This window comes from Cheilinus undulatus, linkage group 1 (assembly GCF_018320785.1).
Source record: "Cheilinus undulatus linkage group 1, ASM1832078v1, whole genome shotgun sequence".
NCBI classification, from domain to species: domain Eukaryota; kingdom Metazoa; phylum Chordata; class Actinopteri; order Labriformes; family Labridae; genus Cheilinus; species Cheilinus undulatus.
The window spans coordinates 5,013,382-5,085,470 of record NC_054865.1 but is presented as its reverse complement, the minus strand read 5'-3'; the positions used below and the strand labels follow the sequence as shown (position 1 = coordinate 5,085,470).

The 72,089-nt window shown below is 39.8% G+C and overlaps 1 protein-coding gene across 1 annotated transcript; it reads right to left on the bottom strand.

The window, feature by feature from the left end:
• Positions 1-15,031: 15,031 nt before the first annotated feature.
• hsd11b2 (hydroxysteroid (11-beta) dehydrogenase 2) lies at positions 15,032-61,650 on the bottom strand. Its single transcript, XM_041785945.1, has 5 exons — positions 61,118-61,650; positions 38,147-38,359; positions 31,733-31,918; positions 27,466-27,603; positions 15,032-19,949 (listed from the first exon to the last, which is right to left on the bottom strand). Exons 1-5 carry the CDS (start codon positions 61,395-61,397, stop codon positions 19,546-19,548), a joined length of 1,221 nt encoding a protein of 406 aa, XP_041641879.1. The 5' UTR covers positions 61,398-61,650; the 3' UTR covers positions 15,032-19,545.
• Between the last annotated feature and the right edge of the window lie 10,439 nt (positions 61,651-72,089).

Here is a 72,089-nt window from a genome sequence, read left to right as displayed (position 1 = left end):
TGATGAAACTAGCAGCTAAGCTCATGTATTTTTAAAGTGGTTTACCCAACATGGCTGGTGTATTGGGTGATTTGTGTTGTTTAATTACTGTAATTAAATGTTTTATTCTGATACAACAATATGATGTATCATAATTACATTAAAAAGCTGTCATTACAGTGGTGGATGAAAAATTCTCATTGGCCGTGTGGTAACATTAACAGTTTGGTCCATGGAGTATGGTGGCTTTAGGGAGGCTGATGACAATGGCTTCTGGTTCAAACAAAAACAGCCCACTCTGCTAGAATGCTTTTTCTTGGAAGTCTTTTCCTTATTGTGTTGGAAACTTGCCCATTAGAAAAGCACTTTTTGTGCATGCTGCCATCAAGGATTACCTTGCAGCCATTACCTTGCAGTTTGTGGTTGCTGGATGAAGTTATCTACTGGAGAAACTCCAAAACCATTTGTTCTTTTATAGTGCAGACCAGAAACCCAATAAAAAATGAGTCCAAGTTGTAAAATACCAGGATTCCCTTTTAATAAACAACATAGAGAATAAATCAAAGCTCACCTGGAAATGGTATACAACAAAAAGAACTTCATACATCCCAGTGAAGTCTCACAGGAACGTTCATCATGTGTTTCAGCAAAGAGGCTTGGTGTTAACGGAGGCTTGTGCTCATCTGGAGCAGAAACAGGTCAAATAAGGAGAAAGAGGAGAAAGTGTGTGTTTTTAGAATAATAAATCAAAGTGCTCTGTAGGGATTCGTGTGCTTCTTGTTAAGTGAGAGCTAAACTCGTTGACTCATTGATACAGCCAGCTGGTATCCCACAGAGCTTTAAACAATGTGAGTTATTTCCATCACTTGGCTCAGAGCTGCTGCATGGAGGAGGGGGGCATTGGGCTCCTTCATAAACCACATATGTAAACTGAGGGGAACATTTGGACTCTTCTTCCCTTCGTCCCAATGGAAACAAGCCGGATTTCCTCAGCTGCTGCTCCTTTTCCAGAGTAAACGATCACACACAGAGCAGCTGAGCTGGAGCTGGATGTCCACACTCACTCCCGGTCAGCTCCTGAGGGTGCCAATAAACCGCTCGGACCATGACACTGCAAACACGGACCCTTGAGAGCTTGCAGAAGGGTGCCAACAGCTTTACTAACCCAACTGCTTCTGGATCAGATCCACTGGGGTCCATTTGAGGACAAACACCTGCTTTTTTCAAGTAAGGGATTACCAAGAAGCAAAAAGGACACACAGATCTAAAAGATCCCTGTTTACAAAGTGGGAGTTGAATTCAAGGCAAAGCTGATAAGTCTTTCATTCATTTTCAGATCCAAACCAAGAAAGAAAATATCCCCTAATACATGCTGCGTGCATTACAGCCAAAAACTTCTTCTTCAGCTGTGCAGTAGATCTCTTTAATACTCCAGAAACTATTAAAAACACACCATTGAGCCATAATGCCTCACTTAGTAACACGTTCCTTCATTTCTCTGAACACACAGTGTGAATGCATTAAATACTCACAAGAGCATTTTTACAGTCTGAAACCAATATGAGGATGTTAGTCTGGTTGTTCACTGCAGTTTCCCAGTTACCCCTCCAACCAATCTCTGAAGTGAAGTGACGTAGAGGGCTGCACTGGGATTGGGTCATTCGGGACCTAACTCAAATCTCGCGGGAGCAGGTGGTTTGAACTTTGCTGCGGGTGGAACGGGCGGCTAAAAAAGAAACACTGCAGGATCGGGGTGTAGCCTAGTGACAGGATGATGAGTCAACAAATGATGTAGAAAAGAAGCTCAAACGAGGTCTTTCCATCAGAAAAGAAAACAAGGCAAGTCTGACAACTTTTGTTTCTGCAGACAAGCTCTGATTGAATAACATTAATATCTACTGAATGCTAAATGACAAGTACAGTTTCATGAATAATTATTTCAACAGAAAAAGCGAGTTTTTGTGTTGTGAAAGTTGAGTATTGTTTACGGTGAGAATGGCTGAATGAACTGTCCTTGGTGCTGAAACATGGCAGATTTGACTGACAGCCGCTCAGAGAGAGAGTGAGGGAGATAGATGCTCTCTGTCGATGGGTGATTGTACGTGCTTTTCTGCAGCTGATTCTTTTTTTAATCATTGAGATTAATAGGTTGTTTGCAGTCACATGATCTTCTTGGCCCGTTTTTGCACAAGGCACTGTTTTTCATTTTTGGTGTATTCTGTGACAGTTCTGTTTCCCCTTTACCGCCAGAACAACACCCAGGTCTGCGTTCCGGAACCTGAAGATTTACAAATTAAGCTCTGCCCATGAATCTTTATCATTAGTCTATAAAATGACGTGTTTTCTCCTGCAGGATTGGAGAAGACACAAAATCAGTGCATCTCTATTATTGTGCGGACATGAATTCTCATGTTGTGTTCACACCAAGTGCGAGTAAATTTATTTGCGCAAGTGAATTACATGTTAAGTCAATGTAAAGACACTAGTAGACGCCAGTTTGCCTCAGGCGGTGCGAATCAGGCCATTATCAGCGCGTATTCGCGGGAATTGGACGCGTGATTCGCATAAATGTTGCGAATTCGCATCACGTTCAACGCGCCGTTCGCTTTATCGCGTATTCGCGTGAGTTCAAAAATCTAAACTCCAGCAAATCATTCACGCTGTGATGGCCAATCAGCATGGAGATCCTTCGGTGACGTCACCAGAGACACTACCACACAACGTGCCTGTTCCACTGGCACAGGAATAAAAGGAGCTTGCTTGGAGGAAAGTGAGTGAGGTGGTCGGATTGCCTGGTAAGTTGTACAAACAGCCGTCTATTACTTGTTTTCTGCCATCTTATTACTAAGTTAGCACCATAGTTAGCACAGCCCGAGTTAGCATAACATCGTCAGGCATGCTAATCTTATGGACGTTCCACAGCAGATAAAGCAGCAGCACTCGGCGTCCCGCTCAGCCATGTTTGTTGGCAACTGCGTGTTGACGGATGTGGGAGAAGAAAGCTCCTCCCTCTTCACATCGTTTCGCAGCGAGTTTGCGTGTATGGGGCGAATTTATACACGCGTGTTATTCGTGTGTCTAAAAAAATATCACGTGAGTAAAATCCCTCTATTTGGGCGAGTAATTCATGCGAATTAAGCGATCGTTCGCTCTTGGTGTAAACACAACATCAGGGTTTTGCGGGTGCGGGCGGGAGTTTAACACACACGTTACGGTTGCGGACAGTAATGGTCAGAAATTGGGCGGGAGCAGGCAGGAGCGGGATGAAGAAAACAGTCCCACACAGGGCTCTAAAGTGACGTCATGTCTGCTTGAGATGCTGAGAACGCTGAGGACGCCGACTTTAAAAGAATATGAGATAAATGCCAGAACTGGGAAATGGACTTCTCTTGAGGAATTAATAACAGGATCTTGGTTGGTCCTTTAAGATCGTCAGCTTACATGAGCATCTCTGGACTCTGATGTCCCCTAGATAGCTATCAAAGAGAGAACTGTTGAACCCTCACCTGCGAGAAACAAAATGGATCAGAGTGAACTTACTGCATTAATCTGCTCATTAACACGAGAGGAAATAAATAAAGCAGTGAAGAAACTGCAGCCTCAGCTCAATTTTTTAAAAACTGAATTCAAGGAGTGCAAAGAATAGACGACGGATATTGAACAGGCACTGTCGGAGACGCAGGACAAGGCAGAGAGCAGGAGAACACCTGCAATGTGCTACATAAGGAAAATAAAGAACTGAAAGAAAAAACTGAAAAGTTGGAAAACTATAGGCGAAGATTTAATTTACCAGTCCTGACAAAGATGCTGAAAGGGGAAATCCGACACAGTTCATGTCATCCTGCCTAAAAGAGGTATTTAAGGGGAAAAACCTTCCCTGTCCACCTGAGACTGAAGTGGTGCACAGATACCCCTATTCCATCAAAAGAACCAGGTGCTCATTCGGTGCTAGTGCTTAGTTGGTTCTAATCACATTCGTCATAAGACCTGGTTTGGCTTTCCATTGGCAAGAAGCCAAGTTGGAGCCACGTCATTGTGTCACCGTAAAACGTCAGTACGTCACTGCATACGTAGACATTTACCCAAGAACGCTCGCGTCATGCGGAAGCTCACAAAGCAACAATGGAGGAGCTCATCGTATGCATGCAAGAGATGATCCTAGCTTTGCAAGCCTTCATAAAGATCCAGAGCCAAAAAACCCAACTGCTACAGGCTACCCATCTTTGCTGTTGTCACAGGGAACGGCGACTACGTTTGAGAAGACAGGTAATTATCAAAGATGTTTTGATTCATAACAATGAACATGTTAGTGTTAGCCTTTGCTAGGCTACTTAGCTCTGACTACGCTTGCATCGAGTACATAGCAGTTAAACAAACGCAGTAAGTTGACAATGATATCTTTGTTTATCGTTAAAGGTGGTCTTAAGGCTGGCTGCGAGGCGGAGCTCACCTGTTGACTGGGAACATCCGAGATCGTGCTACTGGTGGGACACAATAGCACCAGATTTCAGCATGCTACAGTTTGTGCAAAACTTCCATGTGTCCTGGGAGTCATCCCATTACATCTGCGATCAGACTGAGGACCTACTGGCGAAAAATGACACAAATTACCGCTTGTGTGTCCCAGTCCAAAAGCAGGTCGAAATTTCCATCTGGAAACTGACTGCCGGCAGGGGATGAAGGACCATCAGCCATCTTTTCTGAGTCTGCCTGTGTTCCTCTTTACAGAACTGTTTCAGTTCAGCAATATTATTTGGATGTCTGGTGTGCATCGCTCTCTTGAAGTCATGCCACAGCATCTCAATCGAGTTGAGGTCAGGACTCTGACTGGGCCACTCCAGAAGGTGTATTTTCTTCTGTTGAAGCTATTCTGTTGTTGATTTACTTCTATGCTTTGGGTCGTTGTCCTGTTGCATCAGCCATCCTCTGTTGAGCTTCAGTTGGTGGACAGATGGTCTTAAGTTTTCCTGCAAAATGTTTTGATAAAATTGGGATTTCATTTTTCCATCAATGACAGCAATCCGTCCAGGCCCTGAGGCAGCAAAGCAGCCCAAAAACCATGATGGCCCCTCCACCATATTTCACAGTTGGGATGAGGTTTTGATGTTGGTGTGCTGTGCCTTTTTTTCTCCACACATAGCGTTGTGTGTTCCTTCCAAACAACTCAATTTTGGTTTCATCTATGGACAGAATATTTTGCCAGTAGTGCTGTGGAACATCCTGGTGCTCTTTTGTAAACTTCAAATGTGCAGCAATGTGTTTTTTGGACAGCAGTGGCTTCCTCCTTGGGGTCCTCCCATGAACTCCATTCTTGTTTAATGTTTTACTTATTGTAGATTTGTCAACACAAATGTTGGCATGTGCCAGAGACTTCTGTAAGTCTTTAGCTGACACTCTAGGATTCTTCCTCACCTCATTGAGCATTCTGTGCTGTGCTCTTGCAGTCATCTTTACAGGACGACCACGCCTAGGGAGAGTAGCAACAGTGCTGAACCTTCTCCATTTGTAGACAGTCTGTCTTACTGTGGATACATGAACATCAAGGCTTTTAGAGATACTTTTGTAACCCTTTCCAACTTCATGCAAGTCAACAATTCTTGATCGTAGGTCTTCTGAGAGCTCTTTTGTGCCAGACATGGTTCACATCAGGCAATGCTTCTTGAGAACAGCAAATTCAAAACTGGTGTGTGTTTTTTATAGGGCAGGACAACTTTAACCAACACATCCAATCTCATCACATTGATTGGACTCCAGGTTGGCTGACTCCTGGCTCCAAATAGCTCTTGGAGAAGTCATTAGCCTAGGGGTTCACATACTTTTTCCACCCTGCACTGTGAATGTTTACATGTTTTGTTCAATAAAAACATAAAAACATCTCATTTTTTGTGCAGTATTAGTTTAAGCAGACTGTGTTTGTCTATTGTTGTGAATTAGATGAAGATCGGAGCACATTTGATAACCAATTTATGCAGAAATCCAAGAAATCTCAAAGAGTTCACATACTTTTTCTAGCGACTGTATATGTAAACATGCCTGAGCTCTGTTCTAAGGATGTGTCTATGCCTGTAGGATGTAGTCACCACAATGTGATAGCAGTTGTCAGAAAGACAAAGGTGCCTAATCAGGGTTCAAAGGTTGTCAGGAAAAGGTTGTTTAAATTTTTTGATCACATGGATTATGTTAATGATATTACACAAGCTGACTGGTCAAATGTATTTTCTCAAAGTGATACTGAGGAGACTTTCTGTGCTTTCAGTGAAACATTAATGGAGATAATAGATCGTCATGCACCTTTAAAGAAATTCACAGTCAAAAATGTCAATACCCTGTGGTTGGATAACGAGCTTAAGAAATATATGATAGAAAGGGATCAAGCAAAGTTAATAGCTGGATCATAAAATCTAAAATCAGACCGTCACGTTTACTGTAAATTAAGGAATTTTGTCTTAAAGTTGAATAAGAAGAAGACGAAACAGTATTATGAAAATAGAATGCATGAAATGAGACATGACAGTAAACAATTATGGAGTATGCCGAATTATTTATTAAAGGGAAATTGTAAGTCTGCACCATCTAATTTAGATATTGGAGGAGAGTTTTTGACTAAACCTGTAGACATTGCCAATCATCCAAATAATTTTTTTGTAACAAAAATTGACAACTTAAAAAACATGGTTCAGAACAATGATGGTTATTTGTGAACAAAGCTAATTAATCAAATTATAGAGAGTAAAGAGTGTACTTTTGAGTTTAAGAATATAAATGCTGCGAAAATTAAATTGATGTTAATTACCTGCAAGAACAAGCCACCTGGAGCTGATTATCTTGATTCTAAGCTACTTAAGCCAACAACTTCTGTTATTCCTCCAGTGGTAGCACATATTATCAATAAAAGTTTCTGTGAAAATAAGTGTTCGAAAGCATGGAAAATAGCTAAAATTGTTCCAATACCAAAAAATAAAAAGTTGCAGTTTTCTGAAGCAAATAGCTGACGTATAAGTTTATTACCTTTTTTAAGTAAAATAATGGAGAGGATTGTCTATGCACAGGCTCAGTTTTATTTTTCCAGTGATAATTTATCCACTAATTATCAACATGCATACAGAGAAAAGCACTCCACTGCCACAGCTCTGACACAGATGTTAGATGACTGGTATAAGGACATCGAAAAGAGGAAAATTGTTGGAGCAGTGTTTCTAGATTTTTCGGCAGCTTTTAATATTTTAGACCATGACTTATTACTGAAAAAATTAAAGCACTACAAGTTTGCTTCTGCTGCATTATTATGGGTTAAAAGTCATTTTAGTGATAGGAAGCAAATGGTGTACTTTAATGGAAGTGAGTCTGTGCTTAAAGAGGTGAAACATTAACTGCCTAAGGGAAGCTGCCTTGGGCATCTTCTATATTCAGTTTTTACTAATGAATTTCCTTTGGTATTAAAAAATGCTTATATTGCAATGTATGCTGATGATTCCACTATTTATCTGGCTGAATTATCAAGTGTGAATTTGTATGCACACTTAGCTCAAGAAATGAAATCAGTCGTTGACTGGATCAACAGTAATAAACTTATAATAAATGTATCAAAAGCTAATTGGAACAGGTTATATGCTACGGTCAAGGCTTGATCTCAGTATTAGAAACACAACAATTGAACAAGTGGATGAAGTCATATTACTAGGAGTGATAATAGACAAAACATTCCACATTTTGGACTCACTTCAAAATCTTGGATCATAGACTGTGATCTAATAGTGTACAATTGTCTAAAAATTATGTGACTTAAAAAATGTCTACAGAATGTAATATGTGACTTGCAGATGTGTATATATTTCTTGGTATGTCTTATCTTTTCACCGACATTATTTTGTCACATGACTTGTCAGGTGATCCAGACCGTACATATATGGAGGTGTATCCCCTGTGTCTCATTGTCTGATGAAGGGCTTAGGCCCAAAATGTCACATGTGGTGATAATCTTTATTAAATAGCCCTTGGAGCAGCTTCTGGTGTGCGGACTCATTTACCTGTTCTGCTTGATTCACGCTTTTGGTCCAGCACCCAGTACTCAACTTTATGGGATGTGTGTGCCATCGAACTTCTTTGAATAGACAAAACATTATCATGGAATAAGCGTACAGAGAGAGGGGTAGCTAAAATTGGAAATACTTTGTCTATGGTTAAAAGATATACAAAATATATGACACAAAAAATGGTAGAACAAGTAATCCAAGCTTTGATTCTTTCACATATAGATTAGTGTTCAACCATATGGTCCAATGCTTCAGTGGGAAATATAAGAAAACTGCAACTGGTCCAGAACAAAGATGCACTTGTGGCGCTTTCTTGTGGGTTGAAACCAAATGTCCTAAAAATGCATGAAAGTCTTTCATGGTTAGAAGTGAGGAACAGATGCATGTATCTCTTCATGATTTTTAGGAGAAATGTGATCAAAACAAGGAAACCTTCTATCTGCTATGAAAAATGATCTTTTAGTGCAGAGATGCACAATTATGTGACACGACATGCAGTAGGAGGCTATTTCACCTTACCTAATTTGAAAACAGCTGGACAAAGAACAGTGATGTATAGAGCAATGAAAGAGTAGATCCCACTCCCAAACTATATAACGCAACTGACTAATATCACAACTTTTAAAAGGAAACTCAAAGAGTACTATCTAAAGAAGAATTTCATTGACTAACTTTCCAAGGTCACCAGTGTCATTGGCTACATTTACATGAGAGCTTGAATTCCCCTTTAGTTCAGAATAAAAATTAAATCCTCTTTAAAAAGACTAAAAATGACCTTGTAAACACCTAATTCCGAATGAAAATGACCATTCCGAATTAAACTTAAATCCGAAGTGGCTTTATTCTGATTTTAAATCCGAATTGAATAATTCCTCGATCATGTCTATGTTCATTCCGCTTTAAATTAATTCCAGTCGTTCTGCGCAAGCTCGTTCCCTTGTCCTGTTGCGATGACGCACATATTCCGCGCTAGAGGGCACATATTCCAGGATGGCCGTCTGAAGCAAGCGTTGGACTCGAGCCGACACTCTTTATTTAATAAGAGCCTTAGAAGATATTTAATAAGAACCTTAGAAGATATGGATATGATGAAAAGAGAGGATGGATGGAAGCAGACCGAGTTTGTTTTCTTCCAATAGACGTAAATACGCCACGTCCGCCCCCTGTCCAATCAGAACCTTTCCCAACCCCCAGACCTTAAGTGGAAGTGAATAAAGGCGATTAAACGTGTTTTCCATGTAAACCTCAATTCAGAATTACTATTTCTATGTACACACAAAGGAGAATACTTTAATCCGAATTATTTAATTCTGAATAATTAATTCCAAATGAAAAAACATCATGCAGCCGTGGCCATTGTTCGAAAAATTCAGGAGATATAAGCAGATTCAATAATGGAGCTTTATTTTAACTTTTTTTTTTAATGTTTGTCATGATGGTTTATACTTGTGTGTGCACAGATTAACTCAAAATAGAGTAGATTCATGCATATCTGCATGTGTAGACATGTACTGTATGTTTTTTTCCTTGTAGTTAGGATGTGTGTGATGTGTTTGTGCTTAATCACTGTACTGTGTTACAGACATCTCCATGTTTATATACTGTATATTTGTATGTTTCTGTTTATTTTCTTATATGTATCGTCATATTATATCGTAATATTATATGTAAACTAAACTAAAAACTAAATAACCAACCCACCTGACAAAAAATAACCAACCAACCAGCTGATTGGCCGACCAAGTCATCAAACAGATCAACAAATCAACCAACTGACTGACTGACCGACCGACCGACCAAGCAATCAAACAGATAAACAATAAAACAATTAAAAATGTTCCAAAGCCATCTACTTGTCCACCTACCTACGCACCCCCCTACCTTACTACCTACTTACGGTCCTACCTACCTACCTACCTACGTACCTATCTTGCTCCATAGCCCTCTACTTCTCTACATACCTACCTACCACCTTAGCTCAGGCCTAATGCTGTGGTGTGTGTCAACAGTTTACTTGCATGCAAATACATAGTAAATGAAATCTCACAAACCAAGCAAACATCAAATTGACCAACATACTTATATAACAGTTGAAAAACTGAACTGTTTATCCACATCTTCACTCAATGTAGATTCGTCCACCACAGCAAATAGTCCTCAAAGATATACAACTTTTTCTTCTCTTGTTTGATTAAAACTGCAGTGAGATGGTTTCTTGAGTCTTTTTGTTAAATGTAACTTTATATCTCACGAGTAAATGTGCTTAAAGGTTTAAAGGTCTCGTAGGAACAGCGTTTTATTAATTTGACTGACTCTGTGGTCTCCACTTGTCTGATATTTCACCATCTTCTTGACTAACACTTCCCATATGAAGAAATATTTGTGTGCTTGTTCTCTGATGAGGTGTGGAGAGATTTCAAAAGGCCTGCTGATGGAAATGAAACACACAACGGGTCAAATGTCACCATCATGTGGTCTATCCCTCAATAGAAGCCTCCAGCTGCCTGCATGCTGTATTTGTGTTGGATGGTTATAATCGGAAAAGTTAAAGACTACCTGGAAATCAGTTCTTAGAAGCGCAAAACAAAATTAAATCATAAAGAACTGGACAGAGATCTGGGAAGAATCAACAGATCACTCTGTCAATAAAATCCGTGCCACTGTTATTGTAGTCACAATCAAGTTTTGTGTCAGCGGAAGAACAGGACATGTGTTGTGGTTTTTCCCTGCTGTTTTGTCATCAAACACTCGTCTGTCTGTGGGAAGTCAGAAATGAGATGGGACAAATTAGATAATATCATCTTAGATTTTATTTCTCCGGGGGTAAACACACTCATTGAATTTGAAGTCTGGGGATATTCAAGGAACTGCCTGCTGAGGACATTTCCTAGAGGAACAAAGGAAGGTTCTAAGTAAGAGGAGTCCAGATAAGGTGGGAGTAGGAGGATAGGAAAGGAGAACTGTGGTGATTAGGGAATCTGACTGCGCTTTCCCCAGGTGGATGTTACGGACGTGACGTGTGTTTTTTGTGTAAAAACTACAATTTAACGTTGATGGTCTACAAAACTCACATCCACCACTCGGTGCGTTCTCTGGGTTGTTATGTGCTGCGAATGAAACGCTAAAACGTCAGTGATAAGTATAAGCTCATTAAGATTTTTATACCCTAAAGTCTCTTCTGGAAGAAGAACTGTGACTGTAAATGTCTAGAACAGCAGAAACTTTTCTCTTAATCTGAACTTTCTGCTGAGTCAATACAACGAGATGAATAATGTTCAAGTACTTTTATTTCACAACGAATTATTTTGCTTTATTCCCTACCTATCCATTTTTTCTTTAATTTTCTCGTCTCTGTTAATTTTATTAGTCTACTCTGGTTCTGTCTTTCTTTCAGCTTGTTATGTGAAAAGCTCTATAAACCGCATCTTCCCTGCATAATTATGATGATAGATATGGCCTAATATTCACAATATAGCAACATGCTGACTTTATCGCTTTAATTGGTTGTGATTTACAAACTTTTACCACATTTACTTTCAGATTTCAAAATAGCAAAACAAATACATTTTTAAAATACTGACTGATTGGTTTACTGTTTGAATAAAATGGAAATAAGAAATGAAATCTTTATCATAAGTTGAATGATAAAGTTGTCTTGTCTGTAATATTCCTCTGTTCATCCCTACTCCCTTCCGTTTATCACATGGATTATAAGTTTGACAATGAATTTTACGGTTAAAATCAGGGCTAGTAAAGTTACAGTCCAGTTATTCACTTGCTCTGATGAGCGGTCAACAGGTGCATTACTTTAAATTAAGTTTGCGCAAAGCATTGTGGGTCGTCTTTTCATCTCTCCTTTGGTAAAGGATAGTCCAGTGTTTCCTAGGCTAAAGGAGATAATAAAGGAAGCTATGAAGCTCCTTTCCTCTTTTAGTTGGAGAATTCGAACAGCCTTTATCATGGCCGACACTAAAATGCTTCTGGGTCGTTTCACTCAGTTAGGAACCTTCCTAAGCAAAATGGACTTTCTGAATAGACCCCTGGAGAATCTTTATTGAACTGATTTAGTACAACTGTAGAAAGTTTTCACATTACTGATTTGGATCTTTTTTCTCTAAATCATTGTGGAAAGTTTATCCTACTATGAGAAAGTAATTACAAACAACAAAAACACCCGTTCAATTACTCTGCCCTTAATCCTTTAAAGGTAAATATCATAACTCAACATAAAAATAACACTGAAGGGAGTGCAGATGGTCGAGTGGTTTAAGGCGCTACCCATGTACGTGGGCGGCCCGGGTTCAAATCTGGTCTGTGGCCCTTTGCCCCATGTCACTCCCCACTCTCTTCCCCGTTTCCTTCCTGTCCTTCCTCTATCAAATAAAGGCACGAAAAGGCCCAAAAATAAATCTTAAAAAAGGAAAAAAAAAAAAAAAAAAAAAAACGCTTAATGAAGCTTTGGTTCTGGGAATGTAACTGTACCAAAATCTCACGGTACAGTAATACCTCTGCATCAAGTCCACGGTATGGTATTGTAAGGAATGATAAGCATACTAGATAGAGTTCCTCTTCTTTTCCTTTCCTTTCTGTTTGTAAATTGTGTGGACTGGTTGTCTGTGGGAAAAAAAACGTTGGGTTAAGCTGTGATGAGATGTCCGACAGTCTTGAATGCACCATGCCAGCAGTGCACAGGAAGCTGCGACTGTGTCACCTTTAAGTTACGTCACAAGACTCAGGTGAGGGGGGGCTGCCACTGAGAGAAGGACAAGATGCCAACTCGGACTCTATAGCAAACCCAACACCATAGACTTGAATGAGACTAGTTCTAGTTTTTGAGTTGTAACCCAACTGACCTCAAATTGAACTGTAATGAAGCTTGGGCTCGCCAATCATGCAGTGCTTCAAGAACGAACTAGGCCAGAGGCCCAGGTGACACCAGCATGCAGGCGAGCTTACCCAGCTTCTGGTTTTTTTAATACACTGGATGTTAGGGCTTTAGTTGTGGCTTTGTTCATTTACCTGGGTTTTTGCCTAACCTGACACGCCAGATGGATTTGTTTCACACATCTATCTGGTAAACCTCCCATAGACAGCATTTGGGAAAGGGCAGAGGATTTGAAAAAAACTCGGAGGGTGACTGGATGAACATTCTGTCTGTCACATCTCTACGGGCCAATCAGAGCAACAAAACACATGACATAGTCGCTATCGAGCTGCGCGTGTGCAGCTACTGAGGATTAACGCGAAACATGGCGACTATAGACATGTAAGTACTCAACTTTTGTGGTTTTTGAAAAGAAAACAACTCACTGCTGTTCTTTGTTCTTTAAACGAAGAAATGTCGTCAAGTTCTGATAAAACTGGTGCTTTAGCAGCATCCACGCTATGCTCTTCCGCCATAATTGCACTGGTGTCTTGTTGCTGCTTGTTTACGTCACGACTCCGACTCTGTCCGCACCTGAAAGTACCGCCCCTTGTCACTGATTGGTTCTGTCACTTTCTAACCGAGCCCAAACTGTTCAGATGGGAGCTTTGCACGAATGATTCACAAGTGAGAAACAAGGAAATGGGCGTATCCATCTGCTTTGCAAGGTTAAGATCCTTTAACATTAACCTTTTAACTTCCTAATGTACTCACCCAATGGATAGCATTGAAGAAAATTAATGAAACAATATTTTTTGCATTGGGCAATAAGAACTGTGTGTATTACTGGCACAGATAAATGAATTTGACTGTTTAGTTGTCAGGTAAACAAAAGGCTGTCTCTAGGCTAAATGTTTCAAACATCTCCAGCAATATCTTTCAAAAGTAAGCTATTTGTCTATGCCTATGAAAGAGGGACAGTTTAAACTTTCATATACCCAGGCCCATCCAAAGTTGGCTTTAGGCTTAAGAATACTTACACTTTGGCTCCTGCGTGTTTTCTAAAACTTTCATTGTCCACCACTGAAAACAGCTGGAGGTCTTTGGTGAAATACTCACTGATACCTTGTGAAATATTGAGCCTTCTGCTGTTGTGGTGAAGTGGGATTGTGAACGCTTCCTTAAGAGCTTCCTTTGCATCTTCGCTCATCTTTTCGAGGAGATTAGTTTCTCCTCATGTAACTCGTATTCCCCAACAAGTGTTTCTTCCAAGTCTGACAGTGTCTGCAGATTGCTTTTGTTTCACCTTTTCTCATTTCTCATTTCTTACATCATGAAACGAAAATGCATCTACACGCCAGATTTAAAAGTCAATGGAGCGTCCACAATCTCAGAAACTGCAGTTACTCGGGTGTGTATGCAAGTGGAGTGGAGTGCAAAGGATGATGGGCACACAAGAGCTGATGGGAAGTTTAGTTCTCACTTCGCTTCATTCTGCTCCACTAAAAAACTTCATTTTTTGCCCTGAAGACCTACAGTTGAAACCGTCACATGCCTGGGATGACACCAAGGTGCTTCTGTCACCTCGGTACTGCAGTATTATACCGTTACCTCTCCATTTGATTTTAGAAGTGTATCTGTTTCAGTTCTTTGGTTATTGAAGTGTGTTTCAGATCTTTGTCCTTAACTGAGTCAGTGAGGCCTGCAGGTCTTTAGATGTTGTTCTGGGTTTTTCTGAGCCCTCCTGGATGAGTCGTCGATGCACTCTTGGAGTTATTTTGGTTTGCCAGCCATTCTGGTAAGGTTCGTCACTGTTACAAGTAATGGAGTGGTAAATGGACTCCCTGGACATTTCGAGCAGTAGCCTGATTAAAGAGGCTAGGGCCAAACAGGTTTAGGGATTTCTTGATCCAAAAGGTCTGGCAGTAACCAGGTCTAGATGTAGCTGGCGAAATTAAACTTAGCTTTACAAAAATACTTTTTCACAGCACTGAGGCTCTGATGTTTAAATTTTTTTTATTGTTATTGTGTTTCTAAGGTAAACTTAAGTGTACTGAAAGCTGCTCCTAAATTTATTGTATTATTATTATTTCTATTATCAGCAATATTATTATTAACTACCTTCACTCAAAACAGACCAGCAGATGAGGCAAACTCTGAAAAAGTCAACTTTATTTCTATCAAAGAATAAACCAAGAGAACATTTTACATCATATTTTTTGTTGTTTTTAAAAAATTTCTTTAAATACAAAATTCACAGTTGAAGTGCTGATAAAAGAGTCATAAATAGTTTGATTCAAAAACAAAACGTGGGCTAAAAAACAAACAAACAACATCATAATAATAATAACAAGATAATAATAACAATAATGTTGGAGGATCTGATGAGAGACGGACGGTTTCCACAGAGATCAACACACTCAATGAACATACAAGTGCAAATAGATATTTATCAAAAATATTCCCTGTCTCACACTCTTCTCTGCATCACAATGAAAGACCGCTTCATTTGGAATAAAGATGATGTTTGAGTTTTGTTGAATTCATCACAGCTAGGAAACAACTGCTACGTGCTTTTATTTACTCTGATATATTTAATCATAACACCTCGAGATGGAATTATGTTCACGGAGCCTTAATATGAAGAATAACTCAGTGTTTAAACGCAGAGTCTGTGCATTTGTTCCTCACCTGCAAAACAGCCTTAAATAATTGTGTTTAAAACTCACCACACCCATTTAAAATCTAAATTATGACATTATACATGGAGAAAAAGTAGGTATTTCTTGTACACTTTCACCTTCTAATTTCATCTTCTAACTCAGTCACCTTTGGTCAAAATAAAAAGCATATGCTGTGCTTTTGTGAATGAAATATGGAAAACCACCTGAGGAGGTTTTTGACCCTGTATAGACCAGCCTGTCTCAGAATGCTTGGATTTGGCGTGCCTCTTTAAATGAGCTCCTCCTCACCTGTCCTCTCTTCTCTGTGTGCTGACATGAGTATAGCTGCATACCTCCACAGCTGTGGGCGGAGACATCAGATGAAAGGTAGATTTTATTATAACGGCTCTCATTGGATCTGTTTGCATTTTATAACAATCAGATTTGGACACTCAGATTCCCAGTGACTTATGCAAACATCAGCCCAAACATTAATACTTTGATTCTTTTATAGTCGGTTGGTTTCCCTACATGCTGTGTGCAGTGAAGCTGCTGGTGATACAAAGAAATGTGGAGGAAATACCCTCAAACCAAGACACTAGCAGTGCCTCTTTAACAGCTTTTCTCCTTCATTTTGAGGACATGGTGATGTAATAACTAGTAAATACTACATCTTTTGGAGGCAGAAATGATGACTCAATTAAGACATAAAGATAAAAGGCGGTCTTTATGTGTTGTTTGCAGATGAACTGGTTCTACGAGCTGGTTCATGTGAGTGTGATGGGAGCCAGCTCTTGTTGAAAGACTTTCCTTTTTTGTTGTTCAAAAGATAAAAAACGTCAAAATGACACCACCTGAAGGGCAATTACTGAGCAGAGCCAAATAATCCAGATCAAAAAAGAAGAGCTGCAATTCCCACCACTCCAAACAAGACTGGACAAACATAAAAAGGCCATGATTCTAGTGAAATATCGCAGATCATATGAGTTAATGTGGCGTTTTCTTTTATGCATGCTGATGCACGGTACGTCTGCACAACCAATCCAGTCTGCAAGAAAGCCTCCCAGACAGCCTCCATACTCAGTCTGAGCTGTTGAAAACTGGTTTCAGTACACATTGCATCCACACATAGCATGAAAAATGACCAGTCGCTGTCTTAATGCCCAAAACAGATAACAAATACCTGTCGATACATTGTATAAAGGGGGCAACTGTGACAATGGAAGCTATCAGATTTCATGTCTCTGACATTAGTGAACCAAAAACCAAGGACTGGGTCCACATTTCTGGGGTCTGTAGATACTCCAGATACCCAAATACATATACAAAAATACCAGGAAGTAGGGTTTTCATGATATTTACAATATTGTGAAGGTCACAGCTGCTAAAACGTGTGTTTGTTGTTCTTGACAAAGGCCTTAGTTTAGTTTTCTTTCAGACAAAGGTGCAAAAAATATAGAATTTATGCTAAAATCTCCATATAAAACTGACTGACCATATCTCACCATGTCTGGAAGCCTCTAAGGATCCATACATTTAAATTCTAAAAGGGTAGGTAACTATTCAATACTTTTTCTTTAATCTTAAATGTCAAATGAGAGAAATTTTGATATGTAACCATGTATTTGAATCAGATAATTTAAAAGTGTGAAAATCTAAGGTGCGTGAACCTGATTCCTTGCTTGAGTGTTTAGGGTTCAGTGTGACTTTGAGTCAGAAAAAACAAAAGGGTGAAAATGCACAGACTCAGAGTTTACAGGTGACGGTGTATTCTCTCATCAACATGGAATAAAGTTTCATATAAATATAAATATGTGGGATATTTGTTGTAGTTGCCACTACAGCAGCTTGTTTCTAGGCTCCTGATGTACCGCGGGGTTGTTGTGCTTTCAAAGAAAATATTGGTTATCATAACCACATGTTTGCCTCTGTTAATAACAGCTCATATTACACATCCATATCATGTATTCCTCCTGTTTCAGGCTTCCTTGCCCAACCCCCTGCTGATTGTTTGCTGTAGATATTTAAAACAATATGTTTTCTTACAACCTTGGTTTTAGAACCTGCTTACTCCCCACATGAAATCACGAGGGGAAAATCTGAGAGCAACTTGTTTCAGCACACATTTTCTGAAAGGTGGAGAAAGAGAAGGGGGAAGGAAGTGGATTTTTCTGATACTCGAGGGGATTGTGGACAGGCCAGGGGCACATATGTTTGTTAGAAAAGCCTGAAAAAGTGATTTTTGATAATATGTGACATTTAAGCATTTTTGGAAGCGAGGCCATACAGCACTAGGTGGGTACAGTTGCTTTGTGGAATTTAGTGAGTTTTATGTAAAAATGGACCAAAAAAATGCTGGCTCATTTGTCAGTATATTGAAATGTTGCTGTGCCATAAGAGCTGAATGGAAACTTGTCATCAAAGTAAGTTTACGGCTGTCATTTTATTCTAAAGCTACAGTCTGTGCAATATATTTACATTTTGAAAAGAATTTGTCAGCTGTTGGAGTGGAAAGCTCACAAAACTAAACAGCTGGGTAGATATGCCGAGGATATGCTGAAGCTTGCATTGCAAACACAAAGGCTTTCTGGTGAAAAATAAAACACTTAAAATGTTTTTGATATCGCATACAATTGAGCCAACATTGGTTTTTTGGGGGGGCCCATTTTTACCTACAACTCTCTAGATCAGTGGTTCTCAACTGGTTGGGTCATGGGACCCACCATCAACTACTCAAGCGGAACTGCGATTCAAATTTTTGAGAATTTTTTGGTACATCAAATGTATTTGATAAAAAATAATAGATCTTGGGCCTAAGACAGTACAAAAGGTATAACAAAAGTGAAACAGGACAAAACATGCATGTTTATAGAGTCTCATAGACAATTTAGTGCAATTTTTTCCCCAGGCACACATCCACGACCCACTGAAAAGGGCTTTGCAACCCACTTTTGGGTCCTGACCCACCAGTTGAGAACCACTGCTCTAGATTACAGGGAGCAACTATACCCACCTGTAGCACTCTAAAAGCATGTCAGGCTTAAAGAGACTGATGTCACCTGAGGCTAATGCCACTGTTATTGCCAAGTACCTTATAAGACCCGACTTTAAAAATACCAAAACATCCCTTTGAGGTTGTGTCTTTCACATCCTTTGTTCTGAACTGGTGGGTCTAGACCCAAAAGTGGGTCACAAAGCCATTTTCAGTGGGTCACAGATGTGTGCTTGGAAGAAAATATGTGTCATAAAGTCAGTTTTTTTTGAAGGGTGTGTCTCTATTTCTTTGTTTCGTGACATCTTTTATTCCATCTCAAGTCCAAACTGCCCCTTGTCCATAAAAAAAATGCTTGTGACTGAAATTTTCAGGAATGATGGTCACAGTTTGATATTATAGATGTGGTGGTGGGTCCTGACACTAGACCAATATACCCTATTGGTTGAAGATGGTCATATGTGGCTTTATAAATGGATGTTGACAAAAATGGAGGCAAACTTCTCTCATACGGTCTACAATCTGGACAATAAAGAGAAGCTGGTGAGTAAAAAATGACTGTAACATGCTCAAACCATAAAATGCAATTCAACACCTGCAGACACAGTGCTGTAGTGTGTCTCTGAATCCACAGGATAAGAAAATAATCTGTTTTTGGTGGTTTCTTCTGAAAAAATCTGGTAAAAACAAGCTGCTGTAGAGTTTAATACCATTTGTGTGTTGCTGTGATGAAGGCACATGAAGTCAGAGTGACTCTTGGTGTTGGTGTACAGTACAGCTCACCTCATTCATCCATCTGTGGCTGCACTATTACCTCTAACAGACCCCAACCCCAACCTCCAGATGTGTCCTTGCTCTCCAAAGGGGGGCGCTGTGAGGCCAGACCAGAACAAACAGAAACCATTTTGGTGCATCTCTATGATCCCTTCAACAGTTTCAAATAGAAAAAAGGAAACAGCTCTATGAGTGTGATACAGAAGTGGTCCTCTATGGCTGCAGGGACTCTCTACAGTCTCATTTTAGTTTCTCCTCATTGTTGTTGTTGTTGTTGTGGAGGCTGAGGTTCAGATTGTAGCCTGACTGCTTCCTCAAAGCGCGCGGCATCACCTTCTTCTTCACAAACAGGTTCTGGAGGAAGCGGTTGCTGATGCTGAACGGGCAGTAGCTGTAGATAAAGTACATGAGTCCAACGCCAGGCCCCGCGTAGTATCTCGCCAGGGGCTGCGGCGACAGCAGGGCCTGGACGATGGTGTCCACGACAGGACTGAGGTCGGGGTTGGACTGGCGAGCGTGGCTCTGAAACAGCTCCTTGGTCTCAGCCACGTAGTCTTCCCCGTACTCCTCTAGCAGCGCTGGAGACAGACTCTGCAGGAGTCGCTGGTGCTGGTCCTCCCAGTAGGCGTGGTTACTGGACTGACCTGGAGGAAACCACGGAGATCAGTGTAAGAATTTTTTTTATAATTAACCAGTAATTGGTAAGACAATTACAAGTCTATTGTTTTCAGAAAGTTCTGGACCATCTGTGCACCTTCTCCAATTATTTTTATGGTATGGCAGGAGAAGACAAGTCTTCTCAGAGATCAGGTGAAGTTTCCTGCTGGTGCAGAAGGTCAACAATCCAACTAAACAGTCATATACACGCTACAATATGGGTCCCATGTGGGTTTGTCCATGGGTTCCATAGTGGCCCCACCTCTGATTGCAGTACGAATCGGCCCATAAGAGACCCATATAGGTCCCATATAGAGATCCTTGCATTTGCCCATGTTTACAACAGGTAGGATCTATCTTGGATTTATACAGATGGGGCTTACATGGGACTCACATGGGCTGATCTCCACTTGCAGTTCACATGGGCAGCCGTAGGTGGGGCCACCAAGGAACCCACGGACAAACCTTTCTGGGACCCATACTGAAGCCCACATATAACCTATGTACGGCCCACGAGGACATGCTAGCTGGGATACGATGGCTGCTGGTGGGGAGATTTGCTTGGACTTAGCCACAGCATCAGGGGCATATCCACGATTGGCCACGCCCACTCTGGGAATCTGTCTGGCCACCCCAAATTTCTAAACTATGATTGGCTGATTGGCCTATGTGTCAGAGGTTTGTCAGAGGTGAGACTTACACTTTAGTGGCTTCTTTTGCAGGCTGCCTGCATTTTTCTTTGCATGGCACATTTACCTTTGTTAGTAACGGAAATGTTCCATTTTTACATCTTTTAAAACGCCCTTAAAACTGAAGCTCAACGGACTCAAAGTTTATTTTATTGCACTGTTGTGCAATTCTTAAATGTTGACGATACATCCACACTGGAATAACACATGTACAGGATGAATGTTAGTTTTTTAGATATGCTGAGTTTTATTAGACATGGTATATGAACAATATTCGGTCTTGTATCTCCGAGCACATACAAGTCAGTGCCAAAGTTGGGCCTATAGTCAAAAAAGTCTGCCTATGCTGCTGCTATCAAGCCTTTACAGTCCTCCTAGCATGCAAAAGACAGCATATGATAGCAGTGTTTACCAAAAATAAATATTCATTTTAATCTGTGTTAGTATGTGCAAGGCAAAAAAGACTGGAGATGTACAAGGCCAAAAGTTAGGCCTGTATTACTCGTACTGAGCTGAAAAAAATCTGAGACATACTCACTAATTTACATAGACAGCACATTTGTCATATCTCTCTGCCCCAGTGATGCATGTGTTACTTAAATGCCACACAACACCTTGATAGTACATAAGAAGGTTTAATCTGGATCCTGAAAGTAAGCAGAAACAAGTGCAAAGGGCTGAAACAGTGAGAGGAGCTATTTGTTATCATGAGTTTTAAGGTCAGATACTGAGGCTGCTGAAGTGATAAAATTGTCTCACCACAACGACAAAAAAAGCATTTAGTTTATCTGTATGGATAAAGCAGCGTTTGCCTCGTCTTGGTTTTGTTCCCTAGTTGTTTGAAACATGATAGTAGTATCTCTTCATTGCGTTCTGGCACAAGCGTAGCTCCTTATCGATGCTGACACAGGTTTTTGGCAGCTTCTGAATGTTTGGAATAAGCGGGCCAAGCAGTGGTTGGACTCGATCACATCCAGTTGATTTCTTTTCATAGTAGTGAGAACATAGTGAGCCATGATGAAGTTTGTGTTGAGCACTAAAGAGGCTGACATTTCAAACATTTTTAAAGTCCCTGTAAAGTGATTTCAGACTCTGTGTCTAAACACACCAGATATGTTGGCATAAGGTTGCTGTAAACATGTGAGAACACTTTAGTCTACAAGTGAATTTTGGATTTAGACCATTCTTTCTGAGCCCATGACATCACCAGTCTTGATGGAAAGTAACCTCGGCCCCCCTTATGCTACAATGATATAAAATCAGCGGGTCATCTCAGTACAGTCTGTTGTCACTGCTTTCACTGAAAGTTAACAGCCAGATATATAAGGTTTTTGTTCATTGTGAGGTAAATTTCCCAAATCTACCAGCAACAGTGGACTATGGGTTGTTAAAGTACCATAAAGGAGAGATTTGTGCCACACTAAAAAAAGTAAAACAATGCTGTTGTTGAATTGATGTAATTTTCCATTTTATAACAGCCTAAAATTATTAATTTGTTCATTAAATCTAAATCTTCTAAATTATCTTAATGGTTGAACCTATATTTTTTATTTAAACTGGCAGCTGGACACCAAATGAAATTCTGTCATTGGATCAATGTATTGTGGCGATCCAGGAAGCAGTCGCCTGGAGCAGGGACTGCTGGGATTGTTTGGTACAAGGGAATTCACTCTTCTGATGTTCTGTAATGTTCATGTTTCATTGTGGGGTTGTAATGGTGCATGATTTGTTTGTTGGTTCATGTTTTTGGGGGCAGGTGTTTGTTTCAAGTGTCACACCATGAGTGAGGGGGTTAATGGTGCAGACTACTCTGCCTGTATGCATGTTTGTGTCTCTGTTGAAATTAAACTATAACTGTTCATGCACACTGCATAAGAGCTTGTCAAACTCAATCAGTTTGTCTATGAGCCATTCCTCACCTCAGTACTTTTATTGCATTAAGCCTGCCGTGCACATGTACATTTGTAGCAATATCCTGTAGGTTCTGAGTGGATTCACAAAACACTTAACGCAACCATAGACTGTGAACGCAACAGCAGCCGCCACTTTCTGAGTGGCTCTCTCTCTACACTCCAGCACAGGCATCCAATGTTTAGGACAATCTAAAATAATTAGGTTTGCTAAACCTTTAAACATAGGTTCTATGAACTTTAAAAAATTACTTTTACCTAATTTAAAAAAAATTAATTGATTCAATTCAAAATGTTTCGTGTGATTGATTACTTCATTTTTTTAAGTTCAACCAATGTTTTACTTTTTTCAGTGCAGAAAACAGTAAGTCTCTCTACTCTGGCACAGACAGCTGTGCTCTGATCATTTCTTTTTAAATTTGAGAGGATAATACGGGATTGTCTGAACATGCAGGTGGCACCTAAGATTGTCAGCTTCTCCGTAATGTTCAGCAGTGAGCCTTTCATGCCTTCAAGGGGAGGAACTTTATACATGTGTGACACCACGTGAAAACTATGAACAAGCCAAATTTTGATGTGTTAAAGTTTCTAGATTAATTAAGAGCTGACTAAACCCTTTTTTGTTTTCAATGCTTGCTACTTGTGCTTGATATTTGCCATGTCTTTTATTTCTAATAGTTGTAGCAGGACGTGGCTGATCAGGGCGTTCTGCAGCTGTGTCTGCTCAGGTTGAGGTTGGGTGTTTACTTGTGATGCACCAGGATTATTCCCTGCCATCAGCTCGACTGCATTCTCACTTTGATCGATTCCTTCCAGGGTTTGATTGATCCAGGCTCGGTTCTTTTGCTATGAAACAGTTTCTTTTTGTGTTCATATATATAGCCAAAGAGGGAACACCAACTTGTTTTGGAGCATTTCTCCAAATGATACGGGTGTGAAAGCACCCTTTTCTAAATTTATGCTTTAAATCAGTGGTTTTCAACTGGTTGGGCATCAGGACCCACCACAACCACCTTAAAAGAAATTGCAATCTGGGTTTTTGAAAATGTTTCACCACCATCTATCTAATCAAGTATGGACCCTAAATTAAAAAAAAAAAAAAAAAAAAAAAGGAATAAAGGGACAAGCAAAATAATCGGGTTTAAAAGCACATAATTATAGAGGAAAACACATTCATGCATCTAATTCTTCTCAATTTTCCAGGACAGCAGAGAAATTGCATAATTTCCTAAAGGATTTCCATGCTATCTTGGGAAAACCAGAAGTGTTATCAAAAGAAAAGGGGCTAAAAATGTAGAAAGCTTGAAATAAATACTTAAATTTACTCGTAATCAGAGAAAAACCTAAAAAATACATGTAGAAATCTATGTAAATGTTTTCTTAGGCCTCTGTATATAGAATTTCTGCCTCATTTGTTTCCTGGCACACATTCATGACCCACTGGAAAGAGCTTTGCGACCCACTTTGGGTCCCAACCCACCAGTTGAGAACCACTGTTCTAAACTGTATGTTGGACAGCTGTAGTTCACATTGTAATATAAAAACGCGTTACTGTATTTTCCTCTAACATTTTTGCAGCCAGTCTCATTCCAGTTTTAGAAGTTGTAGCAGAAATACACTCTGCACATTGTAACATATAAACTTAATTCTGTGCTGAGTGAGTCAGCAGAATAAATCGCAGTGTTATGTGTAAAGCAGCAGAGTTGATGCGGCGAGCAGGATGTCAACACAAAGTCTGAATAAAGTTCATTGACTCAGTCGGCTGGCGTCCAAACGGAGCTGCTCCAAAACCTGAAGAGTAACAGCAGGATTAAGAGTTTGAACACAAACCTGTTCCTTCAGGATTAAAGTGAGAACAGGAGGATAAAGTGTGCTGAGCTGCATCCAGTGAGTCACCAGATGATTATCTAAATACTACTTCGCCCACTGGCCTTCACAGCTGCTTTATATTTCAACACGAGTCACTGGTAAAGTCCCCTGAAGAAAGGAACTGCTGCACAGAAGGCATTTTTAACCACCACGAATTAAAACTCCAACGAAGAAACTATTGGCCAACCGCTGGCTCTGTGTGCCTTTAATCACGTCCCTCCATCCTGCTGGAGTTTCAAAATCAAGAGTCAGCAGTTTACTCTTTGTACTATGGGAGTGTGTGAACACAGATGGTCCGACCCACATGTGGACCTCATTAGAACTGCGTTTTCCTCAGTGGGAGACCTGTCATCACCTTCAGCAAGGCCAAACTATGATACACATGACCCAGAAGACACAGCAGCACCAGGACGAGGAGTTCGGTTCAGTCCTGGTCGATCAGGATCAATAACCGTCTGATCTGCAGTTTCTCTCCTCAGAACTTCCCTTCATCTTGTAACCTTTTCATCAGTGTTCGGGTTTTCACTCTTGTTCCTTTTATATATTTGTCTTTTGATATAAGAAAGTTTTGTACAGTTTGAATCCGCTGTTCTCCTCCTACTGAGTCGTCAGTGCTGACATGGAGCGCCTTCTGCTGATGTGGGTTAAATAAGCAGGCAATACTGACAGTTAAGGCCCATTGTTGTATCAGCAAGGCATGCCATGACTGACTAGGAACTACCTCCAATTTTCATTCAAAAAAGTTACTGGTAGATCAGAAATACTTTGTCTAGTTCCAAGTCTTTAGTGTCTACGGCTAAGAGAAGCACTGTGACCCCTTTTTCACAAAGCCAGTTCAAAGCCAATGCTTAATCAGGCATCAGTTCTTTGTTTTTCCAAAGCCAAAAACCTGGCTCTGGACCAGAGGAAAACAGTTCCAGCTCCTTCCAGGTCCAGACCAAAGAACTGCTTTACAATGGTGCCTGCGGACTTATGCTGTGTGTTGTGTGCTTATTTTGGGAACTGCATGCTTATGTACGTGGCCTGGGTGGAACAGCTAACCAGGAGAAGTGGCCCTGGTGAACACCAGCACTTTGAATATGAGAGTAAGTAAAGCTGCTAAATATACTGTATGGAAAAACAGTCCAACATTTTATGAACAGTGTTTCTCAATGTGCAGTTGCAAGGAATTTAGAGATTTCAATATCCAGAGTCAATAATATCATCAAAAGATAAAGAGAATCTGGAGAAATCTCCCATGTAAGGAATAAAGCCAGAACCAACATAAATGCATCCATGCATATACAAATGTAGTTTAAGACTCTGCCATGTGAGGCAGAAAACAAACATCAACATCCAAAATCACTGCCATATTCCATTTCAGGCCTTCACACAGAATTGGTTTTGCCTCAGAGAAACCCAGTAAATGGGCCCTTCCAGCTGTGATTTATTGATATCAATGCATGTGGATCAGTGTTAGATCAGTAGCATTGGTGCTAGCATCCTGGCTAACAGTTACCTTATTCTGGTGCTGAAATGGTGTCAAGCCATTATTGGGTTCTGCCCTTCAAATTATTTTTTGTGCCACTTTAAACCCATCTTCATCACTGTTTCTGCCTACTTTGCCACATTTTTTTCACATTAAACCCATTTTTACCACTTTTAGCCAATTTTCACTAGTTTCAACCCTTTTCATATGAGCTGCTTCTTTATGCCACTTTTTAACCCCTTTTCACCATTTTACTGCAGATTCAAGCCACTTTCATCCTTTCTTAACTCTGTCCCACAGGTGTCACACTCAAGGCCTGGGGGCCAAACCCGGCCCTGGTTCAGTTATATCCGGCCTGTAAGATCATACAATATTACTGTTATAACCGGCCCACCAGTATGAGGTCTGCAGATTTCCTCCAGTAAACGTGTAAACGTAAGCTTGATGATTTAAGATATCCTTGTTAAATTATAAAAATCTGAAAAAGTAAAGAGTAAAGGTGTTAGATAAAGTCAAGAAGGTGGGAAAATAAAATAATTTTGTAATTTCATATTTTCAATTTTTCATCTCACAGTTCTGACTCAAACTCATGATTTTGACTTTTTTCATGTTTCGACTTTCAAGATTCACAATTCAAAATTCTAAGTCATATTTTTAACTTTTAAACTTGTGATTTAGACTTTCCATCTCATTTATTTGCCTTTTAAAACATTATTTTGCCTTTTAAATGTCATAGTTTGACTTTTTATTTCAGACTTTGAGCCTTTAAACTTAACGTTTTTACTTTTTTTTAATCTCAGAATGATTTATTATCAGTGGTATTTATATTTTTTCATATTTTACTAATGGTGAAAATGAGGTTGACAGTTTATATTTAAATGTTGACCTTGTTAGGCCTAAATTCAGAATCTGTGATTGACTTTCACAATCCTGGCCTAAATATTCCGGCCCTCAGGACTTCACATCGGAGCAAATCTGGCCCCGGACTCAATATGAGTTTGACACCCCTGCTCTATCCCCTTTTGCCCCTTTTAAGCATTTTTCCCCTTTAAGAATTTTTGCCACTTTTTAGCCACTTTCAACAATTATTTCCACCTTTTTTTGCTATTTTAAAATACATTTTTCCCACTTGTAACCCATTTATACCACTTTTTAACTGCTTTTCACCATTTTTACCTACCATTTATGCCACTTACAGCAAGCCTATTGACACTTTTAACCCACTTTTGCCACTTTTAACCAATTTTGTCATTTAATGTCTTCAGTCCTCAGATGCTAACAAGGGGTTAACATGCACATGTCTCAACTTTTGTGGGGACGTGTTGCTGCCATAATATTCAGAATGTGTGTATTCAAAAAACAAAAGAACATAAAGGTTTATCAGTTTGAGCATTAAATATCTTGACTTTGTGCTGAATTCATTTAGAAAGGTTGAAAAGGATTTGCAAATCACTGTTTTCTGTTTTTATTGACATTTTACACAGCATCCCAACTTTCTTGGAATCAGGGTACAAACAGGTAAAAGAGGGCAAACCTAAATGTGCTGCTATGGTGTGTGCTGTCATACCTGTCTTGTAAGCGGAGGGCAGGATGGTAGAGACGTGGACCCCCCAGGGCTCCAGCTCGTGTCTCAGAGTGTTGGTGAAGAGGTTGAGTGCTGCTTTTGATGCGCCGTACGCTGCCAGGCAGGGAAATGGCTGATCACCTGAGAACAACAGGAGGGCGTCATCAAGACAGAGTTAAATAGCACCAGTTAAAACTAGCTAGCTGGGTAAATCTGCTACTTTCATAGTAGTATTAATAAATAAAAAGTCAGCAAACAAAAACCCACATGTAAACCCAGGCAGAGGCCACGTCAGTGCATGTAACATGAGAAGTGTGATCTGTGTAATATGAGTTACGTCCTTTTATTGTTACTGAACAACTCAGACTCTTTTCTTTGTGTCCTAGAATTGGGACGGGCCTTTTCTGTTAAGGTAAGATCCTTTTATTAACAGTTAACAGCTGTTACCTCACTCTTTAAGCCTGCTGATAACTGTAGCTGTTTACTTCAGCGGAGTCTGGTTGATTTAAAGAAATACAATAACTGTTTCTGATCAACAGAATCTCCATATCTTAACTTAAAGCATGATGATTTCACCAGCAATGGAATTATTCTAACAGCTGCATTAGCCAACAGGGAATACAGTGTGGCCTTTTTGGCATTTAGCTGACATTCTCCAGTAGTGATAAAAAATAAAAACTGTAATGTGGAAGAAGAAAAAAGGAGAAAGATGGATGGTTAAAATGGTGAGAAGTGGTTTAAGGTGGCAAAAATGAGTTAAAAGAGGCAGAAATAGCTAAAGAAAGGCTAAAGGTAGGGGAAAAATGGATGAGAAAATGGTAAAAAGTGGTTAAAAGGTGGAAACAATGGGTTAAAAGGGCTAAAACAGGTAAAGTAAGGGATAAAGGGGCAAAAACTAGTGGGAAAATTGTGAAAAGTGGTTAAAAGTTGGTAACAATGGGATCAAATGGAGAAATATAGAGAAAAAAAGAAACAGTGATGGAAAATGATTGAAGAAAGATGCGAATATGTGATTTCAACATCAGGACCCAATAACAGCTTAACACACTTTTCAGCTCCAAAATGAGGTAACTGTTAGCCATGACGCTAGCACCAATGCTACTGATCCAACACACATACAATGATATCAGTAAATCACAGCTGGGAAGGGTCCATTCTCTCTACTTCCTGGTAGGTGTAAAGTCACCCGTAAATGTGATTATCGTGGTGATAAGTCTAAAAGGTGGGAAAAGTAGGATGACGAGGAGCTGAGTTTCAGCAGCTGTTTGGCATCACAGCGCGTTTTCTATGATGGTTTACATCTGTTAGCAATGCTTGATGACCCTCAGACTTGCACTTTGATTTTCCTTGAGCAGAAATAACTTAAGCAATCCAACAACAGAGTATCGTTACATAACCTCCAGTTTTCCATGATTTCACCACTCACTGTTCTCTAATCACACTGCTTTGACATATTTCAGACACTTTTGTCACTGTGTGTTGGCTGATTTCAGGTAACAGAGGTTATTTTCAGCTTGTAGTCTGTGCAAAGACAATATGGCAAGGCACCTAACAAACGTTGCATTAAAAATATCTCATTTGGGTGCCGGTTTAGCTCAGTACCCTTATACAGAGGCTACAGTCCTTGATGCACTGGTTGAAGGATCGAGTCCCAATCCTGGTGCATGTTTGGTGCATGTCTTCCCACTCTATCTTCCCACGTTCCCGTCTCCCCTCTGCTGTCCTGTCTAAATGCAAGAAAACCCTAAAATAATTCAGATGAAAAACTTATTTCAAGCCACTTTTCTTCTTTCTGTTTTTATTTCACTACTGTCATCTTTTATCAACACTATGGAGAAAAACGATGCTATCTATCTAAAACTAAACCCTCGATTTAGACAGCAGAGTTTGAGCAACACTCAGTGAGGAAATGCTTTAAGAAACATTGGGAAGAGGAGGAGGAGGAAGAGGATATTCATGCCTCTAATTATAGGTCACAGGTTTGGATCACAGGCAGTTTAAATCTGTGATTTCCCCTCTGGCTCTGAGATAAAGGAGTCTTTATGAGGAGGACATGCTGCTGTGGACAGTGAGGAGCTCCAGGAATATACTCACCTGTACAACAACACATATCACACATGTGGGATTTATCAGGTAACTAAACTATGACTGAAGGGCAGCAGTGTTAATCATTTAGGACTGCAACAGAGGAGGCTTTATATAAACCATATTTCCATGTCTATAAAAAACATAATGGTGCTCCCTTTCGCACAAGTTTTACATCTATTCAGATAAATGTAGAAGCATCAGAAAGCCTGCTGTAGGCTTTTTAATCTTGTATATTCCTTAAGAAGTTTTTCACACCAAAAATAGATAATATAAAATCAGAATATTTTTAAAGGGGACATATTTAACCCCTTTAAGACAAGTTTATATTGTTCTCAGTGGTCCCCAGAGGGGTCTGATTTTTGGGGGGGATTGTGGACGGGCCAGGGGCACATATGTTTGTAGGAAAAGTCTGAAAAAGTGTTTTCTGCATAATGTGACCTTTTAATCAGAGCTGTATCCTTTCGACTGCAGGAAAATCTCCTGATGTCATTTGCATTATTTTTGCAGTCCTAATGAAAAACAAATGTTCTAGCTAAAGGATAATAACAGATAATATGTACAGACGCTCTTATTCTAAGTACTTGTAACCGATGAGCTCTCCCTCCATCCTTATTTGACCTTAGTGGGATTGTTTGGGGCGGATAAGTATTGGATCTCTTTCTTTCATGATGCTGGGTTTTCTGATTACAACCTTGTTTGAACTTTTCCCATTTTTAGTTAAACAAAGTCTGATTTGGCTCTCAGCGTCGGTGTAATCTAAGAACCTGCAGGCACATAAATGTGTTGTTGAGAGGGGATGAACATTAGTGATTGATTAAGTTACTGCAACTCTGTTTGTTTGGTTTGGCTGTTTGAAGGCAGCAGTCAGTTCATCAGTGGTTCACTTCTTCTGGAACATTCAATTAAGATTTATTACAGTACAGCCCTAATTCCAAAAAAGTTGAGTTGCTGTGTAAAATAAATGACAGAATGCAATGATTGTCAAATCTCGAATAAGCCCATATTTCACTCACAATAGAACGTAAACAACATATCAGATAACTGAGACGTTTTAATATTTCATGAAAAATATTAGCTAATGTTGAATTGGATGGCAACAACACATCTCAAAACAAGGGGATGGGGCAACAAAAGGCTGTAAAAGTAAGTGGTACTAATGAAAAACAGTTGTATGGGCATATTGCAGCTACTTAAATTTACTGGAAACAGGTCAGTAACATCGAGTCTCTCAGAGTCAAAGATGATGTTTACCTAATTGTGAAAAACTGCATCTAAAAATGGTGGAACAATTTCTGAAAAATGTTCCTTGATGTGAAATTGCAAAGACTTTTGAGTATTCCACCACCTGCAGTACATAATATCTGGAGAATCTGGAGAAATCTCTGTGCACAAGGGACAAGGCCGAAGGTCATTCGAATTCGAATGGTGTTTGGCCCCCAGACTGGACTGCATTAAAAACAGACATGATGCTATACTGGAAATCACCACATGGCTTTGGGAACACTTCCAGAAATCATTCTCTGTCAACACAGTTCGTCATGCCATCCACAAATACAAGTCAAAGCTTGATCATGTTAAGAAGAATTTACATGTGAACCCGACCTAGGCAAAAGCTCATTTAAAATGGCGAAATGGAAAACTGTTCTGTGGTCAAATGAATCAAAATGTTTCAGTATTTTTGGAAACCACAGATGAGTGTCCTGTGTCCTGCAACACAACTGCATCCATCACAACAGCATGGCTTCACAGGAGAAGAGTCCAAGTACTGCACTGGCCTGCCTGCAGTCCAGACCTTTCAGCAATCGAAAACATCTGGAGCATCATAAAATGAAAAACCTAGCAAAGAAGACCCAGGACTGTTGAGCAGCTAGAATTCTATGTCAGACAAGAATGGGACAACATCACTCTCCCAAAACTGGAACTAGTCTCACTTCCCACATGTGAACAGACTGATGTTAAAGGAGCGGGGATGCCATAAAATGGTAAGTATGGCACTGTCCCTACTCTTTTGAATGTGCTGCTGCCATCAAATCAAGTGAAATGGTCTCAGTTTTAACATTTGATTTGTTGTTAGGGTTCTATTGTGAATAAATGAGGTTTATAAGATTTGCAAATCATTGCATTTGCCCCAACTTTTTTGGAATTAGAGTTGTATTTTACTCTGATAGTGTACGATACACACCAGCAGGACTGGAGATGGTGATGATGCGACCTTTGGCGTGTCTCAGTAGCGGCAGGAAGCTCTTGGTTACGCTCAGCGTGCCGAAGAAGTTGACCTCCATGCAGCCGCGGAAGTTTGACATCAGGGAGAGCTCGGCGTCTCCGAAGTTCACACACACGCCGGCGTTGTTCACCAGACCCCACAGACCTGCAGCACAAACACAAACACAAACACAATGATTAGCAGCATGTTTACACAGCAGACAATAAAAGCTGTTTGCGCTCATAACCAAAATGTTGATGCTGGTTTGAACCGACAATCTGCGGTTTAATGTGGCATACTTTAAACACCCAAAAGCCCATAAATAGTTTTAATAGTACAGCTAATAACTAGGGAAGTATTGTAATGAGCAGTGCCAGCAGCGCCATGTATAGTTGAGGAAATCTAGGCTGCTTCTTGTGTGCCAGGTTTAATTCTTGTGCCATCCTAAGTTCATATTGGGAATAAAAAGAGTTTTGTTTTCCATCGCATTTGTCTTCAAAGACAACCAATGGAAGCCAATAGAGACAGAAATAGACCCGTTTTTATAGAGCTTTACTGTGATGCCACTCACAACGGTGGACACTACATTCAAAGAAATCAAGTCAAATAAAGTTCTACAGAAAAAATTCTGAATGCTAAGAGATGATGTTGTGACTATAATTGTGTGGTAATGCTGATGTTTGTGTTTATGTTACTCCCGCTCACTCTCTCTGCCCTGTAGTCTCCTCTGATTCTGAGCAGATAACACCATAATCACAGTAAACATGTTTGTCTGCTATGTGAGCTCGACCCCCCTCTGTCTCTCTGTCTGATTGTAAACAGGCCTCACTCGCCCCCATCCAGAGTGGCTGACCCAGAATCACACACTTTGTTTAATGTGTGGCTGAGGGAGCTTTGTTTGGGCTGAACTGTTCCTGAGCCGATGAATGAGAAGCAGGAAAAGAACATCCAGGCTGGCAGACAGTCAAACACCTGAACGACCCACCCAGGTGACTTTCTGTCTGCACTCTGCTGCAGGAGACTCAACTTTGTTTATTCACAGCCATGCTGATGGACATATGGCTGAAAAGCTTTCTATCTGAGTATGAAGCAGGATAGTTATCTATATCTACTACCCATGGAGTGTTAGGGGTGGAAGAGGGTCAATCATCCCAGCCAACCTTACTTTGTATGTTTATTGTTTGTGTTGCTGCTTATTTTACAGTAATCATCAGCAGTACTCTGCATTAAGTCAATGAAATAGCTTCACTCGTCTTCTGAAATGTTTCATTTGATATTCCATAGTCATTTCAGATGGGCTGTGTTTGTGATTGCTCATTTCTGATGAGGTAGCATATTGCCTCTATCATACTCTGTACAGAAGAACAGGATATAAGCAGCAAGCAGCAGTAAAAAAATGTTCAAACAATGATACTAGTATGGAGCTAATATTGTTGCAAAACTATTGGCAAATCCATACATGGATCTGTACATATATCTGCAAATGCATGTACGGATCTAAAAATGCATGTATAGATCTGCAAATGCATGTATAAATCTGCAAATACATGTATAGATCTGCAAATGCATGTATAAATCTGCAAATACATGTATAGATCTGCAAATGCATGTATAGATCTGCAAATGCATGTATAAATCTGCAAATACATGTATAGATCTGCAAATGCATGTATAAATCTGCAAATACATGTATAGATCTGCAAATGCATGTATAGATCTGCAAATGCATGTATAAATCTGCAAATACATGTATAGATCTGCAAATGCATGTATAGATCTGTAAATGCATGCAAATCTGTAAAAAAAGTGTAGCAAATCTGTACAAAGATTCACAAATGTGTGCACAATTCTGTAAATGGTTAGACCAGTTTGTTATTGTGGACTTAATGCTGTTCGACTCAGCATTGAATACTGGTCTGTACGATGCTCTGAGGCTGGACGGCCTTGCCTGTGAGCCTGCTTTGAAGGCAACAAAACCCAGTGCTTTCACACTTACAGGTCTGAGTACACATTTGAAATTTGTGCGCAACGTAAGTGTCGTCAAAGTCACATGTGTATAGATGAACGATTGAAAGGCAGCCTTAAGTTGTAATTGATGGCTTGTGAGAATTTTGACAACTTTAGGCAAAAAGAGTGAGTTTTCTGAACCAAAATAAACTAAGTCCACAATTACAGATTAGTCCACTCATTTGCAGATTAGTGCGTGCATTTGTAGACCTGTACACACGTTTGTGGATTTGTGAACGCATTTGCAAACCTATCTATGCATTTGCAAATGTTTTTGCAGCAAAAGTATTTGTTTGCTGTTGGGCTTAATGTTAACTTCTGTTGATTTCAGACAGATTAGCTGCTATCAAAGTTAAAGTTTTTTTTAAAGATCAATGATGAGCGATGCTAAATTTTTGATGAACTATGCCTTTAAATCAGGCTTTGGTGTTTTCTGAAGGGAAACTTAACATTTTTTAATGCATAACAGGTTTCTTTTTCCGTGGTTGAGTTCTTGTTATAATCTTGTGATGAAATGGATGTGAAATGCTAAGATTAATCACAATTTGAAAACTTCAATCTTTTGACAGTCCTGAATGAAAGTATAACTTTTATTATAGATATAACACATTATACATATTTGTCTATACACCGTTAGAAAAGTATCCTGGTTTTAGTTTCGACTGCAGCCGTTAAAATCTGTCAAACAGCAGTAAACCTGGAGCCACACACCTTTCTGCACCAAGGGTTCAGTTTCCACTGATCACAGCCTGAAACACACAACGACACACACCCAAAGACACACACAAACAGCAGAGTTCCAGATTAAGTGCATGGGAGTGAGTTTAGTGACCTTTCCCTCTTGTTCTTTTATTACATCCACCCGCCCACTCACACACACTCTCTGTTTGTCCTTAAATGACTCGGAGGTAAAGCGGCAGTCTGAGCCGTCTAATTACAAAGCCGGTGGGAGCTGCAGGTCTGGGCCAATCAGAGACCATGTAGACTCTGTGTGTGAAACATGAGACCACCAACACTCAAATCCCCAAAATACTCCTCAGATAGACTTCAGATTCTCCTGAGACGCTCCACAAACACAGGACAGATTCTGTGGAGAGTCCTGAGAAAATATTTAGATGTTGCTACTTCCTCTGCTTTATGGATACACTGAAGAAACTGCTGAGTAGGCTTATCACGGTAAATAACTCCTCTGACACTATCTTTATGTTATCAAATCTCTTTAGGGAGGGTGTACTCCAAAGAGATTCTGTTCTCTTCTCATAAACTTCTTTGACTCTTCAAATATATTCTACTCCAACAATAATTAAAAACTACACCAGACTCTTTGCACATTGCTGCTATAAACCTAAATCAATGCTCATGTTCTTCAAAGAGTGTTTGCACATTATGCACAACTGTTTGGTTTCATGCCTGATTCTGGGTTTGCTGCAAAAAGAATCAGGATGTGGCAGAACGTGGAAGTTTGAAGGCAGCGACTAAATGAGCCAATCATAAAACCATCTATATAACATATATACCTGTGTCCGCTACACCACTGGTTCCTACAGAAGAGGATCAGGGCCACTGAAAAAACATTTTTGAGATGCAAACTTGTTTTTTGCTTGTGAGACAAAAGTTAGAATTCTGAGAAAAGTCAGAATTCTGTAGTAAAAATCAGAAGACTCTTACCTCAGAATTCTGACTTTAATCTTAGAATTAGAAAAAAAATTGTGCATCTCAAAAAAATAATTTCAGTGGCCCTAATCCTCTTGTGTAGGTTACTGGGGTTGCCAGTGATCTCAGGGGGGTGCTGGACCCTGTCCGCTCTAAGGTTGTCAAAATAAAATGTTTATATATTTTGAAAAATCATGATTAGAGAAATGATGCAAACTTAAGAGATTCAAAAACTAAGATAATCTGTTCATTTTTGTGCAAAAAAGTTAGCATTTGGGGAAAAAAAACAAATTTTTGACATAAAAAAGCTGTATATTTACAAGAAAACAAAGTAAGAATTTAAAACATTTGAAAAAATACAAGAAAAACTTATAATTCACAAGTTTAAAAATTCTTACATTTTGATAATAGAAAAAAAAAATCTAGTTCCCTCATTCATCCTTCATTTTCAACAGTGTTAAGCCAAAAATATACTAGAAACCAAACTGAAAATAGTGTGTTTAACTTTATAATAGTAATAAAAAAGCAACATAGTGGTTCACTTACAACCACAACTTTTGAAGTAAACGTTCTTCTCATAAAATGACTTTTTTAATTTGAGAATTTCAAGATTTTTCTTAGAAAATAAACAAATGTTCTTTATCATTAGAATCTTCAAGAGTGGCCCTAATACACCATTGTAAAAATGGATGATTTATACATAGATCTTTTGTCAAGAACAAGTGTATGTAGGCCTGTTATGTTGGGACTTTTTGTCAGTGAAAACAATTAAAATGGATGTTTACTTTTCCATGTGGGTCCTGGTTCAGCTTTTCATAGGGGTTCCCTATGAGAAAAAGGTTGGGAACCACTGCTCCATATGTCCAAATATCATGACCTCATAATCAGTGTTAATTTTGACTGCTATTGTAAACTTAGTCTCAGTCTCAGTCTTTAGACTAAATGCCTTTTAGTTTCAGTCACATTTTAGTTATTTCTACCGTTTGTAGTTTTAGTCGACAAAAACTCAAAATCATTTTAGTCTAGTTTGAGTCCATAGAAAGTCCTCACATTTTGGTCTTTAATTTTAGTCCAAGTATTTATTCTCCTGCCTAAATCTGGTACCAAATCATTATTGTTTGTTCTATGCACCCTGATAAAGCCAGGGTCCCTGCTTGAGAGGCAGAATAGCTACTGATGCTTTGTATTTTGACAGACTTACCCACAGTGGAGAAATATCATGGATTTTGAAGGTCTGACAAAAACTAAACCACATTTTAGTCTGCTTAACTCATCTTGATGAAACTTAACTTTTGTCTGTTTTAGTTATCAAAGATCTATCTATGGCCCATTTCAGTCTAGTCTTTCTCATGGATATTTGAACACACGGAACAATAATGGACAATAGGAAGGTGGGAGTAAGTGTGTCATAGTCCCATTTTTGCAGAGGCAGCAGATGTTTTGAACTGCCTTTGCAAATTCCCCTCCTCATGAGAACCCTGTCTTCTTAGGCATGGTACGCGGGGGATGTGAGCACAAAATACCCAAGTACACATGAATCATGCCCAAAACCACCTCTGCAAGTGGACTTGGACAATGCTTCACTTTGGTGCACTTTAGTTCACACTGATCAAATGAACTGGACTTTGGAGTCAGGTGTACCTGGATCTGGTCCCTGAAGGGAAACAACCATTAGATAGTGTCGCTCAGATATCAATCATCTTCTCTACTGATAACTCAAACATCCTACACAGGTACAATCAAACCAGACACAGTGTGTACTATTCAAACACTCCTTAGACTGAGGTCAGACTGCAGGTATTTAGTCTGTTATGACATCAGTCAGTGTGTCTTATTAGGTTATCAGAGCCATAAAGTTGTGTCATAATGAGACTGACAGACATTATTATTAAGAGACAGAGCTATCTGGCCAGTTTATCACAATGGTGTGATGATGCTGGGAGGAAGAGTGACCAAGCTAGTTGGCACTCAGAATAAGGATAAGGAACAAACATAATGAAGCTCAGTGTTAGTTCATGCAGGACATGGTCATCATATGCCCCGCCGTGATCAGCTGACGGCCAGCTGATTCTAATGATCACCTCCCAGCTCCCCTGTGTTCTCTCAACACAGCTGTGTGTTTAAATATGATTTACTTCTCACTAATCCCTGGTTGCATTAACGCTGATGCACCACACTGCTGCTGGCAAAGCTTGACCTCCTCCACCCCAGCCTCCTCCTTTATAGCATAAAGTTTGTTGCAACTCATATTGAAATTCCTGCTGCTGTGGATTAATTGCTTTTGAACCAATTTTATTACATTCAGTATGCATTGTCATAAATGTATCTATCCATATGGGGGTTTTTAGCCATGCAAAGCATGCTGCTTGACTAACCCAAGGAGTCCATCATGACAGACTACATGAGATAATATAATAGATTTTCAGGGCAGACGGGTCCTTAAGTCTGCAACTGTTGGACTGGGAGGCAGTCTGACCTTGGTACTGGCTACTGCTTATTCATCCTTCTGCTTAGTAACTGTTTAAATATTCCTTCAAAGCTCATGAGATTCTCCTAAATGACCCTCAGACCCCTCTTCTATATTCAGCAGATACCCCTGAGACTCTTCACTCCTAAGATACTGGTGCCAAAAAAAAGATGTAATCACTGCAAAATAGACTCACAGGTATAAAATGGATAAAAATGACTAATCAGTGTAAACATGGATGTGAAAAAGCTGAGAACTGGTCTTACCTCTGAGGCCCAGTTTGGCCTTGGTGTCCAGCAGTGCCTGTTGGACCTGCTGTGGCTGGGTGATGTCCACCTGGAGGAGGGTGAGCCGTGGGGAGCAGGTCTTCTGCAGCTCTCTGGCTCCATGTCCCGACAAGTCCAGCACTGTGGCAAAGACTTCGAAGCCCAGAGAGTCCAGACGCTTTGCTGTGGCATTGCCGAAACCAGAGTCACACCCTGCAGTGACATGAAGATTATCATCAGTCAGATGATTAAAGATGATAAACATTCGTGGTCCTAACGACAAAAAAAGTCTGCTTCCTAAAATTTAAATTTAATAAAATATATTAATATTTTTTCTACTTTAAAATTGTCAGTCTATAAAACTATTCAAGCCTGAAATATAAATAAAAAATTTCAATTATATTTTGGGGATTTTAACCCTTTAAAGGCCAGTATGTTGTCACAATTCACTGTTTTTAATAGAACAAAATCTAAAAACTCAAATGAAATACACACACAAACATACACACACACACACACTTTTTTTTTTTACATACACACCATTATCTAACATCAATAGCAACACACTTATTCCAGTAGCAATGCACCCTTGCAGAAAACAGTAACAAATGTGAAATTTTGCAGCATGCTTTGAATTGGAAAAAGTAGCGCCACCTAGTGGACTAATATAAAAAATACAAATTGAAAGCTAGTAGTCCAAAATGAAATCTTAACATAAAGGAATGCTTCAGTTTATCTTAAGATAAATGTGGGATTAAAAATGACGTTTTCAATGGTCGTCAATGGGACAACTTTTTGTCCTTAGGAACAAATGTGTCGGTTTTTGTGTAGCTCAGCCATTTTAGGCTTATTTGAGGAATTGAGACTAAAATTTTTGTAAATGAATATCCTCCAGCTAATTTGAGCTATTTTCATCAGCACAGCCAAAATGGCTTTGGAATAAATGAATGGCACAGATGTCCCTAGGATCTCTGAAGGGTTAAAGGCCTGTTGGTGTTAAATACGGTAACAGGGTAGTAAAGGACAGTCTTATGTCATGCTCTTGCAAAATGAAAAGGGATACTCCACTGTCAGCATTATTTTATCTCATTCTCCTGCACTTTCATATTGCATATTATTAAATACAACCTTCCTCTGAACTTTGCTTTACTGTAAAGCTGCACACTTTGCCTTAAAATCCACTGAAAGAGTTCCCTATTTTCATGTTTGCATAGCAGTTTTGTGTGGTGAAAAACATCTACTTATGCTGATGTCTCTCCAGGTTTAGTCAGCGTCATTGATTACTGTGGGAGAAAAGTGTTGCAGCTCTGCCAACAGTTTGCACTGACTCACAACCACCATAACATTTATGTGAGCGAACAGTGACTGCATGCATGAAGAGCATTTGTTTGGAGTTCATCTCATTAAATGACAGTATTCCAAAGTCAGTGTCATTGAACAATGTGACCCTGGGAACGGTGGCTTAATGGAGATAAAGACTCAAAAAGAAAAGAGAGGAAGATGGTAGCTGCAGGGGACTTTTGTCTGAATTTACACAGCAGTTAGCGTTAGATATAGTCTGATTTAAGTAGCCACAGTAAAACATTGTTCCTTCTAACAGTGCAAAATCAGTAGATTATAGTCCCAACATTTACAGCATTTAAGCTACAGAGTATTCTGTACTTACATAAATAATTTCCTTTCCTTTCCAGAAGGAAATTGTGTTATTTTACAGTGTCTGTTGGTCTGGCTTTACAGCATATGAGCTGATAGATTTCCTCTGGTTTTAACTAGAGTAGATTATTGCCTATTTAAACAGTCTGATTTCACAGTGTCACAGCAGCAGATGATTTTATAGTGTAATAAAAGACTTTAATATGCTACAGAAGCCCTGATCTGCTGCAGTGTGTGACAAACAACCAGAAGAAAATGATCCACAAACTGAAGCAAAGATGACAGATTAAATCTCATCGGAGCGAGTTATAGGCAGCTTCCTGCAGGGCTGGCAGTCACAGAGACAAAGATTAGATACACATGTTCAAACTTTATTCCGACCCTAAAAATCAAAGCAATCAACTTTCACCTGCATCTCATCCAACAGAGCAAACATGAAGTGACATAATCGTGAACTTCATGCTCCAGATCTGACGCTGTTTAGATAACAGACGTTTGACAGCTGCAAGTTTGGACAGAGAGCTGCCTCTCCACCAGCACAGAATAGGCAACCATAAATATGTGTGTTGTGGTCCAGGTTTTAATTAGACCCAAAATCCCTACCCACAGAGGAATAAATTCAGTTCAGCAGGGTTCAGTTACACAAAACTGACAGATTCCAGGAAACTATGCGCTTCCTTCTTTCCAATAATGCCACTTTATTGAAGGCGGTTGTGTACGAGTTATCTGTGAATGAAAAGGCATTAATGGGTTTCTAATCTGAGTGTACCTCAGGTAAATCCCTCAGTCGCACCTGCATTTTGAATAAAACAGATCATGATTCATAGGATTCACAGTCTTAGTGAAAAGTTCTTCTCTTTGACAGCATTGGAGAAACATGACAAGCATCTAAAAACATGCAAAACCAGCTTAATAGGAGTACAAAATATAAAAAAGACTCACTTTACCCCCTGAGCCAGAAGCTGTTTTTGTAACCATTGAGAATCACCTGGACTTTTTTGTCTTTAAGAGCTTGTAAAACATAAACACTGTGGCGCACAGTCAATCTCTAAGCATCCATTTCTTCAAGACAACCTGGGCTTTAAGAATATAAGTGCTGCAGCAATGTCACTTGAGTTTTGGAAAAATTATGGGACTATAAATGCACAAGAAAAAAACTAATTGAAAATTAAAATTTAAAGACTTTAAACATCAATGACTAAGGCTTTTTTTATGCACAAAATTGTTCCTCCATCTCTTTTTGGACCAAAGAATTGAGAAACAATCATTCTGAGACAAAAAGATTTTCAAAATATTAACATATTTACAAAAAAGTCCTTGCACTGTTGAGGATTTGAGTCATTTTTTTAATGTCATTCCTGTCTCTTCCTCTCTATTATGAGTCATTCAGGCTCTCTTCTTCAGTTTATACGTCTGTGCACATGTGCTATTCAACAGAACAGCATGCCATTGGTTGTCACATCCCAGTCACAATGCATTCTGGGATATACACAGACAATACAGCAACAGGTTAACTTGCTAGCTGCAGGATTGATAGAAAAATGAATTATAAGTGGATTAAAAGACATCCAATATCAGATTTGCTGGTGTGAATTTAATCTTTAAAGACCCCAGAAAGCCTGCCAAGTTCCAGGCTCACTAGAAAATGTTCTGGATGAGCTATGAAGGCGTGGATAGCGTCATTAGAATGGCACAATGGATGGTTTTTAGAGGAAAAAACAAGTAAGTTGATTTATGTTTCAAACATGATTTAACGTTGAATAACACAAGTCTCTTCTTGTTGTACTGTACATGACAACATAGACTCAGAGCTACATTTGGATCATAAACATGTGAAACAACAGAGCTCAGCAGTGTGATTCCAGGAGTAGAAATCACATTTACTTTCTGTATAGAGGTTTGATTATGAACCATAATAACAGTTAAAGGCAGATTTAACATACTGTGAGCTACTTGAGGTTGTACATCCCCTGCAAACTTTCTAGCTGGCATCAATATGACACCATAATTATTAACGATTTAAACAAAGATAAATGTAGAAAAAGGTCCTTCTATCTTTTGAATGAGGCCTGTTAAACTATCAACTGGTCTTGTTGGAAATTCCCGATCGTTAAAGTAAATTGGAATGGGCTGTGGGATGCCATAGCAGTCCCAATTCATTCTGAGTGAACTGGTCCTAAAGTTTATAACGTTTATAACCATCTTCCTTGTGGTTAAAGTTCAGTAAATGAGTCCTGCTCTCTTAGGTTTAGTTTTTGTCTGCACAGCAGTTCTGTCATCTTTAAAACCGGTAAAGTTTCACATAGCTGTGGAAACATTGCTGTTTGATAGAAATGCCTGGGGTTTGTTAAAAAAGAAAAGCATGAAGTTCTGAGAGCTGCTGGATTTTCTTTAGAAATAATAAAACATGGATAAAATCCTAAAGTCTGTATGTAGGCACTACCAAGAGATTCTGGTTTAGTTTAACGTCCCAGCTGAGCCGTGTTAAAGCCGTGGCACAGTTATCTTCACTATAAAGGTACTAACAGAGAACAGAGGTTTGTTTTGGTCGAGAAACAACTGGTACAAGCCCTAGTCTCTGCACGTGCACATTTGTTTCCCAGAGGGGACTTCCTCCTCAACAGCCCCCACCCCCCTCTCCCCCGATGGGATCTGTCATGTATTCCTCGGCTTCCCAGTTTCCCAGAAGTCCCAGCACCTACAACCTGATCTGCTGCAGAACTCGCTGTTCTGTTTGTTCTTTTGTGCTGCGGGTGCCTGAAAGGGCTCTGCTGGCGAGGCGCTGGCATGCTGCTTGACTCCGTGTCCTTGGAGGACTTCCAGAGTCACGTCCCCGAGGAGAGAAATAGAGTGTACGCTGGCTCTGGAGATAAATACCAGCACTCTACTCCCGGGTACAGGAACACAGCACACCTGACTCATATACATGCATGCACACTCACACAAACACTGTCTCTGAGTTTATCAGCTACAGATATCCAGATATATCTGTCAGCTGTGGTGCCAGTCCTATTAATAATCATAATGATAACATGCACTTTTGCACTTATTAATATAAATTATCTTATCTACCTCCTGTTACTCTGCCCACATCCATGCATATTTATTTATTCTGATCATGTTTAGTTGGCACTCCTGCACCTTTTGCACATCTTGCAACCATACTATTACTGCACACAGGTCTGTATATGCTAGAAAAAAATACCTAACACAAGCTTGTACATATTTAAATCTTATTTTTTAAATACTTTTTCATTTTTATATCTAATATTTAATTTCTGTTTACAGAGTAAAGCTAACAAGAGTCAAGTTCCTTGTTGTGTACGCATACTTGGCCAATAAAGCTGATTTTGATTTAAAGGTAAGAGTGCATAGATTTGTTAGACTCCTCTTTTTTATGTTTTTGTTTCTTTTTCATTTATTTCATCATATATTAGACTGTAAAGGAAAAGTCATTCCACTTTCTCTGAAGTGATTTGTCAGATTATAGCTCTGAATCAGATGGCAAAAGAAAGCTCCAAGAAAAGCACCTAAAGCCTGGCCAACATTGAAAGATTTTAACCTCCTGAGCCCTGAGCTATTAGTCTACCATTATGTCTTGCCTGGACTTTATGTGTCAAAAAGCTTGTGCAACATCAACTGTGTGATTCAGAGTCAAGATCTAAACCTCCTTTTCTTCAGGACAACCTGGGCTTATATGTGTTACAGGACTGTCACTTAAATTTTAAAAAGTTATGAGACTATGAAGACAAAAGAAAAAAACTAGCTATAAATTAGAACTCAAACACTTTTATATTTTAAACACAGTAAACTTTAATGATTAAGGGTTTTTCATGCACAAACTTTTTTCCCATCTCTTTGGAACCAAAGAATTAAGAAACAATCAATCTGTGACAAAGGAAATCTTGAAAATATTAATATAATTACAAAAAAAAGTCCTTGCACTGTTGGGGATTAGGGTCATTATTTAAAGTCGTTCCTGTCTGCAGTGACAAAGAAGGACAAATAACAGCCTCTCTTGTCTTATTCTCTCTATTATGAGCAGTGTTGGGAGTAACGCATTACAAAGTAATCCGTAAGGGTACTCAGTTCATTTTTTGTTGTTGTAATGAGTAACGTAACGCGTTAGTTTTACAATTCAAGTAATCCTGTTATTAGGTACATTTTCATAAAAATAATCCATTACTTAAAGAAAAATCCCAAATTTCCTCTTTCTTCTATTGCTTCAAAAAGATAGAAAGAACAAAAAGCGTCTGCTCTGTTTGTCTTTCTCTCTTCCTGTAGTCACGTTGGCACGTAGCGCCATGCCAGCAGAAAGTAAACATTCTGGGCCATTACGCCGTGCATTGTTAGCTTGATGAACTAGTGAGATGACAGAGAGGACAGCAGGCCACTGTGGAATTTCCCCCATTATGATGGATTTTGGATAAAAGGGACAAGAACAGCATCCTGGTGAAACGTAAGTTTAAAGGCTCAGTTTGCTTTCTTTGAATCAGCTGTGCAGCTGTTCCTATTACGCACTGTTATTATGCACAGCGTTGGAGTGATTCTGTCTGCCTCTGCTCAGCTTGTTGTCAGATTGTGAGCATGTTAAAGAGCTGTGAAGGTTTTCCTGTCTGTTAGTGGTGTTCTCAGGCTGCAGAGATACAGATTATGGACTGTAAATGACGCTGTACATCGGCATTAGAGTCTGCACATTCAAATGCAGACGTGTGGTTGTTATCTGTTGTTTTTACAACCGCTGAGTGGAACGAGTGGCTAAAGGGTTTTAATATTTAGTAACACAAAAGTACTCTAACGTGTTACTTTTAGAAGTAGGGAATACAGTAACGTAACAAATTACTTTTCTTAATTTGTAACTCAGTAATCTAATGAGTTAGTTTCAAAAGTAACGCTACCCAACATTGATTATGAGTCACTCAGGCTCTCTTCTCCAGGTTTTTTTTAAGTCTGTGCACATGACAGGACGATGGTTGTCACAGCCTTCTCACAATGCAATCTGGGATATAAACGGACAATAAGGTGGCGGGCTAACTGGCTAGCTCCAGGAATGATAGAAAAATTAAATAAAAATGTATAAAAAGGTGTCCCCGGAAAGTCAGCCAAGCTCCAGGCTCGCTAGAAAACGTTCTGTAAGAGCTACAGAGGAGGGATAGCGTCATTAGAATGGCACAACAGAGAGCTTTCAGGGGAAAAACAATTAAGAGCCTACAATTTATGCTTCAGAAGTTATTTAACTTTGAATTACACGTGTCTCTTTTTTTAAATATGACATTGCAATCCCCAAATATTAGTGGATTAGACCCCCGAACGTTTGAGAGGGTTAAATTTCTGTTAAGTTATGATTTTCAGACTCCATGGTAATTTTACCTGTTTAAATAGGTTTCTCCATTTATCTCATTAGATATTTACACTAATTTGACCTGTAAATGTCTTAGTTTATCATCAAAGTCACACAAACTAGGCACTGAGCAGAGTTCGCCTTGTTGCTTTGCTGAGGACCTTCAGTCTTGGGGTATACCCCACAGCTCTTTTAGCCATTACATCTTTGCTATCTAATGTAATGCCAGAAACAGAAATCCAAATCTTTTACAGAAAGTGTTTCGACTTTTTCGACTCTCAACTCTGCAGCTAATTTTAGTGATAAGGAAACAGATATTTTGGTTGAGAACTGCATGTGACCGTATTGTGCACTGTAGATCTGTTGTTCTCAAATTTCTGTTCAGGCCACACACTGTCTGCATTCTTCATCGCCTACACTGCTGACCTCTCACAGCACGGCGCCATATTTACTCTTAAAACCACAGGAGGTGTGGACTCGGTCAATAAAGAGACTGACAGGAAACGGGTGAGCCTCTCTACCTCCACCTGTGCTCCTGCTGGGAAAAAAAGGGGTTTCCTTTCTGAAACACAGGAGGTGTAAAATGGACCAGAAGATTTGTCTCCATGGGTTTGCAGCTGAACGTTGGTTTGTGTTATCTCTGAAGAGGAGCAGCATTATGTAACGGGGCTGAGACTCCAAGGGGTTCCTCACATGAAGAAATAAACGTGATTTTGTGAAGAGACGGACCAGCATGGAGCAATATTGGAGGTCAAAACAAACATCTGTGTCAAGGAGGAGGCCTCGACATCTGCTGACGGCAGCTCCACCCTCACACAAAGATTTTAAAGCACTGACAGGTTAACAGACAACAGGGATCACTCTGAGCTAAATAAGGACAACAGTTTCTATCTTTAGTAACAGTTTCTAGGGCTGCAAGGAACAATTATTTTCATAATCATATCAGCTGATATTTTCTTTAACAAATCAGTGAACCAGATCAGAAAAATCATTTTCATGGCTGTATTTAAAATCAGATCTGTAAAGATAATCTTCATTTATCTAAAATTACTTTTAAAACTAAATAAAAAGCTTAATTCTCACACTCACTTTACTAATTCATGCTTTATTTCTAACATGTGTGACTGCCCATTCCTTCCCATCTTTACCTGGAAAAAATTGAGTTCCACAGTTAATAAAAACACCATCTGATCCTCAGATTCTTATCTACGGAGATTTAAAACACATGTGAGAGCTGGTCAGCTATTGCTAAAAGTTCATAATAGAGTCCAGAGACTTTTATAAACTCTTTGTTCTGCTGCGGTTCGTGCTCCAGGTCAGACGTCACTCATTGTTCCACTAAAGAACTTGAGAGTGAGAGAGCCATGCGTCAGATCTCTCTGCTCTGATCGTCATATCCAACGGAGGGATACACCTGGAAATCATCACCGAACCAGAATCACAATCTCTGAGAATCAGGACAGCAAATCTTACATAAAAACACAACAGAGGAATGTTACCATGACGCTGACTGATGACGGGTCACAAAGAGTTCACAGGAAAATGCTCAGTGTGTCCAAACCTTTTAAATCACTTCATAATGTTTACTGCAGAGGTGTCCCCACTCAGCAAGAGTCAGCTTCAAATATCATGACAAAAGCCTGAAGAATGACTCAGTTAAACCAGCTATTAACTTTTTTTTTTTTTTTTACAGTTTAGGCCCAGTCAAACCCTCCTGTAATGCAGCCAACTGTCTCACTGCCACAATGCATTTTACTTTTATATAAATAATCGCTTACAGCTAGAGCTCGATAGTCTTTTGTAGGAACTGCATGGTTCAGCAATATTCTTTGGCACTTCACCACAACCTTGGTCCTGCACTGCTATGCCCTCCCGATGCCCATCGTCTTGGCCATGCCAGGCCCATGCCCCATCTTTCCAGGTATCCTCCTGGCTGACCCCTCCACCCCAGAGGTCTGGTCCAACCCAGTATACCAGCAGCTGACCCTTCCATCCTCACTCTCCTGAGCACATCAGCATATTAGATATACATGCCAATGACACCCAAAAATACACCAAAGAGAAGTCATCACAAAGGAGTCCAGCTGGCGCCTGTGACCATTAGTCAGGGTCCAGGTGCTCTGGATGGAAAAAAAAAGTGCCATCAGAGTCAGCTATTTTTGTTGCATGCTTTAAGCGCTCCCAGTTAAAAACTGTTTGACAGCGCTGTGCTCGTAAAAGTCACTTCTCCCTCACTTGGCAATCAAAATCAAGAAGGGGCAGGACATCTGACTCGTCTTTCTTCGTGTTTTTCGAGGGTAGTTTTCAGGTCTGCAGCTGCTGCTTTGTGTCAGAACAGGATGTCTTTACATGTCTGTGTCTTCTGTGTGATATTTCACAAAAATAAACAGCTCCTGGTATGGGACCTTGGAATATTACATATTGACTACTACCACTCATTACTGGCAGACCTCCCTGCATGTACATTTAGATGCAGATGATCCAGAATGCAGCAGCATGCCTGGCCTTCAACCAACCCAAGCCAGCTCATGTCAGTCCTCTGTCGAGGTGATGGATATGGATGTTGCCAATGCAATATCTGTACTTTCTAAAACAAGCCGAGCTTATTAGCTCTGAGAGTGAGAAAAGTGAACAGAGGTCAAGAAAATCTTCCTATAAGGCTCTCCCCACTCTTTAGGGATCACCCTCATTCCTTGATTCTCTTCCATGTTTAAAGGAAAACAGAACTAGGGGTTCTTTCAGGAATATTTGCTGAAGTCCAGAGAGTCCTTGAGGAAGTTACTGGATGTTCTACAGGGTCAGGTGGTTCTTTCAAAGACTTTAGGTATTACTAATAAAATATGGTGTGCTTTAAAGGTTCCTGTCAACGTCATGTTCTCAGGATCTTTAGAGGTTTTAATAATCCTTAAGAAGGTCTTAGGGTTTCTCAGAAGAGCTAATGCAGTACTTGGCAGTCGTTGATCCATCATACCTAACATAAAGTTCCTCAAGAACAGATCTGTTTACTGGTTTTGAGGTCCATTGTTCTGAAATCAGCACAGATTGGGGCCACATGCTCTTGTTCTCAGGGTGAACTGACTATTAGGCAACATTTCCTAAAACGCTCCTGCATGATGTCTGTTCTCTCCGTGTGAAAACAATACGGACTCATGGCGGAGGTCGCCGTTGCTTCATCGGTCGGAAACTCTGTCGCAACAAGCCGTGGTCCATCTGTGAGCAGAGGTCCTGTGACAGGACGAGGAGCAAAGAATCAAACCTTTAAATAACCAGCAATGATAATCACCAGTAAACATGTTCTGTTACATAACGCACTCTGACTGAGAGGCCTGATGGTCTCCTGTCATCGTTCAGTGTCTCTGTGACTCTCTTTGTCTTATGGATTTAAAGATCACCACTCAGTGGCTTGTATTAAGGTGAACTTTCAGAATTAGTAATACAGAAGAGGGTGAAGAGGAAAAAATTTACAACAAAGAGAGGCGAAAGAGGACATCTGTGAGCGCTGCCTACCTGGGCGTGTCTACTATTACTGTGGAGGTAACTGGATCAAAAATGTCAGAAAGCTGCTGACAAAGCCACCTTCATCAGAAGATCTTCACTTTAGTTTGATTTTTATTATTACACATTTTTTACATGTGTGCACCATCAATTTCAGGAATAAAAAATCAGCGTTAAAAGTTATGATTGTGTTGGACTGACTTTGACGCCACCAGCTGGATTCGGAAATATTTTGAATTTGTAATGTGTGCAACAGTAAACTATTTTAATAAAGGTTAGGAAGCTCCATGCATCCATCATCCATAATGCTTTTCCCTTCTGGGGTCACACGGGGATAAAAGCCAATCCCAGCTGTGATTAGAGGAGAGGTGAGATACACCTTTGACTGATCACTAGTCAAATACAGGGCTGATTAAGACAGAGAAGGAGGCATACCTACAATTACACCTACAGGTAATTTAACCTAACTGACTGTGAAAGAAAGTCAGAGTACCCAGAGAGAACCAGGTCCAATCAGGATCCTTCCTGCTGTGAGGCCAGAGCACAAACCTCTGCACGGTCATACAGCCTCCTAACCTTGCAAAGCAGATTGATACGCCTGTTTCCGTGTTTCTCACTGGCGAATCCATCTTGCAATATCCTGTCTGAACAGTTTGGGCCCGGTTAGAAAGTGTCAGGACCAATCAGCGTCAAGGGGCAGTACTTTCAGGCGCAGCGGAGTCATAACATAAGCAAGCAGAAACAAGAGGCTGGCAATTATGGTGGAAGAGATTAGTGTGGATGCTGCTAAATTACCAGTTTAACCAGAACTTGACAACATTTCTTCGTTAAAAAAAGAACAAAGAACAGCAGTGAGTTGTTTTCTTTTCAAACATGACAAAAGTCATGTATTGACACGTCAACAGTCGTCATGGTTTGCTCTATTCCTCGGTAGCAGCACACGCGTGTGTTTTGTTGCTCTTATTGGCCTGTAAAGATGTGACAGACAGAGCGTTCATCCAATCACACTCCAAGTTTTTTTCAAATCCTCTGCCCTTTCCCCAAATGGCTGTGTGAAACACAGCCATTTGGAAAACCTGATACACTTTATGATTTTTAAATTAATGACAACACTTGACAGAAATGAAGGGGTGAAAGGTTAAAAAAGATGTAGCATTTCTCATAATCAAATAACATTTTGACCAATCATTTCATCGCAGATTTAATTTACAGTTTTTTGGTGAAGGTTATTATAAAGTAGAAAATAACAGGAAAATAAGAAAGCCAAGAAAAGTGGGAAACTACTTTATGAAAAAGGGGAGTGAAAAAATAGTGAAAAATGTTCAGAGTTAAAAACCCCGGGTTGAGTTAGACTGGAAAAATGGGATGGCAAACAACCAAATAAAGAGTTCTGAGGGTGGAAGATGAGAAGTGAAGAGTAACTTTGGGTAGTTGCTCAGTGATATTTCTGTTCTTGTTTCTGTTGGACCCGTTTGGCTGCAGCTGTGTAACTGGAACCTTTGGACCCACAGTCCGACTCTCTGGAGAACACCAGGCAGAGATCATCACAGAGGGGAAAAACCACCAGCAAACTCAGATGTAGAGAGCAGCCGGGAAAGAGATTAATCTCAAACCAGGCCCGACTCAATCTTGCAAAGCAGATGGATTTGCCGGTTTCTGTGTTTCTTACTGGTGAATCCATCTTGCAAAGCCCCCATCTGAACTGTTTGGGCCTGGTTAGAAAGTGACAGGACCAATCAGTACTTTACTGACATGACATAAGCAAGCAGCAACAAGAGACCAGTGCAATTATGGCGGAAGAGATTAGCGTGGATGCTACTAAAGCACCAGTTTTATCACAACTTGATGACATTTCTTTGTTAAATGAAGAACAAAGAACAGCAGTGCATTGTTTTCGATCAAAAACGACAAAACTCACGTACTGACATGTCTACAGTCACCATGGTTCACATTATTAGTATGCACACCTCGATTGCGTCACATGTTTTGTTGCTCTGATTGGCCTGTGAAGATGTGACAGCCAGAACGTTCATCCAATCACCCTCCAAGTTTTTCAAAATCTCTGCCCTTTCCCAAACACCATCTAGGAGAGGTTAGGTAGGACTTTGATCCAGACTAAAATATTTTAAGTTTTGGATGAATTTAGATGAAATGTGCCTCAGACATCGATGTTTCCCCAAAGATGAGTTTTACGACTTTGGAGTTTGTTTGATGCTGAAGAGCGGTCTCTATCACAGTCTCTATCCCTGCCCAACCTTCTGCAGATACCTTCTATCAAGTCTCTTTAGCATTGCATATGCTGTGTTTGGTCTAAGCGTGGCTACACAGAAGAGACATGGCATTGGCTCCTGACCCCTTAAAGTCCTGACCTGCAGACTTTTGACTGTGGACCTAAGATCACAAACACTGTCACCTGTAAAATGTCCTAAATCAGGGAGCAGGATCACTGCAGACACTTCCTCTAGTGTATTATTGATAATCCAGAGGGAACATTTGATTTTTGGATGCAGTATTTTTTAGGAAAATCTTTTTAATTGGCTTTTCAAGCACTTTAGTCCAGAAGATTGTTTCGTTGCTGTGGTATCAAACAAGTATCAGTGCTGTTTTCACTAGAATTGTATTAAATTTAAAATTCCCTTTCAGCAGCAAATCACTGAATTACACATGAGGTGGTCTCTTTTATCAAGACTCCATGTACTAAAGGCTCTTGCTTTCTTTCTCATTAATTCCATGTTGCCTTATTTGTCTGTAGGTCAATAATCTGCACAGTTTCCCCTGATTCTCAAACACATTTGGAGGCTGCATGGAGAATCCTATTATGATGCATCAGGATGAAACAAAGACCCATTTCAAGCTCTAAAAATTGAGGATGTGGGCATGGATTCAGAGGTCTGGAACTGATCGATCTTCAGCGGTTTGGATGGGTTTTCTCCACAGAGCTCTTCCTCTCTGTGATGGAGGGTGTAAAGAGGCTCAGAGAGGTGTCCTCCACATGCCGGCAGGACGCCAGCCCACAGCACTGCCCGGTCAGCGAGCCCTGTGACTTCAACCCTCATCCTTCGAAGAATGTAGCTCTTTGTAGAGCAGTTCATTAGCTTTCTAAGAGGTTTACCGCCTCTTTTTTTCACCCTCTGCTCTTATTTCCAGAGTGACCCCGCACTGACCTATACAAGCTTTCAGCAGAGCCAATTAAGAACGAGCTGTTGATTAAGACCTCAGCCTGGTCCAGGTTTAAATCTGTTCCTGGATATCCCGTTCTTCTGCAGTGAAGCCAGCATGCAGGGCCACAAGGGTATGTGGGCTGCACACACTAACCAGACCGAATGATCAGAGATTACTTCCTAAAAGTCCTGAGGAATGATTTCATAAGAACCTTTGTGCCACAGGAGGGGGTTAAACCGTTTAAGGACCTGCTGCTCCGCTGTCTGTGGCATGCTGTGGTTGCATACATGTAAAGATATTCTAAAGATCTTGTTAAGGCCACGTGAAGGGGTGACATTCAGACTTGGTCATGTGCACACTTCAGGGATTTTCAAGTGTGTTACTATGACACCAGACGACCTCCTGAAGCTGCGCAGTTCGGCCAGTGGACAGCTTAGTCTGCAGAACACACTGATCTGGTTTGGGATTACCAAGGCACAACACGAGACTCAGATTCAAGTTCACAAATCAAGAAGAGCTGGACAGACATCCCGATTTCCTCCTGGTTCATGTTTACAGTCTGTATTTATAGTGCTGCAGCTGACTTTATTTCACACGTGGCTGTTGCTTTTTTTTTTTTTTAACAGTCTTATAAAGACTAAAGATTTTTCCAGTCCCCTAAATCACATTCTGAAAAGACCTCTGCAACTTTTAGGAATGCTTTAATAATAGACTTTAGACTTTTTAATTTCATATTTTGGCTTTTTTCTATTCAAAATTTAAAATGTTGTGATATTTTAACCTTTAAAACTCAGGATTTTAAATTTTTCTCGTATTATGACCTTTTAACCTGACGATTTTTAATTTTCTTTTCATATTTTGATCTTTCAACTCATTTTTTGCTTTTTTCCCTTAAATTTTGACCTTTTAAACTCAAGATTTGGATTTTTTTTCTCACATTCTGCACTTTTCAACTCATAATTTTAAATTTTAAGTCATATTTTAACTTTGTAAACTTGTGATTTTGTTTTTTCCCCACATATTTTAACCTTTAAACTCATTATTTTAAAGGTTAATTCATATTTTGGCCTTTTAAACTCATGATTTTGACTTTTAATTTTGTGTTCTGACTTTTTGAACAAATAGTTTTGCCTTTTTATTTCAGATTTTGAGTCTTTCATTCAACTTGCCATTTTGACTTTATTAATCTCAAAACCATTCATCCTCAGAGCCCAGTGTTTTTCTACTTGAAAATGAGGTCGACAATTTAAGGTTAAATGTTGACCCTGTTTAGCCCTCTTAGACCTAAATTCAGATTCTGGCCCCTGCTGTGATTGAGTTTAAAACCCCTGAATTAACTGATTTTGGAGCAACATAAGATCGTATTTATGGCTCCCTTGTTTATAAAGACAGTGAGCAAGAGGACAGAGAAGAAACTAACTCTAGACACCTGTATTTAAAACGCTGCATGAGGAGGGACCTCTGACATTCTGTCGTTTTTAAGGTTCTGCTATTACAACGATGCATGTTTTCTAGTCCTTTTAACAGCCCTCTTTTAAACAATCAGACACTGCAGTAGCAGCTCACAATATGACACAAAATAATGCAATTAAAAATGCATAAATCTCAGTAACTGAAACCTGCATTAAAGGCACTTAGCTTTTACATAAGGTTACCATAAATCAAGATTTGTTCCCTTACTGAAATAGTGTCCACTCCTCTATTTATTTGGTGTATTTTTCCACCATGGCCCGTGGGTGCTCACAGTTGCCCACAAGCAGCGAAGCTCCTGACCACCTACATTATGAGCCGTGATGATTTATAGAGGTGAGAGTAAGTTCTCTCCATACGTGACTGCTCACTGTGGAAGTAGGAGGGAAAAACCAGTTTGAGGCCCTGCAGAGATCTAGTGTTTGTCCTGCAGAGGTCACTTCTCTGGGTTTGATGTGCAAGTTTTAACAGTTCAGTGACATCCGCCTGATGTTTGTATAACCTAGATTTTCTTTCCTCCATCAAAGCTGCTCTCCTTCCTGCGGGGGAGGTGACTGCCGAGGATGGGGACCACACCTTTGTTCAAAGTCTCAAAATGTGTGCATGCAAGCAGTTTCACTTGTGAAGACTAGTGGAGAAGGTTCAGAGCAGAGAGAAGGCCAAAAGGAAGAGAGATAGGGGCAAACAAATGGTACTTTGTGGCTAGTATGGGAGATGGAGCTGTTGAATGACATGAAAAATACTTATTTTGTCTAACTAGTATGAAAGTAATTGTAAAATGTTTATCTGACATTTTGCAAGAACAAGTTTTAGCATGTCGGGAAGTCTTAATCTTTAACAGATGATTGAATGCGTTAGCATGGACTTGAGCCTTATCCTGATTTTGCTGACATTTTCTTGGAAGGACAGTTTCGAATAAAACCCTGTGGTTTTCCACCCTAAAAAGCGACTTTTCCTTTGTTTCTTGGAAACACATACTTGCTAAATCCTCAGACCAACCTGATAACCTGATAACTGTTAGTGACTGTGATGATATAGTGATGACATTTTCTCTCAGGAGTCTGTGCATTGAGCTGAAGTTGATCAGATGCTTTGTGCGTTCTCAGTCCTGTCTAGAGTTTATCTGCTCTGCACTGACGAGTTTTACCTGTAACGAAAACAGACTCAGTGTGCATCTTGAACAGAGCGGAGCAGAGCTTCTGGCACGTGCCAGGGATGGACCAGAATGCACACTGTGGAATTGGAAAGATTAGGAGCCCGGAAAGAGAGTGTTTTGCCAGGAGTGTGTGTGGATCGCTGTGCAGAGTTTGGGGAGTTCAGATGTTCAAATTCTCTCCCTGTCAACAGCAGCTCACTAAAAACATGATGCATGTGAAACATCTGTTTTCAAGTGATCAACATCATTAAGCATCGTCCTTTTGGATAGAAATCAGATAGATAAAACATTTAAGTAAGTCATTGATTATATAAGATGATTATATAAACAGTACTGTGCAGAAGTGTTAGGCATGTTTGGGACGAAATTTGAGGCTGAAGTAAGGCGTGTAATCGGGCAGGAAGGAGGACTGACACAACCCAGGCCATGCTCTGGATGTCTTTGTACATTACCAAGGGCATTGGAAAATAATCTGGTGAAAACAAAACAAAAACCACAGCTTTAGGGTGGAGTTATTGGTAGATGTGGTGCTTAAACATCGCCTAGGGTACTGTTAGGGCGGGCAGGAGGGTTGCCACAACCCCCTGGTTGTCGTGTGTATGTTCAAAGCACCTGAAAACTGTTGGTGGTTGCTGGGCGTATTACCAGGGGTGCAAAGGCCCGGACAAAAGAAATGCTGTTATGCTCATCCTTGGCTGCTGAGCGACACACGTACATGTCACATGGATCGACACTGACTCTGGCCGCCCTCCCTCCTCTCTTCAGCCTGGGGTTGTGGAACATCAGGACCTGTGAAGAACCGTTGGCGCTCTACATGCCTAAAATTTCTGCATGGTACTGTATTTATAATATACTATATTATATCCTGTGAGACTTTTCAAAAGCTGTACAGTCAGTCAGTTATGGATTTAATAAATGTTATCTGGTACAGGACTTTTAAATAAATAGTAAAGCAATGTTAAATATGCAGCGTCAGACTTTGAGATTAATATGACAGAGAAACTTTAACAGTCGTATTTCAGCAGTAGCACTAGCCAACGTTATGCAATAGTTATGATTTGGTTTTGTTTTGGCAACATCAGAACTGGAGAGGGTCCAGGAAATATTGGTATTTAGTTTGATAAACACGAATGTGCTCACACAAGTCACACCGCCCACGGACAGGACTTTAACTGAAGCCAACGCCTCGAAGAATTCAATACCTGCTTTTATTGATTGACATCTCTTTAGTTTGTTTGACTAAAACGCTTTTCAAAAAAAGAAAAAAGAAAAGAAACTGAGGCGGGCCAAATTAGCTGGATCCAGAATAGGAGCAGAGTGATGATTGAAACTGGTGCATAATTATGATCATAAGACAATATGATGATAATTCTGGATCAGGTCTGTTTCCCAGTAAATATTTTTACCAGGACAGACTCTATCAATGCTTATTCTTCATATTAATGTTGGACTGGAGAAAATGATTCACTTTTTTTGCAAAGCAGAACAAAAACTAGTGAACCAGTGAAGGCAATTTCTGTACAATCATGGCAACACCCTGTTGTCCCTCCTTCTCTTTTTTTGACCTTTTCCTCAGAAAATGATTCATTCAATGAACAACACTGCCTCACTTCTTGCTCATTCTTGTGAAACACATTTATTATATGAACACCAAAGTGTTGTTCCATAGGTTATATGGTAAAAAAAAAAAAGTCACATAAGGGGTGGGATTAAGGGTTTCTGTTCTGGCCCACTGGCTGTTTCCATCGTCTTCTTCATCCTCTTTCTTCTTCATCTCTGTTGGGGACGATAACACCACAAAACTATAACTCCATACAGGCCCGGCCACAGAATTGGCTGGGCCACTGAAAACTCCAGAGAATGGGCCCTCCCCAGCTGTGACTTATTGATGATATCAATGCATGTATTGGATCAGTAGCACTGGTTATAGCAACCTGACTAACAGTGTTAACTTTGACAGCTTTTATCAATTTTAGTCGTAGTTTTCTGATTACATGTCTTTTAGTTTCAGTCACATTTTAATCATTTCTAACTTTTTAGTTTTAGTCTAGTTTTAGTCCATGAAAAGTCCTCACATTTTAGTCTTTACTTTTAGTCTTAACTTTTTTTTTCTTGCCTAAATCTGGTACCAAATCATGGTAGTGTGTTCTCTGCACTCTGCCAAACCTGGGGTCCCTGCTTTCTACAGCTGAGAGGCAGAATAGATACAGCTGCATTGTTTTTGACAGATTTACCACCAGTGGAGAAATATCAGATTTTTATGTCAGACGAAAACTGAATTACATTTTAGACTAGTTTTAGTCTTGATGAAAACTAAACTTTTAATCAGTTTTAGTCATCACAGATCTATTTTTGTTAGTCTTAGTCTAGTTTTCATCATGGAAAAAAAGGCTGTCGACGAACATCTTTAGTCGTAGTAAGAATTTACACGGCTGGCTGACGGTTGCCTCATTTTTGCTGATGTTAGAACATGCCGCTTTGTAACATCTTTTCATCACTGTTCATGCCTATTTTGTTACATTTGTTTCCACATTAAACCCATTTGTGCCTTTTTTGCTACTTTTGAACCACTCTTCACTACTTAAGCTGCCTATTTTGCCTCTCTATGCCAATTTTAACCCATTTTTGCCACTTTTTAACCACTTTTCACCATTCATACCACTTATTTTTGCTACTTTAGCAAGTTTTTGACACTTTAATCACTTTTCACCATTTTTGCTGCCTATTTTTGCCAATGTAGTAAATGTTTGCCACTTTTTAACTGCTTTTCACCACTTTACTGCCCATTTTTCCCACTTTTTACCTTTGGTAAACCACATTAGCACCTTTTAACCTACTTTTGCTAATCCAAACACATTTGTGCCACTTTTTACTCCTTTTCACCATTCTTACTGCATATTTTTGACACTTTTTACCATCAGGAACCCCCAATAGTGCCTTTTTAACCTACTTTTGCTACTTTAAGTATTTTCATTGCCATTTTTAACTTTTTAAATTTTTGCCACTCTAACTACTTTTCAATTTAATTTTTTGCCAATTCAAACATTTGCTAAACTCTTATCCATCTCAGTCCCGCCCTCTATGGGTTCAAAATAAATGTTCTTTTAGCATCAAAGTTGTCCCAATCCTACTCAAAAGTTTGAAAACACAAGCTGGTTTGATTTGAACAAAGAAAAAGAACCAATATAATCCAATCTTATAATCCATTTTTCTTCAATGTTCAGTTTTGATGATTCTGTTTAACTCTTATCTAATCAGATTAGCTTGAGTAAACTGAGTCCTGTTCTGATTTCTAAGGATTGGATGTTGTGTTTAATTTCTATTTTTGGATGTAAGAAGTTTCCAGTTATTCTAAGAACTAAGTCATTGATTATTAGAAATAAAAACACCCCAGTCACGTGACTTTTGTCATGAAATGCCAAAGGTCTTAAATTAAAAACAGATTACAGCATGTATCATGTAGAGTAATTAGCTGCAGAGTAAGCGCAGCGTCGGCCCGCCTCCATGGTGACGCCCGGGTTTGAACTTCCAGGTTCTTCGAGGGCCCGTTTGGGAAAGTTTCCACTTTGAGTGTCTTTCTGTGCAGATTACATGAGCGCAGGGGAACACAAAGGCAGAGTGTGGTGTTATTAAACAGCCGCATTAATCTGCAGATCTGATTACCTCGTTAACTACCACACCGAGAGCCCCGAGCCAGCTGGCAACAAAGAAACTGTGATTAAGTCTGCACAGAGGGCTGTTCCAAGCACAGAGCGACGGCTGTAGGCTTCACATGTCACAGCCCTCACTCCCACTGATCCATAAACTAATCAGCTGTCTTATCAGCCTCACTTCCTCGCTTCTCTGGTATCACAAAATGGGACAAAAACACTCAACAGTTACGTGAACACAGCAGCTGCTCGCTGCTGATGTCACTGTTATTGTGGAGGGGAATCCCCCCTCCCCCACTCAAAGATAGCCATTGTATACGAACCTCCACAGAGTCTCAGGAGGATCAGATCACCTCTTTGATCGGAGCAGAAATACGGCGGCTTTAAGATTCCTCGAATCATTTACGCTCACACAAAAGATTACAACGCTTCTTTTAACCTGTTACAGCCTGTTTTATTCTCTCTCTCCTTACAGTCAGAGAAACACTCGAGCAAATCCTCTGCATTTTTGAGCCATGACTGAACAATGGGTTTGATGGAAACAGGTTACTCTCAGGTACACAGAAACCAGCTCCTTAATGAATGGGGACCAGAAGGCCAATCAGAGCCAGTCAGTAATGTAAAGGTTATGACAAACTAATGCTTCAGTATACATGAAACAGCCAATATATACTGCTACAAAAAACTTTAATAGGACAGACCATCTACATTTAACTAACGGTTAACTAGCAGCTAATCACTCAATCATAACTCAGTGGATAACTAGCAGTTATTAACTGGGTCATTTGTTTCCTACAATCCTGGTTAACTAACAGTCAGAAACACGGTTAAAACCCAATTCAGTACCAGTAAGTTCATTAAGTTCCTGGCTACTTTGCAGCTTATAACTTAGTCATGCCTGGTTAACTTGCAAGGAATAACTTAGTAAAGTTACTCATTTAGCCCCCGGCAAACTAGCAGCTATCATTACAGTCATTTCCTGGCTAACATGTAGTTAGTTACTACTTTGTTTCCTTGTTAACGACCAGTTAATACCAGTCATTCTCCCATTAAATACCAGTAAGTCATTCATTTAGTTTCTGGTTAACTTGCATCTAGAAACTTAATCATTCCTTGGTTAACTAGCAGTGAATAACATCGTCAAACTCTAAGTTACTCATTTAGTCCCTGGTTAACCGGCAGCTGTAACTGTCATCTCCTAGTCAACAAGTGGTCAGTTACCACATTGGTAACTACCAGTTAATATCATTCTCCCATTAAATACCAGTAAGTCACTCATTAAGGTTCTGGTTGACAAGCATTACTCAACCACTCCTTGGTTAACTTCAGATGAATAACAGTAATCCCCTGGTTAAATACCAGGAAGTTACCCATTAAGTTTCACATTAACTAGCATCTAGTAACTTACTCATTCCTTCATTAACTAGCCATTATTAGAAGTCCCTCCTTTGTTCAATATCAGTAAGTTATTTCTTATGTTTCTGGTTTACTAGTAATGAAAAACATAGCAAAACCCTATGTTACTCATTTGGCCCCTGTTTAACTAGCAGTCCTTCCCTTGTTAACTAAAAGTTATTGTTAGTCATTTCCTGGTTAACAAGTGGTCAGTTACTACTTTGTTTCCTTGTTAACTACCAGTCATTATCAGTCAATCTCCCATTCAAGGGGACATATTATACAAAAATAACTTTTTTAGGCTTTTCGAACACAAATATGTTCCCCTGGCCTGTCCACAATCCCCTCAAGTACCAGAAAAATCCATTCCCTCTCCGCCTCTCTTTCTCCATCTTTCAGAAAATGTGTGCTGAAATGAGCTGTTCTCAGATTTTACACTACTTGTTTCGGATCCCAGTCAAGTCCTTAACTTTGGATGAAAGTGTCTCTAACATCAGGAGTGCAACATCCATTTCCTGAGAGGGGCGTGGTCAGGGGTGGAGTCAGACAGCTCATTAACATTTAAAGCCACAGACACAGAAACGGCTTGTTCTGAGCAGGGCTGAAGCAGAGGGGTTTTTAGACATACAAAAATCCAATATTAAAGTGCTTTTTTCAGCATCAACCCTCACAGGCATGTTTTGGGGACCTCTGACAACAATATAAACTTGTCTTAAAAGGGTAAAATATGTCCCCTTTAAATACCAGTAAGTTACTCATAAAGTTTCTGGTTAACCAGCATCTAGTAACGTTATCATTCCTAGGTTAACTAGCTATGATTAACAGTCCTCGTTAAATACCGGTCATTTTTTACCAAGTCCCTGGTTATTTGCAGCCTGTAACTCAGTCATGCCTGGTTAACTAGCATCTAGTAACTTAATCACTCCTAGGTTAACTACTAGTTAATAACAATCATTCCCTGGTTAAATACCAGTAAGTTACTTAATAGGTTTCCAGCTAACTGACATCTATTTACCCAATCCCAGTAACTCAGTCCTTCTCTAGTAGAATAGCAGTAAGTCCCTGGATAACTCGCAGTTAGTAACACATCTATTCCTCTGGTTGACTAGCTGTGAGTAACTTAGTCTTTCCTTTAATAACTAGCAGTTATTCTCTGGTAGTTGGAAATGCATTCATTCCCTGATAAACTAGAAGTTTATTTCTCCCTCATCCCCTGGTTGTTATATAGTAGTTAGAATCTCATCTGTTCATTGGTTAACCAGCCTGGGGCTTCTTTCTCTGTTAAGACTGAATAAGAGGTTTAGTGCTTGTAGATCCATTAGTAAAATGAGACGATCCACACTTTTTCCCATGAATGCTGCTCATTAAGTTGCACATAGAAGCTTTCTGTGAATTCATCTAACAGTAAATTTGCCTTGTCTCTTCACAAAAGATGCAATAACTCTTCAATCTTAGAGTACAACTCCTGACACATGCACAGACCTAAACAGCGCTGATGCAGCTTTCCTAGAAAGAGGGCATGTTCTGCAGCCTGCATCTAAGAAAAGGAAATGTTTTACTCCTTCTGGAAAGTTGTAAAGCTGACCTTTCATCCTACAATAAAAGTGCAAACACATGCACCTGGAAGAGTAGGCGGAGCCTCCTCTTACCTGTGATGAATACAGCCTTGCCGTGGGCAGGTAGAGTGGCAGGTGGTGAGCCGGTCCTGGTGGCTAAGTAGATGCAGAAGGCGAGGAAAAGCAACGCCAGCAGCAGCATGGCTGGCAGGCAGAACGCCCACAGACGCTCCACCAGCACAGTGGCCCCCAGCCAGGCCACCAAGGTGGGGGTGGCGCTCAGGTGGGAAGCCAGAATCTTCTTCATGGCCCCACAGACAAAAACAGTGAGGACCCCGGTGTAGATCCAGAAGGGAAGAGTGTAGTCGTCCATGATCAGAGGAGTGTCAGAGGAGGGTCACCTGGTTTACCTGTCTGTCTGATATTCTCTCAGAATTTTCCTTCTTTTCTTCTGCTTTGATTCAAACCAAAACAAAATCTACTCAGATGTTTGTGTCTGGTCTCCCTCCCCAGTCAGTGTGTATGTCTCTCTGCCTCTCTCCCTCTCTGCTGCACACACTCTGACACACACTCTCTCTCTCTCTCTCTCTCTCTGAGTGTGTCGGTGGAACCGGTGCAGAGCTCGTCCCCTGCCTCTCTCTCTTTCCCCGGCTCTCTCAGTGTATATATAGAGGAGAGCTGCACGGGGAGGAGGGACTACACGCTGCAGCCCTGCATCTAATCTGCAGCCCACACACACAACACACTCACACAACACAGAGCTATTGATCATTGTATAATAAATCAGGCCAATTAAATAATCAAGCTCTGTCCCAAAAACTGGGGAAAAAACTTTGCAATGTCAAAAGTTTTAGAAAAAAACTTAGCTTGGATCACATCAGTTCTTGAAGGTTTTATAAGTGGGAGAGATCCAAAACATCCGAAACATCCAAAAACATCCAAAAAGGAGAAACTTCATGAAAAATGGAATATTTGACATTTCGGCAGAATCTGTAACAGAAGAAATACTTAGACAAGACTAACACAAGAACTATCAGAAACATTAGAACAGAAACAATATAGACAATTAAAAAAAACACACACACTAGATATTCTAAGCATTATACAACTTACAAACATTATAAATAGAAGGAACAGAAGAATCAGCAAGTACAGCCACTACAAGCGCCAAAATCTGAGCGTTTATTCCAGACTTCTGGACTCTGTTCCAAAGTCTTAATCCACAAGTAACCTGACAGTGTTTTAATTGCACGTGTTGCAAATGAGCACCAGCTGCAAAAATCAGCTTGAGTCCACTGATTCATACTGTAGTGTCCTGACAGCACCAGTGATCCAGCGCAATGTATTTCCCTCATGCCTCGTTCCGTCTTTCCTTTGCCGCACCAATGAGATGAGCAAAGAACAAGGAAACACCCAAATAAGCCATAATGAGTGTCAGACAGAATATTTAATTCACTTTCTCCCACACCTAGCTCTTCAGAGGTCGTAAGCTCGTGCTCCAAATAGAGATAGCTGTGCACTTAGAGGCTGTTTCGGTATTTTACCCATTAAACAGGATGCTTGGAGAAGCTAGGCTATGCAGCGCTATAGACAAAAACAGCAGCTCTGCTTAATATATAGAGTTTAAGGTAACAGATGTTTTGTTTTTCGTTTGAGTTTTAGGTGGGCCACAAAATACTGCTGGTTCAAATATATGCTTTAGGACCTGTGTCCATAGCGGGCTTTTTTAGCGCTGGCTTTATTTTTAATTCAAAACCAGCGCAGTCCAGTGTTCTGAGTGCCCAGAACGCTGGAATGCACTGGTTTTGAAAAAGCGAACTCGGTGTCAGCTGTTTTTATTGCCGTGCTCAAAGCGCTCCCAGTTGGAAACTGTTCAACTTTTGGAACAGCGCTGTGCTCGTCAATGTCAGATCTCCCTAAATCACCAATCAAAATCAAGAAGGGGCGGGGGAAGAGAAACCAATCTGACTCATCTTTCTTCATCTTTTTGGAGGGTAGTTTTCAGTTCTGCAGCTGCTGCCTGCAGACCTTTGTTTTAGAGCGCAGACCCAGGCAGTTGTTCAGATATGCTGAGGCGGAAGGGCACATAGCTGGTAGCTGAAGCTTGCATTGCAAATAGAAGTTGTGTTTAGGCTAATCCAGTTTCTACTTTATAACGCTAGGTGGCACTGTTGCACAAAAGACAACTAAAGAATACAAGATAAACAAAAAAGAGGGAATCCAAGATGGCGACTACCTGACTGTGTTTTTGTGACATAGAAAGAATGTAAATATTTGCTTCCAAGTCTGAAGTAAATTGTTCTTGCTCTGTACTCAGTTCATCTTCTTTTATTTCTATATCAACACCACAATATAATGCCAAACACAGAGGCTTTCTTGGTGAAAAATAATATTCCTAAAAAATTTTCAATATTGCGTACAATAAAGGCAGGATTTTTTTTTTAGCCCATTTTTAACCTTAAACAAGGGGCAACGCCAACTGAAACCACTGGAGGATAATGCCACTACAACTGCCAAGTAACTTATCCAACCAAACATTTAAAATACAGAAATATCCCTTTAATAATATCTGTCTTTGAAATGTTGGACTTGTCAAATGCTCATTAATGGAAAGCACCACACAACTGCTTTCAAAATAAAAGAGCTAGATGTCATATTTTTCACAGGAAGAAACTGAAACTCATAGGGTAGAGGATTAAATATTCACAGATCCAGTATGGTCAGTGAGTGTGCGATTCTCCATGTCGATGCTTCAGCATGAGTTTGTGAGAGTTACGGGGGGAAAGGGTTAATTGTTGAATGAGTGGTTGTATACAATGGCTGCTAGTGGAGTGATTAGCTCTTTGTCAGAACTGGACAACATTTTCTCATTAAAACAAGGGCAGGGAGCAACACTGAAAGATTTTCATGACAGAAAGATGTTTCCCTCTTCTCTGCTTTGCCATGGTTTGCGATCGTCAAGGGTGGGTTTGCTGGTGTATTCAATGGCTGCTGCTGTGGTAGCTGTTAGCTCGGATGTTGCTGTTAGAAAGCAGCAGTTTAATTGGAGCTGGACCACATTTCTTTAAAAAAAAAAGAGCATAGACCTCCACTGAAAGCTTGTCTAGACAAAGAAGATGTTTTTGCATGTTCCCTGACCGGCCTTGGCATCTATTTTAGTCACTGAGAAGCTTCACTTTTAATCATCTAGGGTAGCGGTATCTGTCAGTGCATGCTTATGCCATTTTGTCTTGTTGCTCTGATTGGCCCATCAGGGATGTGACAGAAAGTTCCAGTTGCCTTCAGGGATTTTTTTATTATTATTTCTGCCCTGAGCAAACACTTTATATGGGAGCTTTTCCAGATGAATGTGAAATACATCCACGCAAGATACTTGAAACAGTCTGGCATGTCAGGTTACATTAGCAAAGAAAGGGGTCAAATGTTCCCCAAATGACAACATAATGGCTCATTTAAATATGCACAAAAAGCACAGGTGCAAAGAGACAATGTCTGCTCTGCAGTACAGTCACTGGTGCATTTAACTTCACAATGTAATGCAACATGAATGAACACACTGCGATAGCAGCATAACACCATAATAGATGCCAGGAACAACTACAAACGTGTAGTGACAGCGGAAATTTCTTATTGTGCCAATGAGGAACCAAGCGGCTCCTGATTCATTTAATGGGAACCGTCTATGAATGGACCCTCAGAGTTAAGACGAGCCGGTTTAGTGAAACTGAGTAAAAAGGACAATAAAAACATAAAAAAACAGAAGTCCTGCAGCAGAACGACAAACAAACGTAGTTAGTGGACTTTGGGATTGTTTTGTCACATTTCCATGTTCAAAGATGAACTTTGTTACAGATGTAAATTATTGATTTTTCTCTGAAAGGAAAGGCAAAAAGCCTTTATCACACTCTCCCGCTGTGTGCAGACTGATGCTGGCCAAAAGCCATTCCTCTGTTTTTGTTATTTGTTCCTGAAATGTTAGTGTGCATCTTTGAGTTACAATCTTTCATCTGACTAAAACATGTTTCTGTTTTAATTATCCAGCTGTGCAAAGGAATGCAGTGTCATCCAAACAAAAATATCAAAACCCCCTATTCAAAAAAACAAAAAGACATAAAAGCAGAAAAGTGATTTACAAATCCTTTTCAACCATTTGAATACTGCTCAAAGACAGGATATTCAATGCTAACCTTTCTGTTTTTCCATAAGTTCATGCCTGCAAAATGTTCCTAAAAAGTTGGGACAGAAGCAAGTTTACCACTGTTCCACTACCTTTTCCTACTACAAGCATCAGGTACCTGAAGACACTAATTATTCAAGTATTGGAGATGGAATTCTGTTTATTCTTGCTTTATGTAAATCACTTTATGTAAGTCACTCATACTTGTAGGGTTTGTGTAGTTATATTGCACTTCAAAATGCACCACAGTGGAAGCCGGGTTTGGACTGCACACATGTTAGTAAGTCCTTGGGCGAGACACTTATCCCTGATTTACACCCACTGCTGCGTTGGTGGGGTTCAAATATGTATAAATGGGATAAAATGGTAAATGGACTTGAGCTTGTGTAATTCTTTTCTCGTCTTCTGACTACTCAAAGCGCTCTTACACCACAGGTCACACCTACCTATTCACACCAGGATGACAGAAGGTGCTATGGAGAATTGGCCATCAGTATAAACTAGTGTTGTTCTCAAGACCACACTATCTGAGACCAAGACTTTGCCAAGACCAAAACAAGACCAAGATTTTTGGGGATTGAGACTGAGTCAAGACCAAGACCATAAAAATCAATCAAAAAAAAAAAAAAAAAAAACATGACAAGGCTGAACAGTTAAAAAGCATTCTCTCTTTTAGTTTTCTTTTGATAAATTTGACAGATAAAAACAAAGTATCTGCAACTCTTTCAAAGAAGAACATGCAAAAATCTCAAATCTGTTTATCTAGATTTGTCCTGTGAATGAGGCCTAAAGTAAGTGTTCAGATGTTTTTCTGACTAGAAATAAGATGGACTGTTGTCTGCAGGTTAAGTTATTTGTTGTTGCAGCAAGTGCTTCTCCTTATTATCACATTAATGAAGTTGGAGAAAGGCAGATCAGAGCTGGTCTCAAAAGGTCTTGATGGAAATTCCCGAGTCCAGCCAGAGACCGAGACAAGACCAGGACATTCAAAAAGTGGTCTTAAGACCGGTCTCAAGACCAGGACTGTGACAACTCTAGTAAAAACTAATCCCATTCATGCAGATCCATACAAATTTACACCCAACCCATGTAACAGTGGGTCAAGGTCAAATGGGGTCAAGTGTCTTGCCCAAGGACACATCAGTGTACGACTGCAGGAGCTCGGGATTTTGGTTCAGCTCTGAGATTTAAAGCACCATTAGCATGAAGTGGAACCACAGACAAGAGTTTTAGCAAAACATAAAAACAAATTGTTGATATCTGTTTCATCCTGTGATAAATCAATGCACTATCAATTTTATTAATAAAAAAGTTTGAAAATTGAATGCATTTCAGAGAAAGTCTCAAATTGAGGTATAAAATCTTTTTAATGAAGATACATTACACCCTGTAAAGATAAAACTATTAGAAAATAAAGAAAATATGACAAATTAAATAAAATAAGCAGCAAAAATGAAATAAATGTCTTTAAAGACTAAAATATGACCTCATTTTTATTATAAATCCTGATGTGATTGCTACAACATTAAAATTGCAAAAGTGAACTCTATATACACTCTGTTATATAAATACTCTATATAACAAATAATATCAAAGTCAGTTTCACGTTTAGCCTCCTCTGATAAAAGATAAGGTTCAGTTTTGTTTCTGCCTATTTCTCCATGTTCTTTGAATGTTTTGCACGTTGTGTTCACATGTTTCCTTGAATTTTCCCGAAAATGGGACACTGCAGATTCAGGTCCCTGTTTCTTGGAATTCACTTTTTTTTTTATTAGGAAACTACAAAAGAAATCAAAAGACAACATAAAGGCCGACAGTACACAGTGTTTGTGGACTTTACAAACTCTTTGTTGCCGTTTCAAAAATTCAAGGAAGCAGCAGCAAAACAGCACGATCTAAAAGTCACTCACAGCCTCTGACACACGTCATCTCATTGAGCTCTGACCAGAAATGGTCAGTTTTTGGTTTCATGTACCTGGTGTTTCATTGTGAAAGTTGATGTAAACACAATGTCCAGACATCAACGGGAAATTGGGCTTTATTGTTTGTCACATAACACAAAATGGTACACATATTCATGGGAAAATGAGCTGCTGCAGAACTTGGACTGAACTTTTCTGGGCATCACAACACTTCAGGAAAGATTTTTTCTCATAAGGATAGAGGAAGTTTCAGCTGAGCATGACCTCTGTTACTATAAGGAGAGTTCTGCATTTAGTACTTCTCAATCAGCAGGCACATCTTTTAGGGCCAAATCTAAACGTCATCTAGCCCAGAATGCATAATTCATGTCTGCTAAATGTTTACAGTTGTTATATGAAGCTAAAAAGCTTAAGTTACTTTGCTCCATAGAGTTATGATATTATTTACTATACGAGGTACTTGTAACCTGACCAGATGGATTCGTTTCACACATCCATCTGAAAAACCTTCAGTACCAAGCGTTTGGGAAAGGGCAGAGGATTTGAAAAAAAAAAAAAAATCAGAGTGTGATTGGATGAACGTTCTGTCTGTCGCATCTTTAAGGGCCAACCAGAGCAACAAAACATGTGACGTAGCCACGGCCGAGGGCCAAGAAAATATGTTGGCTTGCCAGTACACTGTGTCGAAAATGTACTAAGCCCCTCACTTGTCTAACTTGAGTTAGTGTGATATGTGGATCTGGGTGTGATTTCAGGGACTTGTTGCGCTGATAAAATAGGAGAATTAGTTTTCCTTTAATGCTGTTAATTTTATTTGAAACACAAGTTTTTATTGAAACAAAGCAACACATAACAGAGTTAAAAGTGGAAAGTATGATTTGATTGTCATTTTCAATTTACAGCTTTAATGTCTCAACCAACTTAATAATATATATTAAATTCAACTAATCTTAACACAACAAAATCTTTTTTTCTTTTCAAAGATTTATTTTTGGGCTTTTCATTCTTTTATTCTATAGAGGAGGACAACAGATAGAGCTGGAAATGGGAGAGACATGCAGTGAAGGACCACGGGCCAGCCCCATACATGGGTAGTGTCTTAGACCGCTAGGCTATCCATGTGCCCTTCTTTTCTTTTCTTTTCTTTTCTTTTCTTTTCTTTTCTTTTCTTTTCTTCCTATCGTCTGTCCCTCATATCAACTCAGCGGTTCAATGTTTACTGCCTGGAATGCAGTCAGTTCACTGGCCAAGTTGCGTCACGTGAGCTGGCTTAACTAACATGCAATTGATTTGTGCATTTCCTGATCTGCAAAACCAGTACTGTAAATCCTAGAATAGCTGCGCCGGTTAAAATAGAAGTGCCCCGTCAAATTTAAAGTTCCCTTCTAAGCTAATGATTGTACGTCCGGGTCCAGGTCCGTATCAGATGGCGTCTGGGTCTGGACCTGGACCACAGTCTGCCATTTAGTGACCCCTGGTCTAACGGGTCCATAAGTATAAAAATTCTAGTTAATAGCGAGTGGGCTACAGTGTTAAGTTTGGCAGCTATTTTCAATTTTAGTCTTATTTTTAGTCTTAAATGAAATGCATTTTAGTTTTTGTCACATTTTAGTCATTTCTATCCTTTTTAGTTTTAGTCTAATTTAGTTTTAGTCGATGAAAACTCAAAACATTTTAGTCTAGTTTTAGTCCATAAAAAGTCCACATATTTTAGTCTTTACTTTTAGTCCAAGCATTTATTTTCTTGCCTAAATCTGGTACCAAATCATGGTAGTGTGTTCTCTGCACTCTGCCAAACCTGGGGTCCCTGCTTTCTACAGCTGAGAGGCAGAATAGATACAGCTGCATTGGTTTTTGACAGATTTACCCACAGTGGAGAAATATCACGGATTTTGAATGTCAGACAAAAACCAAATTACATTTTGGTCAAGTTTTAGTCACCTTAATGAAAACTAAACTTAGTTTTAGTCATCACAGATCTATTTGTGTCAGTCTTAGTCTAGTTTTTGTCGTAAAAAAAAAAAAAAAAGGCTGTCGACAGACATTTTTAGTCATAGTTTTAGTCGATGAAATTTACACTGGTGGGCTGTAGTTTTTATTAAAGTCTATGAGACACCTGCAGTAATCCCATTTCAGCAGAATTCCTCATTTTTTAATATCATACCTTACCGTATTTGTGAAAGAGAGTGCATCTCCCCATCCAGAGAACCACAGTGTACATTTTACATTTGTCACACAGCTCTTGAACATCACTGATAATTTATATCTCCAGACATGTGAACAGATCAGTTAAATGTGTTTTCCACACATTGATAAGGCCCCATGCAGCCAGTCCAGGTTCATACAGGCAATGGTTCAGAGTTAAACTAAAATCCTTCTAAACCTTGAGCTTCATCTTGATTGTTCTACAGTTCATCTTAGATGCTGAAGGTTTTCACTGGATTGTTTCTGTGTCCTGTCAGGATGGTTGAAAAAAAAAAAAAACAGTTTTTGCTCTAATAAAATGCCCCACAGCAATGATATTACTGCACAAATTCATACATTAACAACACATCAATGAAGCCCACCAGGAAAGCTGGAACAGCTTAAAAATGAGCAATACTTTTAAAATAATTTGGCTCTGTGTTTTAACAATACCACACCCTCTTAAGACCTGGGTAGAGTATATACTGTATATAAAAGACTTACAGATTAGTTACAGCTCAGTTTACAAAACTTGACCCATAACATAAGCATAAATATAAACATGTTAGTTACTGAGCTAACTACATATATTTAACTTGCCACGACTTCTAATTTTTAAACTGTTGAATTGCATAATATTGTGCCCCGTTTTCTTATATGGTTATAGACATTCACATTTTTTGCTGCTTTGAAAAAGGTTCCTTGAGACAGTATGGCATCAGCGAGCTAAAGTGTGACTTTAATCGTCTCTGAGGCTGTGGAGAGCTGAAGCTGAGGGTTTACTCATCTCAGACTCGAACTTTAGGACTTAGGCTCAACTACTGGTGACTCATCAAGACCTCAAACACAGGTAATGGGGGCTAGACTTGGACTTGGACTCAGGTAATTTGGACTGACGACTCAACTACACCACCGAGTCCAACTCTATGAGTTTACACACATCATCTTGGGAAACAAATAAAGACAAGTAGAGACATTTAAAGATACTGAATGACCTGTTTTTCTAAAATTCTGTCCTCTCTGGTCAGCATTTAGTCCTGCCGTAGCACTGACCTCCTCAGTGACTTTGAGCTGAGCAGCGATCAGGATCAGGTCAGGGGCACACAGCAAGCCTCCGCACCCGTCTGACACGATTACCTGCCACTGGGAACACGCCTGCTGAGCTGTTCTAACCCCTTTCCCTTAATCTGGGTGGCAATCAACATGTCCAGCAGAGACAGAGGAGGTGCTCCTCACGTGTCACAGAGCGGCTTTACTGATCACACGGTGACCCCAGGATGTCCCACAACCTGAAGATTAAGAAGAAGGAACAGCGAGCAACCAGCACGCAGAGGGCTGGAGTTCTCAAGGCTGCATGGTCACCTTGATGGGGCTGCTGTTTGAGTCTCAGAACTGAAGACGAATACCTAATAATCACCAACAAATGCAGCATTATAATTGGACACTTGTTCCAGACATTCACATATGGGGCAAGAGGTCCAAATTTAAAAAGCAAGGGACAGATTTCATGATGCATAAATGATCTGGTGGCATGTCCAAGATTAATGTAAAAGAGAACAACTCAATAAGCCGGAACAAAATCATTGCCAGGCCATTTCTTACACACAATGATTGATGACCAGCTAACCACTGATTAAGTGGACATGGACAAGGCAGTGAGTAAATATCATCCATCCATCCATCCATTTCTACACTGCTTATCCCACTGGTGGAAGCTGTCATTGGACGAGAGGCGGGGTACACCCTGGACTGATTGCCAGTCAATCACAGTGCTGACATAGAGAGACAGACAACCAGGCACGCTCACATTCAGAGCCAGAGTCACCAATTATCCTAATGAGCATGTTTTTGGTGGTGGCCATATTTCCCGGAGAGAGCCCACACATGCAGGGAAAGTACATGCAAACTCTGTAAAGAATTGCCCTGATCAGGAAAGGAACCAGTGACCTTGCTGTGATGCAACAGCACTAACCCCTGTGCTGCCGTGCAGCCCTGGTAAATGCTGTCCTGCAGTAAAATTTATCTCCAAGAGAATTTTAGTTGAGGGAAATATAGGCATGGAGGGTATAAGTGGTATGCTGCAAATCGTGGCTTTTCTGCAACTAGCTGGACTCTTTTAAGTCAAACTTTAGCATGTTCACAAAGAATGTTCAATTGCAAATCACATCAATCTCTTTTGTAGTCATTCCCTAGCCTTGCAAAGCAGACAGATTCGCTCGTTTTCCGTGTTTCTCACTGGTAAATCCATCTCGCAAAGCTCTCATCTGAACCGTTTGGGCCCTGTAAGAAAGTGGCAGGACAAATCAGGAGTAAGAGGGAGTATTTTCAGGAGTGACAGAGTCGTGATGTAAGCAAGCAAAACACTCAATAGTTTCTAAAGGACTGACTACAGAAATCTGTTGAAATCTTTTGCATTAGGAGGAAATTTTTCTCAAATCAAAGCATTTACAATTAAAAACATCTTGTAAGATCCAGTTCCATACAAACATAGGAGTCCTTCTTTGATATCACCTTATCATCTCTCTCATCCATTGAACTTGTAAGTCCATGTTTAGTTTCTGCCTGTTTTTCTTTTGAGCATGCCAGAATTGCCTCCCAGAGCTGCAGTTTTGAAGTAAAATGCCCTCCATCCACCCTCGTAGAGCTTCCTTTTAAGGATGCTCCACAGGTTCTCAATAGTTGAGCTCAGGGGATGATGGGGGCCACACCATGGTTTTTTTTTTTATCCCTTTAGACCCATAGTAGCCACGGCCTCAGTGGGATTTTTTGCAGCATGGGATTG

Excerpts from the sequence above, each read along its gene's own strand:
- hsd11b2 (XM_041785945.1), bottom strand. The coding sequence starts at position 61,397 with ATGGACGACTACACTCTTCCCTTCTGGATCTACACCGGGGTCCTCACT. Across the intron at positions 38,360-61,117 it reads CAAGGCTGTATTCATCACAG|GGTGTGACTCTGGTTTCGGC; the intron begins GTAAGAGGAGGC and ends ATGTCACTGCAG. Across the intron at positions 19,950-27,465 it reads GCCCTCCGCTTACAAGACAG|GTCAGTCCAGTAACCACGCC; the intron begins GTATGACAGCAC and ends GGTTTCCTCCAG.